Below are 72,089 nucleotides of genomic sequence, written 5' to 3'. Positions count from 1 at the left end.
ATCAATTTTCAACATTTTAAAAAAATGGCAGTAAAACCGATTTTTTTGTGCAAAAAACAGTTGTTTTTTTGTAGAATAACATTTTTATTTCCTAGGTATAATTTCAACATTTTTTTTTTAACATCATCGGTTGCTATATTACGTTTCGAAAAAAGGAGAAAATGGAGACTGCTCTCTTGTAGTACATGATTATTCACTGAGTGGTGCTAGGAGTGAAGGATTTACAACAGGATCCTCCTGGTTCCCGCCACTTAGGCTTTGAGATGAAAGCTAAACTGAGGTATATCCGGACAAATTGAAAAACTAAAAGGCAACATTTGCAGAACATTTTCACTTAATATTGAGATGATTGTTATGCCTGACTATGATAGCTGAGGAGAAGCCTGATTTTCCAAATTGAAACGCCTGACTGATCCACGCCAATAAAGAGGAGCATGATTGTCTATTTGGAGAGTCAGGTTGATCTACGACAAAGAGGGAGAAGAGGACAAATCCTGAGGGGTCTGAGGCTCGATCCTGGTACGCTGCCGTGGGAACGTTGTTCTTGGAGCACTGTAATTAAGGAATGCTACCCAGATAGAGGATCCATGAGGGAGGGGTGCCCAAAAGCATCTAGGGGAAGGGGAATATGAGATAGGGGACATATACAGGTCCACATGACCGAGCGTTCAATTGAGCAGAAAGGGAAATAGGTGGCCTTATGGAAGAGATGGGACTGAAACGAGGATGTAGGAGCGAGGGGATCTGAAGGAGGAGCGACCGCCTAGCTAAAGTCTCGTGCACATGAATTTTCGGAATGTGCCAGACTCCTTTGTCTATCTTAATCACGATGAGAGAGTTATATTTCTTCGATCCTTCCGCTGTGTCTGTACTTATAGGTTTATTGCAAAGCTGGTTGAGAGAAAAGTTGTAAATAGTCATGGCAAATGTTGGGAAGTCTCCACTCCGTTGCAAACTAAACAAACCTGAGGTCTGGCGCATGCCTTATTGGCCTGTTTATCTGCATCTTTGTTTAAGCTACGCAAAACATGATGGAAGCGAAGATCTTTCATATGGTGAGCTAGGCTTTGACAGCGGCTTAAAGTTTGCTGGAGGCACACATTGAGGGGGTCTCTCTTCTGGACCGTTGAACTAATGACCATTGCTGAATCTCCAAAGATGGAGGTTGCAACGATGCCAAGCTTCCCAAGCTGAAGAAGTCCCTGATATAGGGCCAGGGCTTCTGCCCTGTTGTTGGAGATGTGTCCTAAACCCCATTCATATGATAAAACAATTTCTCCATTTTCATCAAGGATCACTCCTCCAGCCCCTGCAGCCCTTGGATTCAACTTTGAAGCTCCGTAAAAAAAAATGTTGTACCTTTTGGAATGTTGGATCCAAGCAGCAAACTCATTTTCTTTGAGTCTTATTTTCCAGTTCTGAGGGACAGTGTTTTGCCTGTTGCTAGCTATGCTACCTGTGTGCCTGTTGTTGCTTTTGTCCAACAAATGACCAATGAAACTTCGTTCTTCTACACTAAGCTCGGTGATGTCTATTCCCCTCTAATTTTTGGCCGATATGGTTTCAAGGGCGAGACCCCTTGCTTTGCTGCAGAGACTTCTAGTATTCGATCCCTTGTCCTTAAAAACTTTTCAATTGCAAGCCAACCAAATATTCCATAACATGGTATAAGGGAGAAGGTCCCATACCCTCTTCGCTATGCTTTTCTTCCTTCTCTGCCAGGGGAAATTCTTTTTCCATTTGCGCAAAATTTCTCCTATGGTGATTTGGCTGGTCCACGGAGTCTGGTTGTTCTGATACAAGTTTCCCCAACATTCAGTAGCAAAGGGGCAACAAATAAAAAGGTGGTGGATGGTTTCCTCAGCAGCCAAGCAATTGGGATAGTGATAAGGGCCGATGATACCACGCCTTTGTAGATTTTCAGCGGTGAGAGTCTTGCCTTTAAGAAGAGTCCATATAAAAAAATTGATTTTTGGAAGGGCCTTGGACTTCCAAACAGCCTTCCAATGATTCCAAATTGGCATCGGATGATTGCTGCTACAGAGGGATTGGTGAGCAGCCTTAATGGTATATAGAGATCCGGAAGGGTCCCATCTGAAGCCATCTAAATCATTTTTTTTAACAGGGGCTATGCTATGCAGATGGGACTGAAGCGCTGTCAAACTGGTTTTGAGATTGTTGGGAATAACAGGGAAGGACCATCCAGCCCAAAGAAGGGTTGAAGGATCCCATTGAGAGATCTGATCCAAATGGTGAATACCAGCTCTTTCAAAAAATGAGAGGATGGGGTTGACTCCTACTTGGGGATGTCTTGATCGAGGAGCTGGTGCCTTGGAAAATTTAAATATTTGATTTCTAGGACACTTTTCCACCATGCAGGAAGACCAGTTATGAGTCTCCAAACAATTTTGCCTTTGAAAGCTAAGTTGAGAAATCTGGGGGATCTGATGCCCAGACCACCTCGATCCTGGGGCTAAATTACTTGCGTCCATATGATCAAATTAAATTTCTTTTTGTCCTGTTTCCCTCCTTTCCACAAGAAATGTCGAAGGATGCCTTCCATTTCGTGGTGGAAGGAGGCAGGGGCTTGAAGAAGAGTGAAATGCTATAACGGAAAAGAGGATATACCAGATTTGAGAAGGATGAGGCGGCCAGCTGGATTCAGCCATATTGAGCCCCACTGCTGGACTTTCCTTTTCATCTTATCGATTATAGTGTCTCAAACTTCTACCCTCAAGGGTCCCGCGCTTACAGGAATGCCCAGATATGAGAAATGAGTCTAGTCATAGTTGCATGAGACCCCAAATGTTGCAGCTATATTGTGGAGGACCTGCGCTGATGTGTTCCAACAGTAAATACAACTTTTTTGCTGATTAGCCAGGCCGCCAGAGTAATCCATGAATTTGTCCAGAAGGACTTTGAAGCGCCTAGCTATTTTGATGGAAGCCCCCCCAATTAGCAGGGTGTCATCTACAAATTGCGAATGATTTATATTCTTGACTCCATTCCCAAATTTTATTCCTGTTATGAGGCAAACTCTCTGATGGAAGTCCAGCGTTTTGCTAAATGATTCAGCCATCAGAATGAAAAGATAAGGTGAGAGGGGGCAGCCTTGTCTTAGACCTCGAGTGGATTGGAAAGCTTCACCTGGTCTGCCATTAACGAGAGGGGTGATCCATGGTCTGGTAATACAGGCCTTGATGAGGTTCAGAAAGCCTGCGTCAAATCCCATCTTCTTCAGGATGGCAAAGAGAAAGGAGTGCCTCACTCTATCAAAAGTATTGGCCAAATCCAGTTTGAGAACAAATCCTTTCTCATTCCTGGACTAGCTCGAATGTATGGCTTCTTGTACTAGAAGAATGGAGTCAGTTATATGACGGTTTTCTAAAAACCCCCCTAGGTTTTCAGAGATGAGGGATGGGAGAAAGGGTTTGAGGTGGGAGGCGATGACTTTGGACAGAATTTTGTAGGAAGAATTACAAAGGGATATTGGACGGAATCTAGCAAATGAAGAGGGCCGGTTTTCTTTGGGTATGAGGGCCAGATGAGTGGCGTTGGTGTATCCCCCTACTTTGCACTTTCGTTGGGTCCACTTTAACATTTTTATCAAATCTTTTTTAATGATTCCCCATAATGTTTGATAGAAGCATATGGGGAAGCCATCAAGACCTGGGGCTTTATCAGGCTGAAGAGCCCAAACCGATCTTCTGACTTCTTCCTCGTCAATCTCTTTGGTTAAACTATCATTTATTTGTTTGCTTATCCCCACAGGAAGATGTTGTAATAGCTCGGTATAATCCTCCTGATCTTTGGTTTCTGTTAGAAGGTCTCAAAAATTCTTTGTTGCTATCCTTCGAATGGCATCCTGGTTTTCTTGCTTGTTTCCTTCAGCATCTATAATGGAGCTTGCACTGTTCCTTATCTTTCTAGCAGTTGTTTGTCTATGAAAAAACGTTGTGTTTTTGTCTCCTCCCTGCAGCCACAATTTCCTCGATTTTAGCCTCCATTTTAATTCCTCTGCTCTTTTAACTCGACATAGTTGTGAATAGAGGTCATTTTCTTGTTGTTTTCTTTCTTTGGTGAGCCCAAACTCTTCTATCGCTCTTTGCATGCTATTGAGATTATTTTTAAGCTCCTTTTTTTCCTCTTCAGGTTCTTTATAGCTTGTTTTGGCCCATTCTTTAATTTCCTATTTGGTTCTTTTTAGTTTGGACTCCCAGATGAAATCTAGGGGATCCTTCGACATGTTGACTCCATGTTCTGAGAACAATTTCAGTTACTGCTGGTATGCTGTTCCAAAGAGAGCTATACCTGAAGGGTATAGGCCCCAAATTGTTATGTTTTTCCAGCGTGAGCATGATAGGAAAATGGTCTGAGACAGGGCATGCCAAAATGCTGGCGTACCCAACTGAAAACCTGGAAAGCAGCGAAACGTTAATTAAAATTATGTCTAATCGTTCCATAATGTTGCCTACGCCAATCCTGCGATTGCTCCATGTGTATCTCCGATTTTTGGGAACAATGTCCATTAGTTCATATTCTTGCATAATGTTTTCCAAATGGATTCTGTAGGGGTCAGAAATGAAACTGCCGCCTCTCTTTTCATTGGCGTGGAGGATTAGATTGAGATCGTCTCCCAAAATAATGTTAGAGCACCCTTCTTCGTCAATATTGGACTTTAGATCGTGTCAGCAGCAATCCTTGTCTCTTTAATGGTTGGGCACATAGATATTGTAAATAATTATAGTTTGCATATCTTCTTTGTTTTCCAAGACTGTTTTGATCCAGTGTTGGTTGGTGGTTTCCGAATTGCAGTTCCATATGCTATGATTCCACATAGTGGCTATACCTCCTGAAGCTCCTCTTGCTTCACTGAAGCTTCCTTTAAATTGTTTCTGTTGTTCAATAATACCATTCATTTCCTGCTGACCTTGCTTTGTTTCTTGCAACAAAATAATTCCAGGCTTCTCGTGATGTATGAGATCTCTAAGGGCTACTATCTTGGAGGGGTGCCCAAATCCCCTGCTATTCCAAGACATGATTTTTATCATTGCAAGTGTGATATCCGGGGTGGTGCTCGCCCCCTTGTTCCTTGTTGTCTATTTCTTTGTCATGCTGACCCAGGATGAAAAATTCTATGCGTGTCTGGGTTCCCATAGCGATGTCTTTCTGCGCGTTCTCGTCCCGATGCTGCTTGGCAGATTTCCTGCCCGAACCAGGCTTCTTATAAGTATCACTAGATCCTCCATGATCTTTATAAGAGCTCCTGGTGATTCTGTTTATAGGAGGGTCCAGAGGGGGCTGTGAGGAGATGATCAGGGGCGGGGAGGTTTTGGAAGAACTTTTGGGGTGGCTATCATGAGAGGGAGGGTCAAGGGGATGGCCTTCTGGGAGAGAAAGAATAGAAAAGGGGTTAGATGAAGGGGACGGAAGAGGGGAGTGGGGGGGGGGGGGGGATTTGGAGGGTGCAGGAGGAGAGGGGGAAGGATGATCTTCTGCTGAGGCTGATGGATCTGCTTCATGGGTGGTTTTAACCAAGGAGGCCCATTTCGTTTTTTTAACAACTTCCCATTGTTCCTCTTGAGGACCATTTTCTACATTAATAAGCTTAGTACATCGATTTGCAAAGTGGTTGTACTTGTGACATACCTTGCACTTGAACAGGATCTGCTCGTAGTCCAACTGCTGAATATGTCTCCAATCGTCCACTTTGAGCTTGATGGCTTTAGGGAGGCCTTTGTTGATATCCACTTCCACACAGATCCGAGCACAAGCTTGCATGTTGTCCTTTGGCTCGCTTCGGTCAACATATTTTCCCACTGTATTCCGTATGGCTCGAACCGAATCGTCCCCCAGCAATGGAGGGGGAGATGAGGGAGCTGGACCCAAACTGGGATAGCGCTGGGAACATCGAGCTCTGGATCAAAATCAGGGATCCATTTGTTGAGATACAAGCCCCTGGAATGCATGAAATAGGGCCCGTTTCTGAAAATTAAATCCTTGTCTTCTTTGGATTCAAAGTGAAATGTAAAATACCCTTTCCCGCAGAATCTAATGGATATTTTCCCTTGTATCTTATCTTACCAGTTTCTCTCGACCCATCTCTAGACGGTTTTCGGAGAGGGCCAGAGGCCCGTGAACTGTCCAATGAGTCCTTTTTCTGCAAGCGAAAGAGCGACCAAGCAAGGTAGGGCAGGAGGCAAGTGAACTTCTTGAGGCCATCGAGCTTCTTAACAAATTTTGAAACAACGAGTTGTGGGCGCTGAGGAGGCAGTGATTTTACCAAGTTTGAGAATGCCTGCTGAATGTCAATCCCCTTCGGTGCAGCCTCTAGAGGGGCCATGAGCGATGAACGAAGAACCAAACGGTTAAGTAGCAGGAACCCTTGGCCGCGCACGCAGAAGATCGAGACAATTTTCATAATTTCAACATTTTTTAGTATTGACGATAAAGATAAAATAATGGGATCTGAAACACATTAAAATTCTATCATTTTTCATCCATGTTGTTAAACATATAATAACATGACACTAAATATCGCTAAAATTCTAATTGTTTTCAACCATAACATTGAAGATACAAAAAAATTTGGAAACTTTTCAACCATAAAATAAAAAACCATGACATTATGAATAAATTACATGACTAAATTAATCAAAATTTCATTACTTGTAAATTGAATGAAACATACATTATATCTCTAAGTTATTGTTGCATTGTAGATATTCTAAACAATAAAAATCATCATAATTAAAACATATAATCGAACAAACATAAAAATGACTCATAACTTCATTTAACGCCATATGGAAATCAAAATTTTGATTTGAAGATACGATGCAAACATCAGTTATATAAACTCTCTTAGACAATTATTCAAAATAAATCATATTTTCTAGCACACCATCAAAATTCACATCTTCAGATGAATGACTGGATGCAGATGAAGATGTTCCATATTCTTCTCCTTCATCAACTAGTGCCCCATCTGAGTCCACATGTACGCCCACCATTCCAAGTTTCAAAATTCTTCTGCATCTATGACTGATTTCAAAAAAACTTCCATTTCAACACTATTCCTTCTGCTAACAACCTCTTCAAAATCTCTATCATCTTGAAGAGAAGAGTTCCTCTCTTTGTTAAATTGAAGTCATAAACAAGTTTGTCAACATCCTCCAATTTTAAGAGATATGTGCGACAACAATTTATATTTGTACCCTTTCTTTTTCTCTTTCCACTAATTTTTTTGATCAACTACCATCTCTGGCCTATACACAACATTGGATGGGTGTGTATTTGTGGCATACCAATGTACTTCAACACCTGCAACATCTTCATTTTCTGTAATGGCCTTTATAACCTTAGCAACCCATAATGAATAGCCATTGGGATCTCCATCTTCTAGCACTGCGATCATTCAACCCTCCTTAATTTCCTGTACCGAATCCCTGTAAAGCTCTTCCATGGCTTCACGTTGTGCATGAGATCTTCTGAAACCAATATACATTTCTCTTTCCTCTACCCGTGAAGAATTAATAATACCTTGAGATTGTTGTTGTTCAACAATGTTTCTTTCCTCATGTTCATTTGACACATTTTGTGGCCAAATAAATGTATTTTTCAAAGGTATATCTTCATTTGTTGTTCTTGAAATGATATCACTTTGATTATTGAAAGAAGACTCACACCAAACTGAATCAACAATATCAAAAGTACTCATATGTATATCTAATACATTTTTCTATTTCTTCTAGGCAATCAAAATAATTTATATCTCTATTCTGCTTGCGTACATTATGAACTTCAGCAACTGATTGTAATAACAATATATTTGATGAAAATATTGGATGATCTGGAATGAACTTCAAAAATTCCAAACCTAATGACGGTGCCCATTCTGGAGTAGTTGAATACTTCTTGCCCCATATTAGTGTTTTCCCATCAATTTTTTTGATACAAAATTGATGTTGGAAGCTAATGTCATCAAGTTCTCCTCACCATGCGATCCCAGAATAAACCTTCGCATGTCAACAGTTTCTTCCAACACATCAAAAGTAGGCTCTCGTATGTATTATTTCTTAATACATTCAATTAATGATGGCAAGCTCCCAACTTCCTTCCTCCTCAATGCGACTAAAAAACAACTAAACATCTTATCAATATGGTAATGAGTGTGCCCAACAAGAAGGAAACCAACCTTTACCTTTTGAAAAATTCTCAATTCAACAAGCATGTTTAGATATCCAAAAACAGTTTGACTTTTGTTTTCGCGACAAGTGTTGTCCAATTGTAGATACAAAAATTCGGGAAGATTACCAGACCAATGAGAAAGCACATCATGAATTATGGTTATTGTTAGATTTGCATCATTATGAATATTTGGAGTTGTGAAGCATACGCTTGACAACATTTTCCCATTGAATACCATACAACCGACCAAGTGATACTAAATAAAATTTTCCTCCTATAAATTTTTGGGTGTGCAAACAAAATGTGGTAGAAGTGTTTTCTTCTGGTCCATACCATCAATTATCAAACCCAAATATTTATTTGGATTATCATGAAACTTCTTTCGAAGCTTGTACAACTTTTTCCTTTCACTTGTTTATTGTTCGCGATGCTCTTGAAGTGCTTTGACAATGGAATCTACACAACATAAAAGAAAGCCATTGAGAAATACATTTTCATAGTTGATGACTATGCAATTTTAAAAGTTAAAGTTATGAATGCTTACCACTTTCTGTGATCCGGATTTAAACAGGAACGCAATAGATTACAGAGATAACCATAAATACAGAGATGCGATAACCATAAATACAGAGATGCAGCGGAAATAATACTTCATTAATGGAAAATACTGAAATATGCTTACAACCAGAAATGGAAATAAACCAGCTAGGGCGATGGTAGCTTATCTCTGAGAAGAGATGTGGTGGCTACATGCCTCTGAACTGTTCTAAAACTATGTTACAATGAGGTTCGAAGGCCTATTTATTGTTGAGAAACAATGGAAAACCCTTCACATCCCGAAACCTAACCCTAGAAGATGAAACACCAAATTGTGGGCCTCGTTTGCGTAAATTGGTACATCAATTTCCCAGGGTCATAACTTTGGCATACGATCTCCGTTTGACGCGTACGATAGCTCGTTAGAAAGATCTGTCCGAGTACTACCACTTTGGGAGGCAACATGGGTCCATGGACCATGTTGCCCCAGATTCCCAAAAAAACGTCGTTTAGGGCCTCAAAACGGCTCCGGAAGTTCAGGACCCGAAAAACTGCTAAAAATAGTAAATTGTGCTGCAATTTAGGAAACTGAAAAGACTAAAAGAGGCAATTGTGGGGTTCCAAATGGGATAGGTGGGTGGCCACCAACATCCACCTGGATCATTCCTCCCCCCTTAGGAAGCAATGGTCCCCATTGCGTTGAGTTCCTCCATCTGTTGAACTTGTCCTGCAATCTCTTATGTCTCCAGTGATGGTGGGAAGCATGGTCGACGATGGTCCACATTGAACATTTGGTGCAAGCGAAGGAATGGAGGAATGATGTGGTCCAAAGCATTGTTCCCCATAGCCTTGGTACTGCTGTAAGGACCATGTCGGAGTGCTCTGAGCTTCTGATGGGTTCTGGTAAGGCGTTCTTTCTGTCGATGCAACCAGACTTTGTTGCCCACCTGAAACTTGTGTGGTACCCATGTGGGTGAGGAGAAGTTGTTCCTGTGTTTTGTCATGACCGTATCCCTTTGCTGCTACTGCTGCATGGAGGAACCCTTTGCAGGGGTCATGGATGTAGCAACGATCTTCCCCTTATTTTGGGAGTGAGCCAGACAGATGAATTTCCTGGTCTGTGAGATGAGCTTGCTGCCTTTCTTAGCAGTGATCAAAGAGGTGGCGGTAGGTGGGGCTACCTCCGGTATCCTGTATAATGAATCACCCAAAGAAATAATGACAGCGTGAGGCCTTGACTCATACACAGCATGTCGCCTCCACAAGTATGGTTGGCCTAATAGTACATCACAAACATCCAGAGGTGTAACATCACACAATACCTCGTTTGTGAAGGGCTTGATGATGTAGGGAAGGCGACACTGCTGGCGAACTTTGAGATCTCGTCCTTCGTGAAGCCACCCGATACTGTACGACTGCGGGTGCGGTGTAGTCGGTAGGCCCAACCGCTTCACAGCCTCTGCTGAAATGAGGTTCTTTTGGCTGCCACTGTCGACAATGAATTGTAGTGGTGAACCCTTCACCCACATCTGTGAGTGGAAAAGATGCTCCCCTTCCCCTGGATTTTCGGGCTCATCTTTCTGGATCTTGGCGGTCGCAACAGTGGCGCTGGGATCTGCATCAATGATCTTCTTCCCTTTACCATTCCCCTTGTCGGGTTCTGGCTCAGGGTCGGAACATGCATCTGATTCGGAAGCCTTCAACTCAGCCACCAACGACTGCTTGGTCTGACACTCACTTGTGTTATGAGTGGGACTCTTGTGGAACTCACACCACTTCCTGTGTCCTTCTTCGGCTTCATGGTGTTGTTCTTTTCTTGCGGCTTTGACAGGTTGTCTTGGGTCACCCTGCCTTGGGTTTGTCCTTTGGGCTTCGGATTTGCAGATCCAAAGTCTCGCTTCATCTGTTTGAACTTTTGCTCGATTTTGACAGCGTATCGGTATGTTGTGCCGAGTGAGAAGATGTTCAAGAACCCCATCTCTTCCTGGATGTACCTGTGTAGGCAGCCACGATATTTGAGTACCAGATGCAGCTCAGAATATTTGATATCCAACTGTGTGCGAAGGGTATGAAAAATGTTTGTGAACTCCAGCACATCTTGGTCTCGTCCCTGCCGCAGTGTGGTTCATTTAATGTATTTGTCCTCATAGCTTCCAACAGGGTAGTACTGCTCCTTGATGGCATCCCGGAAGTCATTCCAAGTGGGTGCGGCTGAAAATAGTGAGCCTGTACTTTCATCCTTCTGCTCGCAGTAGGTTTCCCACCAGTCCTTGACATGTGGGGCTGCTTTGAGAAGAGCGAAAACAATCTTTTCCCAATTTGAAAATTCATGAACAGAAAAATACCCATCTAGCAGATTTAACCATTTATCTACGGCATTTGCGTCTATTTGACCCTCGAATATGGGGATTTCAAAATTAACTTGTACCTTGAAGGGTGTGGCATTTCCAGAGTCGTTGTTGGAAGCCGATGCGTCGCCTCTGGGTAGCCGCTGAAGAATCTACGCAAAGCTATCCATCATCGCGTTCCTTTGCCGCTCGAGCGCTTCTTCGAGCAAGATTTTGATAGGATCTCTTGCCCCCTCGTCTTTCTTCTCATCTGCCAAGGGAGGCCGTCGGGATTTGCGAGGCTGGTGTTGCAAAGGTTCGACCAGTTCAAGCCCTAACTCCTTATATCCCGACCTCGTTGGGGACATGCAAAGAAAAACAGAGAAAAAGCAAACCGCTCTGATACCACTGATCCGGATTTAAACAGGAACACAATAGATTACAGAGATAACCATAAATACAGAGATGCGATAACCATAAATACAGAGGTGCAACGGAAATAATACTTCATTAATGGAAAATACTGAAATATGCTTACAACCAGAAATGGAAATAAACCAGCTAGGGCGATGGTAGCTTATCTCTGAGAAGAGATGTGGTGGCTACATGCCTCTGAACTGTTCTAAAACTATGTTACAATGAGGCTCGAAGGCCTATTTATTGTTGAGAAACAATGGAAAACCCTTCACATCCCAAAACCTAACCCTAGAAGATGAAATGCCAAATTGTGGGCCCCGTTTGGGTAAATTGGTACATCAATTTCCTGGGGTCGTAACTTTGGCATACGATCTCCGTTTGACGCGTACGATAGCTCGTTAGAAATATCTATCCGAGTACTACCACTTCGGGAGGCAACATGGGTCCATGGACCCATGTTGCCCAGATTCCCAAAAAAACGTCGTTTAGGGCCTCAAAACGACTCCGGAAGTTCAGGACCCAAAAAACTGCTAAAAATAGTAAACTGTGCTGCAATTTAGGAAACTGAAAAGACTAAAAGAGGCAATTTTGGGGGTCCAAATGGGATAGGTGGCTGGCCACCAACATCCACCTGGATCATTCTGACCCTTCAAGAGAATCACATGTATTGCAAATCCCCATCCTTGTCTTCTTAGGAATACAAACATTGTTGAATTCTTTGTTCCATATCCTCAAAAAATATTGACATGTAATAAATTGACCATGTCCCTCAACACCTTCTGCATATTATTTGTATAAGTTGTATATTTCTCATCTTGAAAAACTATATGGAATATTTATTTTCTATCTATTTGGCATAAATTCTCCATGCTTTGAAAATAAATCTTTCATCCATGACATTGCAGTATTTGATGATGGCCCAAACTATTGTTTATGACGTACTTTTGAATAAAATGTGGGATCCTTTTCCAAATTTTCTTGGATTCTTGACAGAAGAAAATTACCCATTGAATGAAACATTTTGAAAGCCTTTCTACAGATAAATAAAGACCCAATATGATAATCATAACTTGACAATGTAGATTGCATGCACCCCACTAAATATGAAATTTGCATGATTTTATTCATTGACAAATATCTCTTCCTTTTCTCTAATGCAAACTTGAAATCCATATGTTTCAAGCAATATTTTTGACAACATTCACTTGAAATGAGAGCGTTGATAGAACTTCTTCTCGTCAGATATTATGCTCTACCCCTTGTATAACTAGAACATCTTGGATTGATACGAAAAGTTCTACTCCTACTCCTCGATACAATATTTCCTAGCAACATCTCCATCATTGGATCATCATTTGTATAAGAATTTTCATCATCATCATGAGGAATGTTATCCTCACTATGATCATCTGTGCTTTTGAAATGCTGGCATGGACGATATTCTTCATCTTTCCATTCTTCAGTGCTACCCTCACATTCCTTAGAATTAGGAATATACATGGAAAAAAGATACCAAGTTCTTCTTCAAACCAGGAACATACATAACATCTCGCAAAGTGAGGGGAGCACCCGACTCCCTCTGAAAGGTAATTGTACAAACCCGGTAGCACTATACCTCCCATCATCACCCATCTCAATATTCATATAGGGATCCTTCTCCTCCAAGTCACTAAAGAGCTCCTTGTTACTAGTCATGTGGAAAGAAGCTCCACTTTCTAGGTACCATGCACTACCCATCATTGATGACAGTATGCATGTGATGAGGGTAAACTCCAATTCGAATTGTGAGATGAGAGCCTCAACTGTCGCTCCTCCTAAGGACTTCTTCTTGGACTTCTTGAGTGGAAAATTTGTAGCAAAATGTCCCAGCTCATGATAATGAAAGCATTTGACTTTCAACATGTCCTTCTTCTTTCCTCCATGACAAGAATCTGGTTTGGAATGGGATGCCTTCCCCTTCCATTTCTTTTCCTTACCTTCCAAGGCACAATTTTCCTCATTATCAGTCTTTGATGAGGATCCATCTCTGGTGCTCCTCTGAATCTCTTCCTGTACAAAATTTGACCACAATCGTTCCCAATTTGGAAGCTTCTCCCTCCCACTGATAGAGTCCTAATAACTGTGCCAACACTTTGGGAGTCCTAGAAGATCTAGGCTCACCATATCATCCTCAAAAATAGCAATCCCAACACTTCCAAACTCATCATGACAATGAGTGAACTTGGTCAAGTATTTCATAATTGAGTCACCCTTCTCCATCTTGATCTTTCTGAGTTTTTCCTTCAGTGCCAACTTCCTATGGTCACTGCTATTCTAAAATAGGTCTATCAATGCCTTCCACATTGAGTATGGAGTTTCCTTTCCATGGAGACTCGAGACAATGTGGTATCGAACTCCCTCAAGGATAACCTGCCTCGCCTTTCCCACACACTTTCTCCACTCAGCCAGATCTTTACCATACGATGCTGGAGGCTTAGGAATGTCTTGATCAATGAATTCCCTGAGGCCAATGTCTTCCAACACTGCTTCCATCCTGTCCTCCCATGTTATGTAATTCGAGATGCCTTCCAAGGCATACTCAAGTCGCAACCCGTTGAAAAACATATTGTTGATCTGAAGTATGAACTACAAATTGGATTTTCACCTACACAACAAACTCGAAATATCCTCTTCTATATTGTCTCTAGCTATGATACAATGTAGATTTTTTTCTTTATATTCAACAACTCATGTGATATACTAAAACATAAGACAATAATTTACTCTACTCTTTACAACAGAAACCAATAAGGATCGATGAAAACAATAATCATAAAGAGGAAGAATATCAATCGCACATAACACAATATTTATCTAGGGAAAGAAACTACTCAAAACCCAGACTATCTATATTGCATTAACCAAATTATCTGAGATGAAAATAAAATGTTTGTTCACACTAGAACAATCCCTCCACAAGTATGATCTAACTCTCTACCTCACAAGCCCACTCTAGCCAACACTTAGCCAATTTCATTTCCTGCCAAGCCCCTACTTCCTTGCACAATTCCTCATAGAATCAACCCATATTTAGTTGGGAAATCCTTCATAACTGTGCAATCCAAACTTAGGTCCTCAACTGATTACATTCACCATCTGTACAAATCGAAAAATTAAACAATTGATAGTACACTATCCCTGCACTCTACTCTCAACTGGGTCTTCCTCTAGACTGACATGCATGAGTTATTTGTCAGTGAATCTTCAGTTAACTAGTGTGGTACTAGTTGATGCACTGGTGCACTAATCCACTACTAGACCTCTACTAGTTCATCCAATAGTTAGAACTAGTTTAACTGACTATAACTCAGTTAGACTGATTTATCAAATTACAACTCCAAAGAACTCAACCTGGGCCCCTAAAATTTAGGGATCACTCTACATGACTCTATATAGACTTCCAACTCGAAATTCCTAAGTCAATTAAATCAATTTAACTTAATTAACTATTACTAGTTGCTATGAGAATAGAATTACAATTTTAATTTAAGGACAGACTAAATTGGAATTTCTTGTTGTTATTTTTAACAATTTCAAATAACATTATTGTTCTATGCCAATGCTTGAAGAAATGGGCTAGCAATAAAATGGCTTGGGCCATGTCAACCAAAATATCGACCTTGTCTCTACTCTTATTACCAAAAATGATGAGAAATTCCTTTCCAAGGGAATAAACACCTGAGAACTATCATGGAATTGAACTTTTCATCCATTACCATCATTTGGGGGCATGATTCTACTGATGGATTCATTTTTAGGTTGGCCCATGATTACATATTCATGAGAAGGGATAGAGGGTTTCTCTACATGAGAAATGTAGGATGTGAATGAAGGAAAAAAAATTACGAGGGTTGGATTAACGACGATGGTTTGAATGTGTAGATTAACGAATTGAACCCTTGAGACAACTACCAAATCAAACCAGTAGATGGATACATAGGAGAGTGAGCCTAAGGTTTTAAATGTCACCTACTCAAAATTTCAAAGATGAGGGACAATGAAAAAACTATAGATAAATTGGCATAGGAAGAAATGAAATGTATTTACAAAATTAGAACTATATGCTACAATGGATTTGACAAGGGGATTTTTCTACCTCATGGGCAAAGCTAACATACCATAATGGAAAACTTGATAGCCTAGAGACTAGGGATATTTTTGAGTGGGATAGGAGTTCGACTAGTTTTGATACCATGTCAGAGGTAACTCCCAAGTGATTTATTTTCCATTATATATTAATAAAATTTAAACTCATATTACTCATTGGTTCACTATATGAGATTCAATTCATCTTCATCTTCTTGAATATTTACAATTTTATTATTTACATGGTCAAAAATATTGAATGATTATGTCCAATAGATGAAATGTGTATACTTATGTGCTTGTATCCTAAATGGAAAATATGGTATTTGGGATGTTTACTTATAATATGAAAGGGTAAATCTGGTTGCAATGGATGTATAACATTCATATGCCTACTTTTGGATCTTCATGTGCCCTAATGATATGTTTTTAGGAGAATAAGATTGTCAGACTTTAGTCTTCGTTATTGTTAATGTTCTTGATTGTTTTAGGTCTTTATTATATAGTAATTTATGAATAAGTATACAAGGAAGGTTAACCACCTTAGTGTCTTGGAGGGCTAGGATGGTTGGTTGGTTATGAAAAGATATTAGTGAGTGTTAATCAGGAAGCTAGGCTTTTATTGGTAAGGAAAGAGAAGCCCCAAGTATACTACAAATATTATAAGGTTTTTTCAAGGTACATATTTAGATGTAAGATTCAAAACCTTGATTGCAAGGTTCATGCTCAAGGGAAGGAGCCTTCTTGTAACATATAAGGCAAAGTGTTATAGAGTTCAATAAAGAACTCTTGACCTGGTTGGGATGAAAATGCATGAAGGATTCAAATGGGGGTAAGATTTGAACAATGCCCTCTTTGAATCCTCAAATAAACACTTGATACGAGATCGTGAGAAGGATAATTTTGGACATCTTCATGGTTAGTGAAGAATTTTTCAATCTCATGCTTCTTTATATATACCATTTCCTTTTCAAATCCCTTTTCAACCCTTACAAAAGGATGAGAAACCCCCTCTATAAGCCTACTTTTCCTTGGATAATTTTGGGGATTGATCACATGGTTTTAAAAATTTTGAAAGATTGAGGATTAGAAATTTAGCCTTAGTCCTTAGTCACATGGGTCAATGGAGAGCTATTGTTAGGTCCTTATAGTACTAGTATATTCCCCTTATTGTTATTGTTAATGTATCCCCCTATTTTTATTGTTGTACCCATATATCCCCCATGTTGTTTTATATTTGACCCCATAGAATCCCATTATTGTTATTATGATGCCCTTACATTATTATTGTTATGTAGGCTCTGATTATATTGTGACCCCTTAGACTCCTATATATACCAAGGAGGTATTATCAGTTGAACCATCCAAGAATTTTTCATTTATGTAATGTAACGGAGGTTTCCCCCTCAAAGAGGATAATTTTTAAGTCGTTAATCTATCTTTTCTTCTAGTTTGTGAGCTGGTTGCATAATATTTGGTATCAAAGCTTTCGATTCTAGGGCTTTGCTGCTTCAAATAGGCCATCGTGGAATTTTCACTATAACTTTTTTACACCAATCCTTAGAAGCTGAAATTGTGACCACATGGAGCTGAAATATTGGTGAACTTCTTTCCAAAATTTCAGAACTTGGTTCACCATATTTTTATATATATGGTCTGAAGAAGTTAGGGTTTCTTCATGCTCTAGAATTCAGTCTCAAACAGGTGACCGAGGGAAAATCGTCATAAATTTTGCTTCAAGCATCGAATTAGAATTTTGTAAAGAGTTACATAAACAAAAAAGACTGTAGCATCTCATGTATCAATTTTTAGAGCTGAAGTTTGAAACAATGCCACATGGAATTCCGTACAAGTTCGCTCTATTAAAAGATTACATAATTAGGTCATTGTGGGATATTTGGCATAAATGTATCTTGAAGAATCCAATCTTGGTCTGACTCGTGGTAGTGGAAAGAAGACTCATAAGGTTACCATAGGATGGAATTAAAAAGCTTGGAGATCAACAATTACAGAGATACAACAAATTCAATATCGAGATCCTAAAAAGAAAGAAAAAAGAATGTATTTTTTAAAAAAATTCATAGCTTTTGTTTGAAAAATCAGTTTGAAGTGATTCAAAGGGAATATTGAAGCATAGATATCGGTATTTGGTTCTAAAATGCCTCTGAAACAAAATAATTTTACATCCATTAAGCTATCATAGAAATATACTATGACTCATGAACAGGAATATTTGCAACATGATATATCAAAATTACGCGATCAACTGCAACAAATTTCACTCTCACAAAGAGAAACCAAAGATGAACTAAAAGGGGACATGGATGGCTTAAAAAGGGGCATGGAAGTTTTGAAGGATGGTTTAAAATCTTACATGGAAGATTTGAAGGATGGTTTAAAAGTAGACGTTGAAGCAATGATGAATGTCAAGATGGAAGGATTGACAAAGTTGCTGCAAGAAAGTCTTCCCAATGGTGACAATATAATCCATGAAAATATTGATGAGGACAAAAGGAATATGAATTATGATTTTAGAGACTCGAGTGTCGGGTTTAAGACCCACCACATTCCAAATATCGATATGAGGAAGTTCATGGCAAGGATTTGGTAACATGGATACTAGAGATGGAGCAATATTTTGATCTTCATGATGTGCAACACACACAGAAGGTACACAATACAACTTTATATTTAGAACCAAATTAGTTGTATGGCATCAATGGCTTTGTTCTCATAAACCACTTGTCACTTGGTCAATTTTAACAGAGAAAATGATAGAACATTATGAGGATACAAAGGGAAACACCTTCTTTAGAGAATTGATAAATCTCAAACAAAATGGTTCAACGATGGAGCACATTGAGGACTTATAAAAATTGAATATTAGGGTAACTGATATTCCAAAGGAGCATATTATTGATGTCTTCATAGGGACATTGAATGATAACATTCAACATGAGGTTTCCCTTTGGGAACCTGATTCTTTGGAGAAGGCATTCAGGACGGCAAGAAACGTTGAAAGAAATATTATGGAAACATGGAAGTCTACCACTCACAACTACAAATATGGAAGTGTTGCTTCTCCTAACCCTCCACAACCTACAAGGTTGACACCACACAAATTGGAGGAGAAAAGAGAAAAAGGGATTTGTTACAGTTTTGGTAGAAAATGCACTAAAGGTCATAAGTGTGCTGAGAAGAAATTATTCTACATAGATTGTGAAGAGGAGGAAGAAAAGAAACAAGAAACATAAAAGGAGAGGCATATATACTAGGAACCAACCCAAAAAAAAGAAGAAATGAATCTAACCATATCTTGTAATGCATTGGCAGGAATTACTACTCAAACTCTCAAGATAAAAGGATATATCAAAAAGAAAAAGGTAATAGTGTTGATTGATTTGGGTAGTACCCATAATTTTATTCATTGTAAGATAGGCAATGAATTGTATTGCTTCCTATATCCAACACCAGAGTGTCAAATGATGCTTGCAAATGCAGGAACTATAAATTTCTCTGAAAAGTGCCATAATATCAAGCTAACCATGGGGGAATATGTATCAAATAGTCCAATCTTTCCGTTCCAATGGGTGGTGTTGATGTTGTATAAGGAGTCCAATGGTTACAATATTTGGGGATGATAAATTTTAATTTTCAAGAACTTTTCTTGAATTTTTTTTGGGAAGGAAAGGAAGTTGAATTAAGGGGTATCATATGGAAACAAGGAAATATAATCAACTCTAATGGAATGAAAAATATTATGAAGAAAAAAAATGGGGTGTAATTGAACAATTATGCACACTAGAGGTTCAAACATCGAAATCATCCATTACTCCAAATCTCCAAAAGTCTTGGACAATCATTTCAAGGTATTTGATACTCCCAAAGGCCTCCCACCTATTCATTATCATGATCATGTTATTCATTTGATTCCAGGAAGTGTTCCTCCAAACATTATACCTTATAGTTATCCCTATGCCCAAAAGAGATAAATTGAATGTATGGTTGCAGAAATGCTAGAAGCTGGTATAATTCAACCCAACCAAAGTTATTTCTCTACTCTAGTAGTATTGGTGCACAAGAAGGATGGATCATGGCGTATGTGTCTGGATTATAGGGAGCTCAACAAGATCATTATTAAAGATAAATTTCACATTCCTGTCATTGATGAATTTTTGGATGAATTACATGGACAAATTTACTTCACAAAGTTGGATCTTAGTTCAGGATATCAACAAATTAGAATGAATATTGAGGACATTCCAAAACAACATTCAAAACTCATGAGGGTCATTATGAATTTTTGGTCATGCTTTTTGGCATTACTAATGCACCTTCCACATTTCAAGGTTTGATGAATTCCGTTTTCAAACCCTTCCTTAGAAAATTTGTGTTAGTATTTTTTGATGATATACTAATCTATAACAAGTCTTGGAAGGATCATGTTCAACATGTTGACAGGGTGCTCAAACTATTGGAGGAGAAATAATTATATGGAAAAAAAAATCCAAATGTTTCTTTGGAGTACATGAGGTGTAATATTTGGGTCATATTGTATCTCATAAGGGTGTTAATGTAGAACCTAACACAATTAAATCCATTAAGGAATGGAAAACCCCCACAACCATAAAGAATCTTCATGGATTTCTCGGGTTGATAGGGTATTATCGTAATTTTGTTAAGAATTATTGGAGAATAGCAGCACCTCTAACAACATTACTGAAGAAAGATGAATTTTCTTGGACTCCAGAAGGCCAAGCATCGGTCTTAGCAACGTCAGAATTCACAAAAACCTTTATTGTGGAATGTGATGCCTCAGGAAATGGAATTGATGTTGTATTAATGCAAGAAGGAAGACCCATTGCTTTTGAAAGTTGTCCAATAAAAGGAAATTATTTACACAAACTTATTTATGAAAATGAAATTTTGGCAATAGTACATGCAAGGGATGAATGGAAGAATGATGAAGAGGTGTGGACACTCATTCAAAATTTGTAGTAAGATCCTAGTACATCTGAGACATTTAGCTAGAAATATGACTCATTATGGTACAAATATTGCTTATATATTTGTAAGAATTCCCAACTCAAAAAAAAGTATTTTTTTGGAATTGCACACCTCCCCCTTAGGAGGGCACTCAGGATTTTAAAAACTTACAACATAGTCAAGATGGAATTTTTTTTGGATGGCCTTAAATTTGATATTCAAAATTTTGTGGCAAAATGTTTGGTTTTCCAACAAACTAGAGTTGAGGGAATTAATACCCCGTGTTTATTACAACCTCTAGTTATTCCAAGTCAACATTGGGAGGAAGTCTCAATGGATTTTATCATAGGTTTACAAAATTCTGAAGGAAAGAGTGTGATCATGGTGGTAGGTGATATAATTAACAAGTATGCACACTTTTGTGCATTATCTCATCCTTTTAAAGCCAGTACAGTTGCTACTGCATTTATGGAAATAATACAAAAGCTACATGGAAACCTGAAGGTTATTGTATGTGACAAAGATCCCATTTTCACTGGAAATTTTTGGACGAAATTATTTTCTTGTCTTGGTACTAAATTATCTCATTTCTCATCTTATCATCCTCAATCTAACGAGAAAACTGAGATAGTGAACAAATGTTTGGAAGGATATCTTCATTGCTTTGTATCTGATAAACAAACACAATGGGTCAAGTGGTTACCTCTAGATGAATGGTGGTATAACACTTCTTTCTATACTGCAACAAAAATGACCCCATTTATGGTACTTTATGGATATCATCCAACATCCATCTTATCATCTTTAAGAGAAAATTATAAGGTTCAAGCATTAGAAGATCACATTGAGCATCAACAACAAGTTATGCAACTCTTAAAGGATAACCTCACTCTGGCACCTAATCAAATGAAACAACAAGCAAATCAACATCAAAGTGAAAGAAGTTCTCATGTAGGAAAATGGGTATTTTTACAGTTACAATCATACAAACAAATGTCCCTCAAGCAAGCTAAGAAGGACAATAAATTATCACCCAAGTATTATGGTCCCTACAAGGTGTTGCAAAAGATTAGTACTATGGAATACAAATTGGAGTTTCTTGCATCTTCTTGAGTACAACCAGTTTTCCATGTTTCATGCTTCAAGAAGGTTATCAATGTCAATATCCTAGTTGAAACAGTGTTGCCAAAACTTGACGAAGAAGGAAAAATCATCTTTGAATTTGAGCAGTCACGGAAACAAGAACCTGATGGCTATGAAATCGATTAATTTCAGAGTATCTCATTAAGTGGAAGAACTTACCACTAAAGGTCCACATGTGAGGATGAGAATTTTGATACAGAAACATCTGGAACTACTCAAGCATTGAGGACAACACCTTTTTTAAGGAGAGGGGCATGATAGGTCCCTATAATACTAGTGTATCCCCCTTATTGTTAGTTTTAGTATAGCCCCCTATTGTTATTGTTATTCCCATGTATCCCACATGTTTGTTATTGTTGTGCCCCATAGAATCCCACTATTGTTATTGTTGTGCCCTTACATTATTATTGTTATGTAGGCTTTGATTATATTGTGACCCCTTAGACTCCTATATATTCCAAGGAGGTCTTATCATTTGGATCATATTAGAATTGTTCATTTATGTAATGTAAAGGAGGTTTCCCCCTCGAAGAGGATAAGTTTTTAGTCGTTGATCTATCTTTTCTTCTATTTTGTGAGTTGGTTTCATAATAACTATGAGTTAGATCTAGGTGAAAGAGGTGCCCAATTTTAAAAGGACAAGAGATAGAGAGTTGGATATCAAGGTATAGATCCTTCAATTATTAGGCCTCCAGAGATCGAGATATCAACTAGAAAGTTTTTACCTCGATATAAATAGATCACAAACATATTTGAGTTAAAGAAATTAATTTATGATATGTATTTCCTATTAATGGGTGTTGGGGCTATTGTATTTCAAGATGTCGTGATGTGCATGATACTACATAAATACTTGATACTGATAAATCCTAACATGACCATTGAATAATAAGGAATTTCCAATCAAATCACAGTGGTTATTGACTTTTGAAGACTGGATGTTGGAATGTCGACATATGAAGTTTCATCTATTGAACCATATTGTAAACATCGGTTACCACAAAACCATGATATTGATTGACTTGGTATGTCTATTTACTAATAGATATATTTACATTGGTCAATATATTAATTAATTACTCACCAATATATAAATTATAATTTTAACCTAGCCATTTTTTTTGCTAATTTGGAAAATAAATTAGTCAACAATCTATATATATCTATTATATTAAATTTTTCTTTTTAATAAAAAATAACTAATTTGCTACTTTTAGCTAATTCTTAAACAATCTATAAATACTTATTTATATAGTATATAAAGCATATATGACATGAAAAAACAAGACTGCAGGTGTTCAATTGGATTTGGGTTATATAACTTTTGGGATTGTGAAGTATTTAAAGGAGTTCATCTAATTATTTTGTTTTTTGTTCAGGTTTTTTTTTGTAATCTAGTGACACAATTAATTGTGATTTTCATTGTTTAAATTGAGTTTTTGAATACATAAATAGATTCAACATTCTAAACAAAATTGCAGAACAAGATGATGGAAACTGCACAATTTAAATTCACAATTCTAACAAATTTTTTCTCAACTTTATATAATATTAACAAAAAAAAACACAACATAAAAAATTAAACTATAAGTATAAAAATAAATAAATTAATTTAAAGAAAATAGTTTAACAGACTCACTTACAAACCTAAACTCAAACTCATTTATATTTAATTATGAAAAAATACCATCAAAATAATAATATAAACCTAAACCCTTATAGTTTCCATTAAAAAAAACATATTTTTTATTATAATATTCCAAACATGTATTCTATTTTAAAAGTAACTACATGTATTCTATTTTAAAAGTAACTATTTTTAATTGGCAAAAAATAATTAGAATAAGCTAACCAATGAAACAAATCCTTTATAGGAAGTTGAATTTTTTACTCAAAACATTTTGGCATTGTATTTTTTATTTTTTTAAATTTAAATTTCAAATAAAAATTTTAACTACCTACCTTTTAAAAATTACTCACCAATCTATAAATAATTTTATTAAATTTATTAAAAAAATAATAATTCAATTAACCAGGTTGGCTAATTCTGAAAATAAACTACTCAACCATCTATATATAATTTTTCATATTAAAATTTTCCCAAAAAAATTCAATTTACCACTTTTAATTAATTCCAAACCTTAGTCACTGTCAACAAGCACTCTACCTTCTAAATTTAAAACTTCCTTATTTAACCGACCAGAAACTTTTTAATGGGCACGTCGGCACACCGACATCTTATCATGTGGCCACGCTCTTTATATATATAGGCGCAACCTATTGACTAAAAAGTGGTTCAAGCATCGACGATCCTCCACAGTCCGCGCCTCGATAGAGGATTCAATTTGTGGCGTTTTGGTATTTCAGCGAATCAGATTTTAGGGTTGTCCCTGCACTATTACTTGGGAATTAGCTCACAAATTGGATTTTTTACAACAGTTCTGTATTTGTATGTTTAATATGGTCGGTAAGTCGCTTTCTCTATTACTCTCTTACTGCGATTATTTGCGTATGTGTTTTTGCATAATTCAGATTTTATGTTTTCATGACATGGATTGTGTGTAGGCAGTGCTTTAATATGGATTCAGAGCAGGGGAAGCTCTTCATTGGTGGGATATCATCGGACACAACAGAGGAACGATTGAAAGATTATTTCAGCAACTTTGGAGATGTCCTGGAAGTAGAGATTAAGAAGGACAGGATCACACGCAGGCTGCGGGGATTTGGCTTTATTGTTTTTGCAGATCCAGCTGTGGCAGACAGGGTTCTCTTAGAAAAGCACAACATTGATGGCCGAATGGTAACTTGCCTTCCTGTTTTGTTCTCTTGATCAGTTTGAAGATGTTTTACAAATGATGACTTTGTTCACATTTTTTGTTTTTTATCAAAAACATAGGTGGAGGTTAAAAAAGCAATTTCCAGAGATGAGCAGCATAGGAGCAATACAGTTGGTAATGGTAGCGGTGGCCAAAGCAGGACAAAGAAAATATTTGTGGGTGGCTTAGCACCTACTGTCACTGAGAATGACATGAGAAATTATTTTCAACAGTTTGGCACAATTATCCATGCATCTGTAATGTTTGATCCCATAACTCAAGCATCTAGAGGGTTTGGCTTCATCATCTATGACTCAGAAAATGCTGTGGCTTTAGTTCTACAAAATCCTTTTCATCAGCTCAATGGAAAGATGGTAGAAGTCAAACAAGCAATTCCCAAGGTGTTCCCTAATGGTAGAGAAGGTAATCTCGGTGCCAGCAATGCCCACGGCTTCAATTCAACTCTTGTTCCTCCAGTGAACAGTACTTATGGTTACCCTTCGTATGGAGCCAGTGGGTACAATACTCCTAACTATGGAAGTGGTGCAGGATATGGACCTGCATTCAATGGAGGTAATTATGATAACACTACTTTTATGAACAATAATCGTAGCTATGTTGGAGTTCCCATTAGCTATGGGGTCCCTACAACCATGGTTTATGGAAGCACAGATAGCTCTACTGGATATGGAGGCAGTGGCAGTGGGATTGGGAGTGGCAGTTATGTTGGATTCCCCATTAACTATGGGGTTCCTACACCCATAGTTTATGGAAGCACAGATAGTTCTGTTGGATATGGAGGCGGAGGGAGTGGGAGTAGGGTTGGTGGCATAAGTCAGTATGGGGCACCTCAAGTTGACAATGGACTGTCAAATGGCAGCAACGCTGGTTATGCAGAACAAACTGGTGGACATGAAACAGGATTTGCTCCACATGGCTAAGATCAATTCAGAATTTCAGAATTAAATATAAACTGCAGATTTTAATATGCTATTGTTATTTATAAGTTTTGTATATTCTTTATTTTCAGTTTCATAGTTTTTATTGTTATTTATAAATTCGGTATATTCTTTATTTTCAGTTTCATAACTTTTTTTGGGCTGTGTTTCTCAAGCTTTTATTAGTTTTTTAATTTTATAATGATGAATTTTGTATCCGAGACATTGTCGAGATTCTATTAGAATTTCGTTTCGCTTTTCTGTGGTTTTGATGAGAAGTAACGTTTGATATTTGGGTGATTTTAGTTTTTATATGAAAGTAAGGTATAATGAGTTCTCTCTTTTTATTTGTTTATTTCATTAATATTTTAAGAATGAAATTAGAATAATTAATAATATTATGTTGTGATATTTTTATTTATGGATATTGATTGCATAAGTTATTGGAATCAATATCTATAAGTTGCAATCAACAAATTTAAGATTGGAGTGACCTTATAACATAAGCTCATTTGTACTTCTCTAAGCCATTGGTTAAGTTGTAGAAGTAGATCACCATTAAATGGGTTTTTTAACTCATTTATAAAGTTATATATTGAGTATTCTTTTTACATCTTTCTTGTAGATCAAGTTAAATGGGTTTCTTAACCCGTTTATAAAGTTAAATATTGAGTACCTTCTTTGCAGCTTTCTTCTAAATAAATCATCCTCTATATGTGGACACATAGACATCCACATCTAAGTGCACATTGATTTGAAAGCCCCATTAGGTTTTCCTAATGGAAAGCTCATTTCAAGTCAACCCTAGACCTTAAAGAAGTTTGACATACCTCTATATTTCTACAAGGAGGTTACATTTGTTTATATGTATGTTGTGTAAATATTGGGGAGATGTATACAAGTGAAGTTAAGTGGAGATTACTAGAATGTATCTTAATGAAGTTAGTTGGATATAGAGAAAAAAACATTTATACCAATATAAATAGTTAGATCAAGTATTAGAGTAATTAGAGTTCTTTCCTTATTTTGAAAAATAAAATATTTATTTATAAAATGCATCTTTTGTAATTAAAGATAGTAAAAATGATCATTTTTCCCCAATAATCCATTAGATTTAGGAACAATAAGAATAATCCATTAGATTTAGGAACAATAAGAAAAATGATAATTAATTAGAAGTGTGAACAAAGATAACTTTGACGATGCTTCTTTCATAAAGACTAACACTTAGGAGTTGTCTGTGGAGAGTTGGAAGGTTAGGTGGATAGAGTTGAGATTAATCAACCGGCATAGATCCATCTTAAATAGGTATCTAACATAAGTAGAGAGGGGTCCAATTTCTTCAAGTGCAATTTTTTTATGAGCCGAAATTATTTAAATATTTGTTCCATATTTTAGGTTAATAGATTAATAAAGTTTTCCAAAAAAATATAAGCAATGATTTGTAGTTTAAGTATTAGTGTTTTTTTTACTAAATATTATTTTTATAATTAATATAAATTATAATATATTAATAGTAATTTATATTGAAATTTTTTATAGTAAACTTAATTTAGCTTAATGTAACTCCTAGAGGAAATGACTTTTTAGCATTGTCACAACTATTACAATACTCAATATGAATTTCTTTTTACTAAACTTTCTCTCTGACAAAATGAAACTGTGTATCGATATGCTTTGTGTTCTTATGAAATACTAGATTATTTGAAAGTTTGATGGATCTCTGGTTGTCGGCATTGATCAATATTGCAACCTCTTGTTCTTCTCCAACATCAAGGAGAAGTCTCCTCAACCAAACCGCTATGCATGTTGCTGCATGCATAGATTGATATTCAACTTCCGTAGAAGACAAGGATATTGTGTTTTGCTTTTTGTTGCTCCATGTAATGACCCCGGATCCAATGCATAAATGCATAGAATGTTATGGATCGTCTGTCATCTACATTTCCAGCCCAATTAGAGTCTGAAAAACCTGTCAATATAACATTACATGAATCAGTATAAACAATACCAAAATCTAAGGTTCTCTGGAGATACCTTAATGCTTCTCTAGGGGATTTGACATAAATTGGCTCAATGCACTGACTGCATAAGCCAAATCTGGCCTAGTTGTAGTCAAGTAGATTAGACTCCCAACCAATTTTCTATACAAGGTCACATCTGCCTCCTTAGATCCATCATCATTCTGAAGCTTTAAATTCTGTTGTAAAGGTACTGTTGCAGCTTTGCACCAATCCATTCTAAACTTTTCCAGTAAGCTCTGGAAATAATTACTCTGTAACAGAAAAGTTTTTCCAAAATCTCTAAGGTATTTCATCTCAAAGACTTGTGACATCTACTGCTTGATTTCTTTAATGAGATTATCAATCCAGACGGTGCTTTCTTCAACTTGCAACCTAAATATTCTTCACCCTGTTTAACAAACCCCTCAGGTTGCACTATGTAAACTTCTTCTTTTAAGTCCACATTTAAAAAAGCAGATTTAACATCTAGCCAGTGAATCATCCAATGGTGTTTGGTAGCTAGAGAAATTATGATTCTGATTGTGTTTAGTTTAGTTACAGGGGCAAATGTCTCATCATAATCTATACCTTCTTGTTGCGAATACCCTTTGCAACCAGCCTAACTTTATATTTATCAATGCTCTCATATGCTTTAAATTTAGGCTTATATAACCATTTGCATCCTATGGGTTGTTTGCCTTCAGGTAGTTTAACTAAATCCCAAGTTTTTTTTTGAGGATTGATTCATATTCCTTTTCCATCTAAACTTCTTTTTGGACTCCTATTATTTAGATATACAATAGTATTAATTGCTTTAGTCCAAAACCCATTAGAAAGATTCTTACCTTTTAACATACTGTGAGCACACTCCACAAGGGTTTTGTTCTTCCTCTCTGCAAACCCATTATGTTGAGGATTGTGGGGTACTGTAAACTGTTGTTATATATCGGGAGAAAGAGAGCCTGAAGGTCCCTCTTCAGAGGAGGAAGAATTCAAGAAAGTTTTCTATACTTTGACTGATATGGTTAAAGTCATATATGAAGAGAGGAACACTAGAATTGTTGGAGAGAGTTCTAAACCTCCACATGGAGAAGGAAGCTCAGAGGACAAAAAAGATGAGAAGAAGGATTCCAAAGGGAATGGTGGAAAGCCACCTCCATCTCCACCATCCTGATCATCTTCCTCATCATCTCCATCATCTCACACAACATCATCTTCCACTACCACCACTGAAACTGGTCATACTCATTCCAAAACCCCTAGAGGAAAGACTCCATCACTGAAATTGGACACAAAATTTGAACTTCCCATGCACAATGGAGAGGTGAATGTAGAAAAGTTGGACAATTGGATTTAACAGTTGGAGGTATACTGCAGAATTGAAAACCTTCAAGAACATGATATAAAGATCCAGTTGGCTTCATTGAGGCTAAAAGGAGCCGCACTAGTTTGGTGGGAAGCAAAGACTCAAGAGGAAATGAGAATCCATTGTAAGATATCCATCACTTGGGTTGAATTTGTTTCTGCAATTAAAATATAGTTTTATCCTTTAGCCTATATGCAAAAAGCCATTATGAGCTGGCATAATTTTAGGCAGCTTAAAGGCCAAACAGTCCAAGCTTATGCACAGGAGTTTAGGAAATGGGATTTTTTATTAGGAGTGAATTTGAATTCCCAAGACACACTGCTGAAATACATTGGGGGTTTACATTCCTATCTTAAAAAAACAATTCTTATGTTCAATCCAACTAATTTGGATGAATTATGTGTGCAAGCCACACATCTTGAATCTAGAGGAAAGAACACTTATGAAGAGAGTAGTAATACATAGCCACCTAAGGGTATGGAGAAAGAGAAAGGAGGAAAATGGAAAGGGAATAAAAATGCAAGTGTGAAGAGAGAAGGGGCGAAAGTTATCTGTAAACATTGTTCAAAAGAGGGACATAATGAGGATCATTGCTGGAAACTCCATCCAGAAATGAGACCAAATAAGTCCAACAATAAAAGGAAACAGAAAACCACTACTATCACTCAAGAAGATTTAGGTTCTGAATCGGGTGATGAAAACAAAATCACTATCATGGGAATCAAAGGAAAACAACATATTTCAAGAACTAGTTCACAAAATTGTAACACTACTACTACTCCAGATGAAAAGAGACAAAATGAGTTATTTCATGTTAGGGTCATATCTAAACACACCAATATTGACACTCTTCAATAGTGGCTCACAGGAAAATCTAATCTCTGAAGACTTAATCAACAAATTGAATCTTGAAATTGTACCTCACCATAAACCATACCCTTCGGGATGGAAAACAAGAGACATTGGTTTACAGGTTACAAGAAAATGTGTGTTTAAGTACCGCTTGATATTTCAAGTGTGGTGTTGGGTAGTCCATACTTTTATGACTGGAAAGCAATCTTGTACCACCATAAAAACAAGTATCACTTGTTCAAGGATGGTGTGGAGTATATATTGAGAGCCCATCGCAAAAAGTTAAACATATTAGTTGTTAATGTAGGTTAGGCAAAAAGACTAGTGAATTCAAGTAAAAGTTCATTACTTCTCATGTTCAAGCCAAATGATGATATTGTTTATGAAAATGTGGTTCCATTTAATGCAAGTTTCAATTCTGATTTGGTTGGTTCATTTCATTAGAGTGTTGAAGTATTTCAGGTTGTGGAAGAATCATCCTTCAAGGAGAAAGAAACTTCACATGAAATATCTTTGCAACAAGAGGTTTCTCTTTGTGATGTTAGCATGCAAGAGTTGACAAAATTTCAAAGTGTAGAGACACCAATGCAATGCAAAAGTTTGTTGAACAATGGGATCATGCAATCATCTCTTACACCATGTTGTGCACCAATGGTTATGGTGAAAAAGAGGAATGGTAATCATTTCAAGTAAGAAGACAAAAGGAGTCTTTTTCGTCAAAAGAAAAGTTGTAAAAAGAGGTCAATGCAAGAATATACATAACACCAAAAAAATGGTTTGTATGGCTTTTAATGTTGTATGTTCTTTGTAGCACTTCTATTACATACATGCATTTGAATTATGGCAAGAAAGATTCCTTTATTGAAGAAATTGTCCACTTCGGTGACATAAATATGTTCAGAAACTTTTCTTATGCACATGTCATCTACGAGGGAAAATTGTTTGATGTTTTGAAGATATCAAAGTACAAGTTTGGTTTCACTTCTTTGATGCATTTGGGCCATGATATTGGAGGAGGTAAGTTGAAGGCAAACCTATCCAAGTTGGATGCCATTATTGATTGGTCAATGCCCAATATCATCATTTAGATAAGAGGTTTGTTGGGAGCAGCCCAATGTTGGAGGAGATTTATTGTTGACATTTCTTCTTTTGAAGCTCCTTGGAATGCATTTTCCTGTGTGTACAAAGTCTTCTAGTGGGGGGAAAGCAACAAAAGGCATGTGTTGCTTCAAACAAAAATACCAGTTCTATTCTTTTTTACGCTCTTTCAAAATTGAAAGGTTCATTTGAGTTTCAAGTTTATGCAAACAACTTCACCATATTATTTCATTTAGAAGATTTCCATGGTGTAAATATTAAGTTGCAGTGATCCATGCACTCACATTGGATGGATACTTATCAAAATTTTCACTTGGTTTGAAGGTACAAAAGAGGTATAAGCAGCAGGCTTATTGTTATGCCTTTTAGGCAAATTGCTTATATAATTGTTGTATTCAGGCGTCATTATGTTTTACATGAAAGTTAAGTTCAGAAAATTTCATACTTTCAAGATGTACAATCAGGCTTGAGTCATGTAAACCAAGTAGTGAAATTTGTCATCCATTTGCATTATATTTTGTTATGTCATCTTGGTAAGAAGGATGTTGCTTTTGATGGCGACATGGACAAAACCATGAGTTTCTATGAAAAAATGAAAATGGTGCAACAAACAGTGCAAGATCAGCTTGAAAAGGGCAAAGACAAGTACAGGTATTATGTCAATCACAGGTTTCAAGTCGACAGTGCAAGCTGGTGTCAGTTTTGTAAAAATAGGATTCAAGTTGTTGAACAAGGAGAGAATGTTCAGATTTCACATTCTGAATGAATTCCTACAGAATTTATGAATCAGTTTCAACAAGGCACCATCTATGACATAAGAATGGGGTCCTCAAGGCAAGTGAATGTTGATTTCCTTAGAGACAAGCTCAAGGAAACAAATTCATCAAAAGCCAATTGGATCGAGCTTGGAAAGGTGAGGGGGTTGTACCTTCATCTATTTGTCAGATAATAGTGATATTTTGGGGTCCAAAAGGCTTCTAGTGGGGAGGAATGATCACGTGTTCAGTATTTAGCTCAAAAATAAAAGTTCTCAGATATCCTTGAAAACTGAACGACTATGTCTGTCTCGTCAAGACGATCGCAATGCAATTTGTTTCACTGAAAACCAAGTCTAGATGAAGGAGAAAAGGCCTGCTGTTCATTTTCCTAAACAACTAAAAAAATTGAAGAACATGACAGAATGATGACATTGCAGTACAGTCAGCATGCTAGGAATCTTCCTCACCTTTTTCCCAATGAGATTGTGACAATTGTCACTTCAGGATTCAGTAGTTTGGTTGTGTGAAGGTGAAATTTCCCAATGTCCTCCAAGGTGGAATTATGGATTCATGATGAATATTATGTGGAATTTGTGTTATATATATATATATCTATATATTATTACTCCAAACTTTTTTTTTTTCCGAGGAAAATAGAGTTCGTAATTTCTATTAAAGAGAAATAATAGAGATTACATGTTGTTGATGCCAAGGCATATGCAGTAGTGTGGCTTTACCACTGTTCAGATATTTACATATAAAAAGTCACTGAGGATACGATGGGTCTGTATCCGACAAAATTTGTACCAGTATCACACTAAAAAACCATAAATAGTGCAGAGTTGAGGTATATATCCCTCATACAGTGAAATATCTATATATCGCCAAACAGAGCTGTGCTGTTATATACAAAAATTGACATGAAGATCAAAAAATTTCAGTTGGGGAGGTTGTCCCCTTGTTGCAGGCCGTCAATATATGGTCGATGGTAGAATCTGTGCATCCCCTCCGGATTGTATTCTTCAATCAACCAGTCTCCTATAGGACGATCCGCCGCTTCTTTCGAGAGTCGGTCAGCAGTTGCATTTCTTTCCTTGTAGATATGAGAAACAGTGATCCGGTCAAAATGTGTTTTTAAAAAAACAATTTCTTCCAAGATGTGTTTCAATGAATATGCATGACAGATAGATTTATTATTTTCCCAGTCTATCACAATCTTTGAGTCTCCAAAGATTTGTATTTGTCGACAATTTTTGGATAGAGCAAAAAATAGAAGATGTCTCAGTGTGATAAGCTCAGCATGATTATTGGTACCCGGACCGAGTCCCAATCTTAGGTGAAAATAATGTGTTGCTGTTAGATGAAAAATTATACCCCCTCCACAACCATGAGCCGGAGCTGCCCCGTCGAAATATGCCCAAGGCATATCCCTGTTAATGATTTCGGGCATGATATTCCTTGGTGGATTGATTTTGTTTTCAAATGGAATTTCTGTGTATGCCGCGCAAATGGATGGCGGGAGTAGCTGCCAATTTATCCTGCCATCCTCAAAGATAATGTTGTTGCGTTTGTTCCAGATGAACCAGGACACCACAAGCGGTAAATTCCTGGCCTTTTCCGTAGCCACCGCAGTCCACCACTGATCCCAGGCAGTGGGTATATCTGCAGCGTGCCATGCCGTGGTAATGTTGAGGGCCTGTTTGACCTGCTGCCATATCTCCAATGTGACTTCACAGGTGAGGAATAGATGGGGCGATGATTCCTCCTCCTTTCTGCAGAGAACGCACCAGGTAGGTCCAGCGAAGGCCCGGTTTTTAAGTATAGCGCCTGTAGGAAGCTTGCCAGCTAAAATGTTCCACATGAGAAGTCTGGCCCTTGGCTGTGCTTGCAGTTTCCATATATCTTTCCACCAGTTTTTTTGTATATCAGGTTTCTTGGTCTCGATGATTTTTAAGTAGCCGAGCTTAGGTGCATATATGCCAGATTTTGCCGGTGCCCAAATTAGTTCATCTTCCTTATCATGAAGCTTGATGTGTGTTTCAGAAAGTGCCTGTATGTATCTTTGCCAATGTTCAGTCCATTCTTCTGTTAGGTGCCACTGTTGATCCGTAACCCATGCCTGTGTGAATATGGTGGATCGATGAGGGTCACCAATCTGAGCCAGATATTTAATGCCTCCATTATTAAGATGTCGAATCAGACCATCCGGTAGGAGGTGTGCATTTCCTGAACCAGGCCAAGGGTCTAAGCCTATACGAACCTGTGCCCCATTGCCAATTCTCCATAAAAGATTATCTCGGATGAGAGGCATGGCTTTTAGTGTGGCCCTCCAGATCGCGGATATGCCTTGTTGATTCCAAGTGGGTCTGCGGAGCCATTCAATGATGTTGGAAGGCAAAATATATTTTTGGTGTATTACTTCTGCCCATAAACTGTCCATTTTAAGGAGAGACCAGCCCTGTTTCGTTGTTAATGCTTGTGCGAATTCAGATAGGGATTTTAGCCCCCACCCACCCCATCTCTTTGGCATGGTAACGAGAGACCATCGTACCCAAGCAAAAATCTTTCCCTTTTTATTGCCATTCCACAGGAACCTGTTGCAGATTTGTTGAATTTTTTGTAAGATACCTTTAGGGATCCATGTGAGGGACATCCAGTAGACTGGGGTGGCCTCCAGTACTGATTTGATCAACAGTAGTCTATCAGCTTTTGATAGTAGTCGATGCTGCCAGCAGATGATCCTCCTTTCAATTTTAGTAATGAGACAGGTCCAGTGTTCAGATTTATATCCATCCGGCCTTAATCTGAATCCAAGATATTTGATTCCTTCCATTAAGTTATTTTCCAAGAAAGGGAAGTATTGGATTGCCAGCTGAGTTTCCTGTTGAGTGCATCTCATCATCGATCTTGTGGATTTGTCCCTGTTGATTTCCATGCCCGTGGCTTTACAGAAAAGTAGCAGAATATCATTTAATGCAATAATGTCTCGGACACTACCATTGAGGAAGATTAGAATATCGTCGACAAACAGTAGGTGGGTAAGAGAGAACTGGTCAGTGATTTTGAGACCACTGAGATCACCATTCCTTTTTGCGTCCTCGATGAGCCTACTCAGGCCCTCCATAACAAGAAGAAATAATAGAGGGGAGAGTGGGCAGCCTTGCCTGATTCCCCTGTTGATGTAAAAACGGGCCGAGGCTGCACCATTTATAAGAATGGCAAAGGAGACAGAAGAAACACAGCCCATAATCCAGTTAATAAACAGATGGGGGAAACCAAGATGAGTAAGAATCATCTTAAGATAGAGCCAGTTTACCTTATCAAAGGCCTTTGCAAGATCAATCTTTAGTGACACACCTTTGAGGTTCTTTACCTTTATGGAGTGTAAGGCTTCCTGGGCGGTGCCTATGGCCTCTTGAATGTGGCGATTTTGGAGGAAGGCAAATTGTTTAGCAGATATATGTGAGGACAGGATAGGTTTAATGCGGTTGGCTATGATTTTTGCAATTATTTTGTAGAGGCAATTACAAAGGGAGATAGGGCGAAAGTCATTGAAGGATGTGGGGTCATCGGATTTGGGGATCAGGGCGATGAAGGTCTGGTTCATAGGTGGATGGATGTGCCCCGAGACCCTGCTCTCCTCCACAACTTCCAATAGGTCACCACCCATAAGATCATAAAATGCCAGGTAGAATTCCACTGGCCAGCCATCTGGCCCCGGACTCTTGTCTTTCTTAAACCATTTGAGTGTACTTTCCATCTCTTGTATAGTGACCAGATTATTGAGTTCTTCGATATCTTCATGTCCAACAAATCGAGGGAACTTTTCTGCTAGTCTGATGATATCCGGTAGATTTACAACATTTGGCGCCGTGAATAGACGCTTGAAATGTGTTACGCCCATGCTAGCAAGCTGCTAGTGTGTGGTAGCCCATCCATCTGGTTCCCTTGGTAGTCTCCAAATGGTATTTGATGCCTTTCTGCCATTGGCAAGGTTGTGAAAGTATTTTGTATTGCTATCCCCAGCTTTGAGCCAAATGGCTCTGCTTTTGAGTCTCCATAGCTCCTCCTTTTCTTGTAAAATCTTTGCTTTTTGCTCTAGCAGTAGGTTTAGATGTGATTTGGAAGTATCGGATTGATAGCCAGTGCCTCTCTCATCGGTCAATAGAGCAATCTGAGCTTCAGTATCCTTCAGAGTCTGTTCGTCTCTGTTCCTCTTTGATCTCGCCCAGTTCTCAGTCATTGCTTTGAGCATCTTAAGTCTATCACAAAAATCCAAAGCTTTCCTCTGTTCCCTCAGTGGGGGCTGTGTTGACCAGAAATCCGTGACCATCTTGATGTAATCCGGCTCTTGGAGAAAGCCAGCAAAGAATTTAAAGGGAGAACGCGGCTTAGATTTTTTGTCACTGATCTGAAGTAGTATTGGGTGGTGATCCGATAGCCCCCCAGAGATGACCCATTGTCTGTATAAAGGAACCAGCTGTATCAGATCTTCGTGCATCATATATCTGTCCAGTCGCCGCCCCAGTGCGGCCTCTCTTGTGCGCTGATTGTGCCAATTAGGAAGCTTCTTGTTCATGGGGATATCCACGAGGTGGTGTGCATCTAATAGCATATGCATTTGATCCGTGATAGGATCACACTGAGCATGGTGACCCCAGGATTCTCCAACCCCCAATGAGAAATTGAAGTCGCCCCCAATCACTGTGTTCTGTGTAATATGATTGCCATTTAGGAAGTCTTGCCAAAATGGAAGTCTATTCTGATTAGGCCCATAAATATTGATAATTCTGATTGGAATGCCCAGGTCACCCATGATTATGTCCATGCCTATGAACCCTCATCCCCCCCAGACAGAGAGTGTCCTACTTTTCCTTGGGTTAATTCCAATGAGCAGTCTGCCAGATTGACCACACGCATCCAATCCATGTAAAACCCATCCAGGAAGCATAGCTTGCAGTCATCTCACCGCCATCTCAGAAGTACACAGAGTTTCTTGTAGAAGAATGATATCACATCTAGCATCATGTAGGAGTCTTTTCAGAGCCAGGCATTTTTTGGGGTTGGCTAGTCCCCTGCAGTTGTAGGAGAGCCAGATCATGGGGCACCGCAGGTCATGGGCTCAATTGCTCTAAGTGCCCTTTCAATAGTAGACTGTCGCCCCATGGCAACATCTGCAACAGCATGTAGCTTTGCTGAAGAAATTTGAGAAGGTCTGCCTCGCTTTTGTTTACGGTGCCGACCAGGGGATGATCCCAGGCCTAGAATTCTAGACCTTGCACGAGGTCTCAGATGATAATGGTGGGAGCCGGATCCGACCGGAGAGGTAGGTGAGTCAGGACTGTCCAATATCAGGTTGTGAGAGGGAGGAGTAGTAGAAAAAGTGGGAGGGGGTGGGGCAATGGTGCAAAGGATGGAGGGAAGGGAGACAAACTCTGAGTGAGGTGCATGCAAAGTGGAGTTTACAAATGATTGTAAATCATTAGAGAAAGATTGAGAAGAAATGGGGGTGGAATCATTACCCGAATGAGTAGGTGCAGCCTCCGCCGGTTTTGGAGCAGCCTCAGCAGTCTTTGAGCGAGTACGCGGCGGTCCTGGTGTAGTCGATGCCTTCCGTCTTGCGTTTTTTTTTGCGCTCTCCCCAACCTTCTTTGATGGAGTCTCCTGTGGTGCCTGCTCGCCATCCGTTTGTATATTATCTCCTGCATTTTGTTCCATAGTGGTCTGCTGACGAGGTCCTTTGGTGTCCTCAGATGTCCCCCCCACAATCAGTGGACAATCCTTGTAAAGATGGCCAATTTTATGGCACCTGCGACATCGGAATGGAACGCCTTCATAATCAAGTGGTTGCTTGCGCGAGACATGATTGTGGTGCAGAGTGATTTTTTCCTCTAAACCTGGCCTGGTGTCCAAGTGGACTAGAATTCGTGCCATTGACCTGGTGCCCGATTTCTCATAAGATCTGTCGTGCTCCAGGTAAGTGCCTAGAGTGTCCCCGATTCTTTTAAATGTATACTGGTTCCAAAATTGCCATGGTAGACCAGGAAGGCGCACCCAAATGGGTCCAGCTCCCAATTGTTCTCGTTCCGGGTCGAAGAGAGGATCCCACCTCTTGAGCATGACTGGTGCAAGCTCAATGTGCCAGTATTGGGTGAGGACCCACTGAGTGTATTCGGGCCGGTGGAAATGTAGAGCGAACTAGCCCCTCGTGAGGACCATAATATCAGGAAGTTCTTTAAAAAATGATCCCCAAATTTCCTCTACCCAGAGCTTGAGTCGCTCCGCAGTGTATGTTTGGCCACGGACCCTCCCAACCAGGACCTTTCGAGCAGCATCCATCACGTCCGGTAGCGGTGCTTCAGGCCCGAAAATTATGTTGAAATCCGAATCAATTGCCCGGAGGCATCTGCCTTTTGTCACCTTCTCGGAACGCTTTCCAAAGGGGAACTCCTTTAGCAGTTTACGGCATGGGTCGGTGGAGCTATGTTGAGCGGAAGCCGCGGAACGAACCGGTAGCGGCGGAGTAGTGAAACAACCCGAGCGTATCGGAGTACGGGGGGTCGAGTTGCTGGTTCCGGGAAGAAGGGATACGGAGGGGCGGATGGGGGGCTGATGGGCCTGCGGCATAAATGATACAGAGGGTGAATGTGAGCTAGATGGAGGCGGAGGGGGCGGAGGTAGTGCAGGGCGGAACTGGTACTGGAGAGGAGCGTCAAGAAAGGGCGAGTTCTGGAAGCATGAACCCAATAGCTGTGCCGTCGCAGGGGAGAGGGGCGGGCAGTCGAGATGCGAAGAGTCCGCAGGAGGGAAGGTAGGATATTTGTTTTTCCCTGTGTTCGCCAGGTGCGGCTGCAGAGACGAAGCACCTGTCTCGAAGCCCAGAGCGACACTTCGCGGGATCATTTGAGGTCTCTTTGTGTGAGCCCATATATCCTGGTGAGGCGTGGGGTCCGCCTCATAGTCAACCAATTCTTCGTTATCCATGATATCTGTCGGTGAGAAGGCCAGAACGGGAGTCGAAAGGGGGACCGGCCTGCGGAATGTAAGGAGGGGTCAGAGCGGCAGGGAAACCAGGAGGGGACCGCAAAGTAAAACAAAACTCCGATGACCCCGATGCCACTGTCGCGTTCCAAGCCGTGAGTGCGCCCGTGACCTGTTAACCCAAACAGCAAGCCGCCATGGATGGTAGTTCAGTAACAAACCCTAGGTTAGGGTTCCACCATTGTCGATCGCCGGAGCTCCCTCCAAACCATACCTAATCTTATAACTCCAAACTATATCCAAAGGAAAAATATATACAATGGCGCATTTAAATGTCATATGGTATAGTCAAAGTCCAAAGGTATCGAATATTTAATGGGCGGAAAAAATATATGAAGGGATGGGCAAAGGGCAGGTCGAACCTGTCCTCCCCCTCCCAACTATGTTACAATATCGTTGAACTATCGGCGAACTTGTAAACAGTGTCCCAAAACATTATATTTATGCCTAGAATGATGCTGACAGTGGAGCGGAGGGAGCCAGCCTCGCGGGCCAGCTCCCTCATCGTATGACCACCCTATATAACCATGGGCCAGCGCTAATGGATAAGCGCGCTTAGGGCATTTCTAATCCTGATTTAAATTAATTAATCCATTTTAATGTTGGCAACATTTTTGGAGGCATGCCAATTTTAGCGGAATTGCTAATTTTGGCGGTGCTAACTAGAGTCTTCTCTAGTTTTAGCAGAGTTTCCTAGGGAAACATTGAATGAAGCATATCTTGAGCAATTTTTTTATCAAATTGAGCTCATAAAGAGGTGTTCTTGGCTAATTTGGACATTTTGAACACATTAGTACAGGTATCAGGAGCCATAGAGCTTTCTTAACAACATTGTTTCCACATTGAGCTAATACAGAGGCCCAAGCCATGGAAGTTGGACCAAGGAGATGTAGCCCAGGAGGGGAAAAACGCGTGGTAACCCTAGAAAAGAGATCTGCTATAGAAGAACGCAAATCTAAGAAGATCTCTTTCAAAGAAGACACCAAGAAGAAGCAAACGAAAGATCCTTTCGATTTGGAAGGATTACAAAAAGTATTGAAAGCCATGTCCAATGAGATGATTGATATTAAGAAACAAGTAGCAGAGACTTCTTCGAAAAAGCCCTTTAGGACTTTTAAAAGAAATCCTCCCATGGAGGTAAAACCACCTAGTGTTGTCTCAAACGTTGAATCTGAAGAAGACGAAGAAGAAGAGAATACCACTGAAGGGAAGACCGATGAGGAAGAGGTCGTAGAACTACAAGGAATGTGGGACTTCATCCTCCCACAAGAAGAGGATCAAGAAGCATTTCCTGTTAGCACGAGAAGCAAAAATCAACTTGATCCTCCCCAAACTACCCCAAAACAAAAGGGCACAAACCCTGCAACAAAAGAAAAGGTCGCAACAAAAAAGACAACTGCTAAAGCGACCCAGCTTAGCCCAGTCCAATCTGATCAAACGCCTCCATCAAGAACACTAATAGTGTCGGATGAAATGGAATATAACATCATTGATGACATGAAGAAGACTAGAGCTAATATCACTCTGTATGAATTGAGTAAATTGAAACACCAGCAGAAGATAATGATGAAAGAATTACATGTTGTGCCTACTGCATCTTTACCTACAGCTGTAGCTTCCCACAATCTGGGAAGGCCTCCAACCAACACGATCAATAAAATTGATCCAAACGACATCGCCTTCATTGGAGGAAGATCAAGATCTCATACTCCTCCTTTTCTTCTCACATATGAAATCTTCAACAAAAACGTGCACAATTGATTGGTCGATTCTGGTGCTTCAACGAATATTTTACCCAGGTCAATATGTGCCAAATTGAATGTGCAACCTCAAAAATCCGCAGTACGTATAGTTCAACTTGATCGATCCCAAGTCGAAGTGATTGGTGAACTTAATCAGGTGACCATAAGAGTGTCGTCTAACCCAAAAGTGTGTCAGGTTATCGACATTCTAGTAGCTAATATCCCTGAGTTCTATGGTTTGATTCTTAGCAGGGATTGGTAGGAGAAACTCCACGGATATTTCTCAACCGACTGGTCGCACATGTGGTTACCATACAATGGTAAACCAAATCAGATAAAGGTTGAACGAGAGTTGCACCAAAAATACATAGTGACAGAACTAGAAGGAGAAAATGAAGCCATAACATACAATAGCAGCATTGTAGGCAATTACGCAATAGATTCTTTCCTAGGTAATTTCAATGCTCATATTTCACCATACTTAGAGAATTCAGTTTTATCCCAAGTTGAAAATTTCTCCCAAACTGATGACTCAAAATGTTTTAGTTTTTTAGATAATTCTGTAAATACCTCTTTATTTTGGAAATTATATTTTGACAGATCTAAATCAAATGAGGGAGCAGGAGCAGGATGCGTTATGATTAACCCAGACGGCAACAAGATTATGCTCACATGCAGACTTGAGTTCGATTGCACGAACAACACAGCGGAGTACGAAGCCTTGGTTCAAGGCCTATACAAAGCAATCGGATTAAACATTAAGTATCTTCAAGTCTTTGGAGATTCGGAGATCGTCGTAAAACAAGTTTTGCAGGAACTCCACGATGGACCAGCGGGTGGACACTATGCCGGAGATGCGACTGCACATAAAATCTTGCGTGCAGGATATTATTGGCCCACGTTGTTCAAAGACTCATACAATCACGTAAGGAAATGCCAAGTCTGCCAGACTGCTGCAGGAAAACAAAGGAAATCGTCCATGCCGCTACAACCAGTCAACATCGACCAACCATTCAGTCAATGGGGCTTGGACATAATAGGTGAGATCGTTCCTCACTCTTCTAAGCAGCATAAGTATATCCTTACGGCAACTGATTATTTTACCAAATGGGTAGAAGCAGTTCCTCTCAAGACAGTTCATTCTGAAAATATTATTGAATTCATAGATCAATTTATCATCACTAGGTTTGGATTGCCAACAGCATTAATGTTTGATAACACTTCATATTTTTCTGGAAATACTATGACTGAGTTTGCGCTTAAAAGAGGGTTCAAACTGAAATATTCTACCAATTACTATCCACAAGGTAATGGATTGGCTGAATCAACAAACAAGAAACTAATCAGAATTATCAAAAGAACAGTCGACAAAAACCAAAAGAATTGGCACAAAGCGCTGGTAAATGCCTTATGGGCTGATAGAATCACAAAGAAAGCTTCAATCGGCACTTCTCCCTTTAATTTAGTTTATGGGAGAGAAGTGGTTCTTCCGACTCACCTAGTCATTCCCTCTTTGTCTTTAGTGCAATATATCGATGAAGTATCTACTTCCTCTTTACAATTAAGACAAATGGAAATAATCAAACTAGAAGAACAAAGAGAACAAGCTAGGAAAACCCATGCTCATCACCAAGCGCTAATAAAATCTTCTTTTGACTCAAGCATCATAACCAGAAAAAACTTTCAGATGGGTGATTTAGTTTTGAAATGGGATAAGGCTCATGAAGAAAAGGGAAAACATACGAAATTTCAAAAGCTGTGGCTTGGCCCTTTTCAGATTGTAGAAGTCGTAGGCCCGTCTACATTCGTGTTGCAGGATCTGGCAGGTAGGAGAGATTCTTTACCTGTCAATGGACTGATTCTTAAATTATAATTTCCATAGAAGAGAATTCTTCTAATTTTTGTAGGATAGATTTAGTTTTTAGTTTTTATTTTGTTTTGTTTTTCTCTTTTTATGAATAAAACTCGTTGTAAATGATCATTTAAAAAGGATTCATGAAAGAGCACGCCAATTCTCTATCAGATTTTGATTTCGCTTGTACAAATAGCAAAATTTTTTGAAAATTTGAATTTTATTATTGACAAAGAGAGTTAACTTCACTTTGATTACGATACTCGTTTCAACCTCTAAAAAACTTTGACAAAAGCAACCTTTGGTAAAAGAATTGTTTTGTATCGGCACCATGAAAGGTATCATCAATAATAAAATAAGCATTCTCTGCAAAGCTGTTGTTTTCAAAAAACTCTATTATTGTCGTCCAGAGCTTTCTTAAGGAAAAACAATGACTTCCTCCCTGCTAAAAGGAAATTACAGCATTCAGAGAAACAATCCAAGGAAAACACTATATCTCAAAGAATAAGAGGTCTCATCACGAGCCGGCTTATCATGATCACAGATATTATAACTTGCTGACTTTGCCAATACTGTCTATCAAAACAGGGCAACGACTTAAGATTGTTGCAATCAAAAGACAAGAGGTCTCATCACGAGCCGGCTTGTTCAGCAAAAGTGTAAATCAAGTGAATGACTGTGTCATAATTTGGCCACCAAACCAAGACATTGTTCTTTAGAGAATTAAAAAAGGAAAAATGTGTCAAAAGGGATTTTTCTCTGGAATGTTGCGAGTAACCTAAAACAGGAAAAAGGATCATTGTTGGATAACATGGTAACCCTGTCGAGGCTATGGACGCTTGCGGGCAGCAGAGGCTCTACCTACGACAAATGAGCATACTTTTAAGCCAGTACGCAGAGAAGACCTTATTTTATCTTTAATCAAGACCAAGTAATGTCTGATGCAAATGCAAGAAAAAACCTGAGGAAGCAAGCAATTGGGATATAAAAAGGGTTGAGACAAAATATCGTTGACAAGGTGAGGGGTAATCTACTCTATCTGTCCATAACAAAATTTAGACATATAAAAATTTTGTTGTTTCGGAAGTGAACGGTCAATAGAAATGCAGAGATAACTGGTTCTTCACAGTGAATCGCCATTGTTGTGGTCACCAACAACCCCCCTCTTTGTTTAATATTAGTAATAACATCAAGCAAAGGGGGACCCTTAACCAAAAATCCAAAAAATATTTTTGTTTGAAAAATCTTTTGTATTAACTCCCTAAGAGCTATATCGCATCGCAAAGGAAAAAAGAAGCGCTCTCCCAAAGCGCATAAATACACTAAAAGGGAGCGACGTGAGAAATCATCGCACCGCATGCATTAAAAGCGCTCAAAAAGGGAAAACCTAAAGAACCGCCGACGGCCGATATGCGACGTCGCACGTCGCAATGTCGCATAAGCAGCACAAAGTGACAAAGCGAAAACCTCGCGACCTTGCGACCTTGCGATATGCGATTTGCGACCATGCAAAGCTGCGACCTGCGATCTATGGTTTGCGATGAATGAGACCATCAATTGCTACGATACCACTTATTTACATCTCAATCTTCGACGCTGCGATGCAAATCGCAGAAGCCATTCGTCGCAGGCATTCCTCGGCATGATCTGTGAGCCCAATATTAGGCACGCACCTTACGGGAAATTAATGATTGTACGCCTGTGTATCTAAAGATGATTATGTTGCGTTTTTCGAAGAGTCAAGTCATAATGGGTGACATGATTATGCATTCATTAGAACTTAATTGCTTTCATGTCAATCTTTTCTTCTGTCTCTTTTCATTTACGTGAACTATAAGTCAACAACTAATATAAATCTATATGCAGGAAACATCTAAGGAAAAGCGCCAGAGCTAGAAGAACAGAGAGGAGATGACTTCGCAGATGGATACCGCATACAGCAGGGCCGCGGATTCCAGAGTATCACTCAACAAATGCTGATGGAAATAGGCTATCCAGGACTCAGAGTCAAAGGCACACAAAAGCAAAGCGTTTATGAAAGATCCTGAGTCCCAAATTGGGTAAAGCAAAAAGAAAAACGCTTAAGGGGAAAGACGTCTCAGAAAAGCCTGGAACAAAGAATGGAAACAAGTTTCAATTGAGAAAATCGTTCAGGCAACAAAATCCCCAGCTCATTGAGTCATTCGCACGGCCGGAAACCGAAATAGCAACAACACAATCAGTTTGAAAGAAATCTGAGTTGTACTAAGTATACACGCCGTGAAGACACTCATCCAGAAGAACACTTTCAAAAATATCTTCTAGTTTGTCAGAAAGAGGTGCCAACTCTTGTTATTTCTAATTTTCAAGCTTGAACAAAAGGAAAGGACAAGCAGCCGACTCTTTCACGGCGAACAGCGCATCGCTTACAGCACTAAGGAGCAGATACAGAAATGGTTAGAAATTAGATTCAGTTTTTAGAAATAAATTTGTTTTAGTAAAAGGGCGGTCATTTGAAGCCGTTCCCTAAATTTTTGTAATTAAAATTAGCCGGTTAGTAGTATTTAACCCTTCTCGTTGCATTGGAGAAGGGTCCGGAAATTTGTCAAAAAACTTGTCCTCAGAACATGCACTTTTGCACCCTCGGAGGGTGTTTTTGATGAATGGACGGATCGAGATTTATTTATGTTTGCATTTTAATACCTGCTACTGATGTTGCACTTCTGTACTCTTAGTAGGCATTAGAAGTAAATAGAAATAGATCATTATTGCTTAAGGTCTGTGAGTATAAAATCAGTCATAAATGGTACTTTTATCTCTTGACGAATTTCTGCTTGCATTCTTAGAGTAATATACAGCTGATGTTGTTTATATGTTAATATATGAATGAGTGGATTACCATTTGGCACTTTTGTACGGTGGAGTCATTGATTTGTGCTTAATACATGAATAACTGATTATGCGATATGCTGTTCACAACCGTTTTGCTTAACTTTTTATGCAGGATGGTTCATCTTAATTGATTTATATTCTCATAATAGCTGAATAATCTTCATTACCAGTTATTGTGTGAAATCTTTCTAGATCGCATAATGGAAAAAGTTCTATCCCGGGTTAGCGTAGATTAGATGTGTTGTTCTTGATAGATTAAAGTAGTAAAAAATTTAGTCTCAGAGTTTAGAATTAAATTAGCTTAGAAATAATTCCAGATTTTCATTATCATATTCTACACACACACACATCACCAAACTCTACACACACACACACCCCTTAGATCGGGAAGCTGGTCCTGTTATCCCCAGTCGGACCCGCTACACCAAACGGGCACGGAGCCGCCAACCAGGTTCCCGACCGGGTGGGTATCCCCCTTGTTGTTGACCCGATTTCAGGGCCCTCAACAGATTCTTAACAAATTAGATCATAAAATAAACCTGAAAAGTTTCCAAAAAGTCACACTTAAAGACTACTTGTTGATATATTTCCTATTACGCTTTGAATTGACAATGATTGGGTGTTCTGTTAAGGCACTCTATGTGAAAATACCATCAGTGGGTGTTCACCCATAAAAAAATTCTTTATAAAATCTTTAATAATTAAAAAATATTTTCCTAGGTGGAAAAAGAGCTCACGATAAATAAGTGTACATTTTTTTAGTTTTCCCTCATACTATTAAAAAATGGCAAGTTCTTGGAAGAAACTTTTATTAGTCCTTATCTGGATTATAAAATTTGACTTTCTCTAATTTCACACACACACACACACACACACACACACACATTTATATGGTAAATTAAAGATTGTATTCTTTTTATTTCCTATGAAAAGAAACCCATATTACCATTTATAAATAAAAGAAAATGCATTTTGTAAATAGATAATTTTCATGTGCATTCTATGTGGATCAACCCCAATCCATCTAAGGCCATCTCAATATAAAAATAATCATACGAGTGTATGCCAAAGTATAGTATCAGTTTAGTTCATAAAAAATATAGCAAGAAAACAAATTCTTGTTTTAAACAATCATTGTGCCATGAAAAAAAAACCTAAACATCAGTCTATAATATAAGCTATACAAAATGGTTGTTGAGCAACAACACATATATAAATATATGAATAATTAATAAAGATGCCAACCCACATAGGGACGATGGAAAAACTACAATTGCTCAGTGCCACGAAACTCTGTCACAAGCCACAATCCTTGATCCATGAGCATACACTAAATGTCCTCCACAATAAAAATATGTAATAAATTTCTGCAAAATTATGTTCTTTTTAGCAAGTTAACAGCAACCAAAGAGTCCCCAAAGCACTGAAGATGTGTAACTTCTTTTTCAATAATGAAAATGATAAAAACACAACAAGCATGAACCTTAGGTGGAGGAAAATGTTGGAGAGTTGATTCATGATACAAGAAATACACAATCTAGAAAAACCTAATGCATGCAAACAATTGACTTATATTGGTAGATGAAGACTATGATGGGAAAAGTCCTGGTGGAGCAAATTAAAGTCCAAGATGAAATAATTCTTTGCACAGATGCCCTGTAACAACATATTAGACAACAAAGGTTCGATGTTGATCGAGAAACTTGTCAATATGGAATTCTACAATAGTGAGGATGATGGAAAAGCTCCAACTCCCACACAAGTGGTTTCTCCTATAGGTTAATCATGGTCTATGTTATATCATTTTTTAGTTTTAGGAGATTTTGTAGGCAATCCTGCATTGTTGTTAGTTTCTATTACATTTTATTTCCAAGCTTGTATATAAATCCAAACTATTCCACTTAGAGAAACATAATAAAACATTTGGCATATTAACTTTTGTGATTTCATACTTATTACCTATGCTACTACTTTGGTTTCCCTAGTGGCAAAAAAATATACATAGATTTGTAATTTTTTCATTTTGATCAAGTAATACAAGGTCAACCCAACTTACAAAAAAAAGATTGACTATGATATATGTATTTCAATAAACATTTTATAGTTAAATAATTTCATAAACAACAATGATATGTACAATTGTATGTTTTAGTGAACAAATTCTTTCATCACAACTTTAGAATCAAAATAAAATCTTTATATGTAATGTTTTAGTGTAACTAATTCATTAATGTTGTATAGATTAAGCGAGCCTACTCGTTAAGATCATGTGCTTCCTTGTTAGATGTCATAAGTTCAAATCTAAAGGGCGGTGGGTTGGAATGAAATGAATTATATGTCATTATGAAAATAATTATTTAATTTTTAATCATTTATTTTTTATCTGAATTGGATCATTATATTGTTTGTCATACATCTCGATGCATTTGGAGTGGAAAAAGTGGAGGACTTAGCTCACAGGACCGTATCCAGTTTGGCGAAATGGGGTATGAAACCTTTCAAGAGCATTTTGAGGCATCAAACGATGCTTTTTGGAGGTAAAAATTTGTCATGAAAGCTCATCACCTTTTCATGTTATTCTACATAGAGATCTTTCCAACGGTGCAATAACTGCATCAATCAGAGTCCATATGCAAATGTTATGCCACTCAAAAGTTGACCTTCATGTTTTCATGCCTATAGTTCGGGAGGATGCCACGTCAGCCCCCATTATTCATGGAAAATAGGTTAGCCACATGTTTGTGATGTAAAATACTCTATAAGATTCTATTTTGTAACTCTAGTTAAGAGTTGATGTAATCAAACTTAACCACTAGTAAGCTATCAGGTTGTGTTATAACTGAGCCACTAGGAGGAAGAGTCATTCAATTCTTTCGAGAGAATTTTGTTCCATAGTTGAGAAAAGATAGCCAAGAGAGATAGGAGGTAGAGCACACAGAGAGGATCTGTGCACTGTACCAGTCCATGGGCCACAAACATTACTTCTTTGTATCTACAGCCATATTTCCAAACAAATAAAGAGAGTGAAGTGGCCTCACCTTCCAGGTAGGTTTTCTCTCGAAAGGGTTTCCCAGAGAGCATATCTCATGTATTATGTGTGTGTGAGCTTATTTTGTCTTTCTCTACTTTTCTGCTTGATTTACTTTTACATGCATGCACTAATTACAGTAAATTTTACAGATCTAGAAATTAAATAAAACTATAATAGTGTAGGATCTCATATTTTTAATATAATATTATCAGATCTGTTGTGAGTTGACTCACACAAATGACTTGTGGTTTGAGTGTCCATGGACTAGGGGCATCTAAGTCATCGAAATCGTCTAAGGATCACACCTGACCTGGCCCACACCAACTCTTAACATGGCTAATTTTTTTCCCATAGAGTTTTGAACCAATAATCTTTACACCACATAGTACCATAACAGAATACCCAGTTACCATCTTCTCTACACTTCTTGGGCTACATGGTTTTAGTTCTTTAAAGAAAAGGTTTTTTTTTTTAATTATCTTTCATTAGTATTTAATATTGAGAGTTATTATGGATCTTAGGTTGGAATATGATCCCTCAATCATGTTATTATTGATCAATTAATATTATCATTATAATTTAAAATAGTTAATGTTAAATAATTATTAACATTATTATTATTATTAATAAAATTAGTTAAGAAAATAATTAATTAATTAAGTAATAATTATTAATGCTATTAATAACATTAATTAAGGAAATAAGTTATTATTAAATATTAACTAATTTAGAATAATTAACTTTTTATTTTGTTTGCTAGGTAATGTGAGTTCTAAGATGACTGGCATGCCTAACCTGTGGCTTGAGTAGCCCCAACCCAGGGGCATATAAGCCATCAAAATCACTTGGGAATTGCACTCGACCTACACCACACCAACCCTTAACATGGCTGGATTTTTTCCCTCAAAGTTTAGAACTAGTGACCTTTACACCATGGAGTACCTTAACAGAACACCATGTCATGTTATCACTATGCCCTATGGGCTTATAATAGTTAGTTGATTATAATGTATGAATATAAATATTAATTTAATATTATTACAAATAGATATAATGAATAATATTATTAATTTATTAATATTATAAAATAATAATATTATTAATATTATTAATTTGATTTAATTAATATTAATATTAATTTATCAATTATAATAAATAAATAAATAATAATATTCTACACTCAAAATGGAAGGTTTTCACCTTGAGAGATTTGACCCCTCTTAGGGCATGATAGATCTAGAGTTAGATTGATATAGGTCAGTATCAATGTTTTACAATCCTTTTATTGGTACTAGGATTTATAAAAGAAAAAATGTTATATTTATATAATAATACATCAAATTGGTGCATGAGACTTCAATTTAGTGATTTGATTGCTAAAATTTGTAAATGTGGCCTGGATTGTTAGCTCAAGTGGTTGGGAGCATGGTTTTTCTCAAATCCATCTGAGTTAAATTCCAAGGGACATGTTTTGTTTGTTGGGATAAGTCTTGAAGAGTAGGTGCCCCCTTGCTAAAATTTACAAGGTTGAATTTCATTTTTAGGTCGAGTGGTTGGGAGCATGGTTTGTTCTCCCATCCACTCTTGTTCAATTCCAAGGGACATGTTTGGAATGCTGTGATAAGGCTTGAAGAATAGGCTCCCAACCCACCTGACGTCTTGACTATTGCTAAGTCATAGGTTATTGGTGTATCTGATGAATTGTAAGATGTTGGATATACTCTTGGTGTTATAATGACAACTTGAGGATTGGGCCCTAGGCCCCGCTTAGAATACTACAACATGTAACATATTCACCATGGTTAAAAGGAAAATCACAATGGTGGCTTGGGTGGTTGGGAAAATGGTTTGTTTTCCCCTCCACCTAGGATCAATTTCCATAGAGGGACATGTGGGCATGTTGTGATAAGTCTCTAATAACATGCACCCTACTCATATGTTGATGTCTCGGCTCTTTAGTCATAAGTTATGCCTTTTTCTAAGTCATATGTTATTGATCTCTTTAGTCATAAGTTATGCCTCTTTCTAAGTCATATGTTATTGATATATTAGCTTGTACTCTTTTGGATATATTCTTGGTGTAGTCATCTGTTGATGTCTCAGCTCTTTAGTCATAAGTTATGCCTTTTTCTAAGTCATATGTTATTGATCTCTTTAGTCATAAGTTTTGATTGTGGACCTTATCTAGATTACTCCAACGTGTTACCAATTCGCCGTGGCTTAATGTTTACTTTTTTTACAAAGATGTACATGCTCTAACCCCCTTGGATTTAAACCTATAACCCTTTATAACAAAACATATGTTCTTAATCATTAAACCTACTCAAACTATACATGCATATAGAACTTTAACCTTCCCTTATATTATGGTCTATAATCTTTTGGCTTGCCATCAATAACCTATTAACATGCATGTATGAGCTTGTCATCAACAAACCATCAACATACACTTGGGCTCCAACCAAACCTATCAAGCACATTTAGGAGTTTGTCATCAATGACCTATTGAGATAACCTGTCCTTTTAATGAATATCGAATATTCCACTTATATTCGGGAATGGCGTACTCATTAAAGTAAATTCCAAGCTAGTGTTGATATCTAAAATGGTGTTTAATTGGACTTGGCTTATAGAAATTTGAGGATCTTGAAGCATTTACAGGAGGCAGAGTATGACTATTCTATGTTTTGATTTTTTTTGTCATAATCTAGTGATACAATTTGGCAATATTGTGATTTTTAGCTTTTTATATTGAGTTTTGGAATGCATAAATGGATTCACCAGTATAAAAAAATGTAGAGCAAGATTGTGGAGACTACTTAGCTCAAACTTACAATTCCAACAAATTCTTACTAAACTTTAAGTAACAATGACCAAAAAATATACCGAAGAAAACCAAAACATAAAAAAATTAAACTATACATTTAGAAAAAAGTGAATTTGTTTAAAGAAAAATAATTTTACCAACTCCCATAGAAACCTAAACCCATTTATATTTAAATTATGAAAATAATAGACTAAAATAATTATATAAACCAAAAAACTAACCCATTTATATTTAAAATGTGAAAACAATAGAGTAAAATAATTATATAAACCAATAAACTAGTTGTTTGGCATGAAAATATAAATATAAATATAAATATATATATATATATATATATATATATATATATATATATATATATATATATATATATATATATATATATATATATATATATATATTATAATATTCCAAATATGTATTCTATTTTAAAAGCAAATGTTTTTAATGGATACAGAATAATTATGATGGGTTGACGAGGAAACAAACTTTTTTTTAGAGTTTAATATTTTACTCAAAACACACACACATACACACATATTTGTTTTAAAAAGAAAATTAGAATTTTGAATAAAAAATTAACTATCTATCTTTTTCTAATTACTCACCAATCCATAAATTATAATTTTATTAAATTTAATTCTTAACAAAAAAAATTCAATTAGTTTTTTTTGCTAATTCCAAAAATAAATTACTCAACAATGGCTATATGATTATTATATTATAATTTTTTCAAGTAAAATAATCAATTTACTACTTTTAACTAATTATGAAACAATCTATAAATAATTGTTTAAAACATATATGAGATGAAAAACACGAGGATAGGTGTTCAATTGGATTTGGATTAGATAACTTTTGGGATTGTGAAGTATTTAAAGGAGTTTATCTAATTATTTTATTTTATGTTTTGGTTTTTTTTGTTGTAACTTAGTAACATAATTGATTGTGATTTTTCATTGTTTAAATTAAGTTTTTGAATGTATAAATAGATTCAACACTCTAAAAAAAATATAGCAAGATTATGGAGACTCCATAACTTCAATTCTCATTTCTAACAAATTTTTGTTTGACTTTATACAATATTAACAAACAAAAAACCAAAACATAGAAAAATTAAACTAGGAAGAAAATTAATTTAACCGACTCACCAATAAAGCTAAACTCATTTATATTTAATCATAAAAATGATATCAAAACAATAATATAAACCTAAAACCTTATGATTTCACATGAAAATATTTATTTTTTATTATAATATTCCATTATAATATTCCACACATATATGCATTTTAAAATGAACTATTTTTAATTCCAAAAAATAATTAGAATAAGTTGACAAGCGAAACAAAACCTTTTTAGAGTTGAATTTTTTTATTTGACATTGTATTTTTTATTTTTTATTTGTTATTTGTTATTTGACATTGTAGTTTTTTAATTTTATAATGATGAATTTTGTATCCGAGACATTGTCATGATTCCATTAGAGTTTTGTTTTGCTTTTGTGTGGTTTTGATGAGAAGTAACGTTGGATACGTGGGTGATTTTGTTTTTATATGCCGATAAGGTATTCTTATCAGTTATTTTAAGAGCAGTTCGATATATAGTTAGATTTACATTATATATAAAAATATATAATGAATTATATTTATTTATTTAATTAATTATTTAATATTCTAAAAATGTTTTTTTTATTTGATTAATATCTTAAAATTGAAATTAGGATAATTAATAATATTATGTTTTTATATTTTTATTTATGTTTTAATTTTTAAATTTCTCATTATGTAAAGTTTCTCTATCAATATTTTGATTTATTGTATTTAGTGATAATTTTTTTACTTATAAATATTGATTTTATAAACTATTGGAACCAATATCCATGAGTTGCAATCAATTGTATCTTATTTACCAGGATAAACTATTGGAACCAATGTCCATAAATTGCAATCAATTATATTTTATTACAAAGATAAATCTTTTTGTAAATTCATAATGATTTTATTTACTTAATAATTTATAACATATAAATAAGATTTTATTTAAAAAGTAAATCTCTTTGTAAATTACTCATTCAAGATATTTGTAACCTCACTAACTATAGATAACTATGCAAAATGATGATATATGAATAACTTAAATGTGTTAATATTTTCTTACCCTAATAGACTCATTCATAGTCATTCAAATAATGTTTTATTGATATATATTATAGATCAATTCACAATTGGAACTCTATGAAATCACAACAAACTACTTTATCCCCACACAGTTTTCAGCAAGTTCCAGATTTTTTAATCATTTTATGGATTAAGATTGTTACACCAAAAAATATCAAAGATAAAGAAGTATTAACAGATTGTCAGTCTTAAATAACTATAAACCGAAACTTATTTGTGTATACACAGTTAACAATTATATCTTGATATCTAATTTCGGTAGGCAATGCGCTACTTTTTGGACAAAGCAGCAACTAGGGTGCAAGACTCCTCAGAAGGGTATACTAATACACAGGGAAATATGAATTCGAATCCATAATAAGTCTACACAATAAGCTGGTTCTCTTGCTTAATCTTTAAAATGGTTGCAGTAAAACAGAGTACATCTTTGTTCATAAAGCAAGGTAAGGTAGTTCCATGGATAGAAACGTCGGTTCACATTTCTAGGCCCTGGCTTTTCTTGTGGCCCTTTCCATGTTTTGTGGGCTTGTTCCCATAATTATATACGATTGTTAAAATTATTGCCTGTTCAACAGGAAATGGTCAACTGTTCTTCAAAGGGTTGGGATTGGTATTTTCCTTTTTGTTATAAGCATGGTGACTGCAATGTTAATTGCAGGGTGACTGCAATGTTAATTGAAACGAAGAGGACACATGTAGAAAAATATCAAGTTTATTTGACAGCTCTAGAATTATAATTTTTTTTAGTGATTATTTATTTAACTTTAAAAGGTATTTACTTTAAAAGGATCGTAGGAATAATTCACTTAGCTTACTACCTACCCATTTGCAAAATCATAGTAAGTTTTATGTCATAAGATCACTCATATCAATTCCATTTACAATGTTTTACTAAATTAAATAAAAATTATATTAATTCTTACATATTTCATTATGAATATACATAATATCCAAATTTATATATATTAGCATTTGTACTTATTGTTGCAAAGGAAAAGCTGTAAGGCATAGTGTGTGGAAGAATATTGAAATGTGAATGGGTTTTTATGGGCTTTTTTGAAAGTAAGGGTCGATGATTTTGAGTTTTAATTTGAGGAAGCCATGTTGAAAACCGTATTTGGGGGTTAAAGTGGCGACGAAATGGAATACAAGTAGTCATAAATATCCATTGAGCTTGTTTAGACACCTTCGTATCTTGATAAAAATTGCGTAGTTGAAGGTGAAGGTAAACGAATAAATTCATGCGAACAACAACTGGGTATCCATATCGATTTGCATAGGGTTATTTAAGAAATCATTATTCAAACATGAAATTTAATTAATATCGAGATATATTTAAAACATGTATTATATTCATTAAAATAAATTGATTTTGCTAACAAAATATGTTAAAACCCATTGATAATGAATTGGTTGTGAAGACATAAACTATCAAAATGGTATTTGATCTTGAAACATCATTTTTCAAGTTTCCATTGGAAAATAAAACTAGTGAATTGTAACAGAAGAGGTTAGAGAAGCAATATAATATTCTAAAGAACATTGTGGTTGTCATTCCATATTTGCAGTTGCATCAAAAATTGTTGGAGGCATCAAAGACCTGAAGAAGCAGTGATGAACCTGCAAAATGTATATTTTGTTAGAATTTGTAATATGTAAATCAAATGTGGAAATTTATTAGTAATACTTTGCATGTGAGTTGTGTTAAAATGCATTTGGAATGAATGGAAATGAAGTTACCTTTGCCATGGGGATTTATATATTGTTAGTCGAAGATTGGGAGATTTTGTTGGTTTTCTAAAGGGTATATACTCAGTTTTTGGCATGGCCGAGTTTTGCAAAACAACTGATCTTTTATTTGAAGGTTGGTTGTTGGGTGCATGTTTCCTTCGTGGCTTGGAATTAGAAGCTTTGATATCATGAAAATGTTTTTTCAGATCTGGGTGCATTTTCTACCAGAGTTTTAGAAGTCACTGGTTTTGATATTCAAGAGAAGATTATTCATAAATCTTTTGTATTCATTTAGTTCTATTCATCGCATGCATAGCTTAATAATTTTGGCTCTGAGCACATTCTAATAGCAGATATCTTGAGTCTGCTAACCAATTGCATTTGTTATAAAGAGAATTTCCAAGATCTTGGTCCAGTTTCCGACTAATATTTGAGAATGTTGAAGTTCTGTCTATATCAAATCTTGGGGTATCGTGTAGATCTAGTATAAGATGATTTTCAAACTTAAAGCGACGACATACTTTTGATTGAAGATCCACAAGCACCAGAGAACAACATTGGCAATAATTCATATAATATTTTGAAGCAAGTGAAAAAAAAACTTCAGTGTAGTATAAATATGCAACAAGGTTTTGAGGCTCTCCATCAACAGGTAGTTATTGTAGTATTGGTAACAATCGTGAGTCCAAAAGATACAATTTCAGGGGGGAAGTTGGGCCAAAGATATTTATTTCCTACATAATGTAGAAGGTTTGGTCTAACTTCATTTCACTCTTGGCTATGCTTATGAAGAATAAATACAATGACTTTGTGCATTAAGAAACAATAGAAGAATGCAAGGAAATTTGCAGAATTTTTGTTATATAATTCTCTAAGAGAGAGTATATTATGTTGGCCTTCCTAATCACCCAGGCCTTTAGTTGACATATTCACAGCCAAACAAAGGACAACTCTTGTGAAAGCTAGATGAGAGGATAAAATGAAGTATGTTGTTCAAAAGAATAAAGGAATATGCAATAGCCAAAAGTAGAGCAAGAAAGGAACACCTTTAATTTCTAAATGAACCAAGATACTGAATGAAAAACAACAACCCACTACAAACTTTTACTGGAAGAAAACAAAAAAGCCTGTTATGAAATTATGTACTGAGACCACTGATGGTTTTTCTATAGAAGCTAAAGAGAATGCTTTGGTTTGGTATCATCTTGATGCTGATCTGGATTTTTATTCTTTCCAATCCGAGGAGCTGTTTAGATAATTTGGAGAGTGTGTTTGCAAACAAGCAAGTGAATGTCAAAATTGTACAACATATTATCGAGGTTTTTGTTTATAGGTCTACGATGGCGTCAAGGTCTATGGAGAAATATTCAATATTTAATATTGTATAATGTGTATATTAGCTACAAGTTTATGTATGTAATCTAATGATGGCTTCCTTCAATCTCAATCTATGCAGTTTCTTAGGCACGAGAAGATGCTACCTCTGCAATTTGGTCATGGATTCAAAACAAAGCAGCAAAATGTTGATAATAGAGATGGCTTTAGTGGTGTCTATGACCAGGTTGTTCAATAGAGATGGCTTTAGTGGTGTCTATGACCAGGTTGTTCACATGAAGGAGCTTATTTTCCTTGAAGCACATGTAGAGCCATATATGAGGGAATTGACTGCCAGTGATGTTGTCATCGATACATTCGTAACTCTTGTTGGAAAAGAGAGGGTAGAAAAATAATGTACAAATATTGAGAAACACCAAACACAATGGATTTCCAATTATTGATGTACTCCTATATCATTGTTTTATGGCATTAGGATATCAAAGAGATGAAAACCATGGTTTTTGATAGCTAGACACTTTTTTTTTGTAGTTTTGCCAAATGTCTAAGAAAAGAGTAATTAATTTATCCTACAAATTTTACCACTAATTATATTTTTACATGAGGAATTTACCCATGGATAAAGTAGAGTATATTTTTCAAATAAATTATATGAAACAAAAGGTTTTGTAAACCATACTTCAACAGATGACAAAAATTTCTCTTTCAAAATTGGATAAAAGGACCATTGGATAACAGGTGGCATAGTTGACCCTGTTTAAAGGGAGGTCGATAGATTTTCAGGAATATTTACAACAGATTCAAATTCATAGGCAAGATATCAACAGTCAAAGAATCAATTTCCAATTTGATGGCAGAGGATTTTCTATCATTTCCGTATTCCTTGTAGCAACTTAAAATTTATTTTATTTTTAGTTTACTGTTAGGATTTTATTCCTAAAATCTTGTAACAGCTTGAGGATTTTTTTTTTCCTATATATTCTTTCATTAGAATATATATTTGTAATGTAAGGGAGGTTGCATTTTGGTGTAAAAAACCCAAGTTTGTATACTGTAGAATCTTGATAAAGTACTCCTTGTTAAGTTGATTAAGGAAGATGACGCAATTGAAACCATCTAGTCCCTAAACATGGTTAAAGATCTGGGACCGGATGACTTCTTTATAATTTTTAATGTGAATGATTAACTCCTCCATATTTAAATGAAGGTTTGGGGGCAATACCAACTCATCCTTTTTATCTCTAATTCTAAAGGAGACATAGTTGTCCTCATTCTGTCGATTCTGGACAATCTCAATGTGTAATTTGGCCTAGAAGTTTCTAACAAGAAATTTACCTATTATGCTCAAAAAGATTTTCCCTACAATCATATCAAAAAACCAAGTTGGTTTCATGAAGCATCGATAAATCATAGACAACATCATTCTTGTTCAGGAGGCGATTCATTCAGGAAAGAAATGGGGTTAGTTGGGTATGATTATCAAACTTGACATGGAAAACATCTTCAATAGAATCCATCACTCCTTTTTATTCTCAGTGATGGAAAGGTTGGGTTTTTGTAATGAGTTCATAAATTGGACTAGAGATTGTATTGGAAGCCTGTGGATAGCTCCTTTAGTAAATGGACTCCCCTGTAATCTTTTCTCCACCTCTAGGGGTTTGAGGCAGGCTTCCAATACAAGCTCCTAGTAGTAGAAACCTTAATATATTAGTGGCAAAAAACTTAATAAGGAACCTAGAGATGGGAAGAAGGGAAGGGAAGGGAGAATATGAGGACTAAGTATAGAAAACAACAATAAATATGTGAATCATTCCTAGTTTGTTGACGATACATTATTGTTGTTAGGGGGAGCCTCCCAAATTATTGCTCGACGATTCAAACCAGTGTTGGATCAATATCTAGACCTGTTGGGGGGCTTCATTGATAAAACAAAGAGCCTAATCATAGGATGGAACTATCCACTTCAAAATATTAATGAAATTGGGATGGTTCTCGGATTCCCTTTAGAATGGAATGGAAATTATTTAAATATCTAGGAAACCCCATTTTGATCCTTGCCTCTAATATGGAGAGTTTAATCAATACTTTAAATAAATTTTCGAATAAATTTCAAGCCTGGGGTGCTCAATGGCTCTCTTCATTGGGATGTGTTGTGATAGTTCAATATGTTTTATCGTCGCTTCTTGTCTATCTATACTCTGACCTTCTAGACCCAAAAGTTGTGCTCAATCAGTTGAGCTTGTTAATTCACAAGTTTCTATGTCAAGGAGGGAGGAAGAGTGAAAGGAAATTCCATTTAGTAAACTGGAATGTAATTTGTCTCCCAACGATTAATGGGGGATTGGCAGTCTAAGACCCTCTATTTATGAATATTGCTCCTAGAGCTACAATTGTTTGGATACTTATTTCAGATTTCACTGTGTGGTGGAAATTTGGCTTTCTGCCGAAATATTCAACAAGAATTCTCTTCTCAAGGTAGAATCAACTTATTGGGCAAGTCCATGTTTTACTATTTGAAAGCTGTGAAAGGAAGCAACCCCTCTTATCATTGATCACCTTAGTTTCAAACGGGGAAATAGGTCTCGCTTATATATTTTGAGATAACAAATATTTCCAAATATCCTGTTGAGTGGAAGTAAAGAATTCAAAATCCTCGCTCAGTGGATGAAAAAAATGTTTTTTCTCAAATTAAAGGACATATAAAAATGGGATATCAAATGGGTATGGAAGGGTTGGATCAACCTAGAGTTGGTGATTCATTTAAAGCTGGTTTGGGATAATTAGACTTTAGTGATAAATGGTTGTTTATAGGAGCTGCCTAAACCTGTAGCAATCTTCGCTTCCTTGCCGAAGTCTGATGTACAATTCAGTCAGAGTGTTGATTGATCTAGAACTCTGACTGTTTTGGATGATCGGTTTAATTTAAAATTGGGCAAAACAAACCAATGGAATCATTCCAACACAGAGAATTTTCACTGTGCCTGAAATTCTTGCTGGATTCTTGTCAAATTTGTGGTTGGAAAGAGGGTCTATTTGCTATACAATTAACGTACTCTATTGTTCATGAGTAGCATGGTTTTTGTACCCCAATGAGCTTGTCAAATATTTCTGAAATGATATTTTGAACAGGTCAATCCTCACAATCATCAGCTAAAGTTATGTGATTTTGGAAGTGCAAAAAGCTCTGGTGAGTTGTTGGTGAAGTGTAACTAAGATTCCTGAATTGGTTTAAATTATTTTATGACAACGTTTAATGTTTTATGAAATGTGTAATGTTTAGAATACTAGATTTTGTTCAAAGGACTTGGGATTTAAGGTTTGATTCATGAGTCTATTTAATGTAGAACTTCATTTCTCTGTATGTATGTATATATGTATATGTTGATGCTCTTCTTATAAGGTAAAAGGTGAACCAAATATATCATACATTTTCTTTGGTTATTATAGAGCTCCTGAGCTTATATTTGGAGCCACTGAGTATACTTCTGCTATTGATATCTGGTCCATGGGTTGTGTCTTGGTTGAGCTACTTCTTGGTCAGGGAAGTGGGTTTTCAGTTTCAGAGTAGTCTTACCTCTGCAGATCATGCATCAATACCGAAATTGCAGTTTGTAATATTCCCAATGACATCATGCTTACATATACTTAAGGAAATTTTACCAAATTTGTGCTAAAAGACAGTGTAGTATGCTGATCATTCTCACTATGCAGAAATCCTACAATTGTGTTTCAATATTATATTAAGTAAGGTATTCTAGGAACACAGATTTCTGATTTTCCTTGCTCTTTACAGGCTCTCTTAGGCTCCCACTGGGATCAGATTTCATCCCCAGCTATCACTACCCAGTCTGTGGGGTGGAACAAAAGGTCTTTTGATCATTAGTGTGAAAGCTACATACAGTTTGACAAAGATATGTAAATTATTGTTATCAAACATACATACAATTTGACAAAGATATGTAAATTATTGTTATCAAACTATGGAAATTTAGGATTTTATTTTTTATGCAGTTGGAAAATATTAAGGCTAAGCAGTAAGGTTTCTTTGTGTAAGTTCAGTAATATGGGTAAACTGCTAATAGTCATACCTCAAAAAATCACTTATGAATAGTCCAAGTAGTGTCCTACTAAGTCAGGAATAGAAGGCCCAATTCAGCTTCAATTCAACATCAATGCATGAATAACTACGGTGTTGCAGTAAGTTATGTAAGCTGAATTGTTTTGAATAGTGGAGGTGTTTAGTAGGTTTGAGAATACCCTTTACTAGCCTTGGGTATGATATTCAAAGCATCAAAATCACTCTCGGTTTCTAGGCCATACTGCCTTGAGCATTAACCCTAATTAAGAGGCATACAGTTGGAAAATATATTTGGATTTTGTATCATTGCACTATGATATAAGCATCCAATTGAATTGTCATTGTCCTCTTTTCACCTTACACGTTTGCAAATATGCCTCTTTTAACCTTAAGCTATTGGACAAAAATGGATTTACCATTTCCACTCATATCCTATCAAACTCTGCTCAGAAATATACAAATCATTGTTGATTATATTCAAAGATTAATTAAATTTATACTCTAGGTAGAGGAATCATGGCAGAGCATGGCGCCTTTTGCCAATGTAACCAACCATGTATAATTTGCTCGTCACCTAGAAAAATAATTCATCATCTCTGTCAGTAATATAGTGAAACAGAATTTAAACCCTGAAACATAAACACAAGTAACCATATTAGCTGTCCTGGAGACCACCCACTTCACATCTCACGGTGAAACAATGCATTTTATAGGCACGGTTTTATGATTCTCGAGCTGAATAGAGATGACTTCCAAGGGCTCCATCCCTTTGAGGTTTCTTGAAACAATATAATCAACTTGCCCACATGATTAAATGGCACAATTTATTAACTGTAGCCTCTTATTTCGTGTTAATAACACAAGTAAGCCTCTTGCGTTTGATGCTAAGTAGATTGTCATATATCACCCACGCAAAACTTATAAAATGGGGACTGGTAGTCCCAGATCCTTTCAAATTTGCACGTCCCCAATAATCTGGGTGACATGCTACATGATACCCAGTTGATGCCCTAGCACTTTGATTGTCAGCAAAGCTGGTTGCAGTGTTCTAATAATCATCATAGACGTTTTCAAACTGCCCCCTGCAATGTTCTGAGAGACCTTACTACATACATGATTGTTTCCTTTAGATCTCTATGCTTCCTATTACCATGGAATATTGACAAAGTTACGATGTTTCCACTGATAATCTCCGCAACCCATAATAATCCATCAATGATGCCAACTTACAGCCATACCATTTTTTGTGCACTAGAGCTTCACTGAGGTAGATTTCAAATCCCTTCACCTCCAAATTATTTTCATATGCCTTCCGAATAACTTCCTCTGTGAATGAGCTTATACAAAGAGTCTGTGATGCTTGTACACATTTTGATTCATATGTTCGTTTATCCTCTTTCTCCATGAAATCAAGAAATTCTTTTTGGTGTAAATTGGCAGGAACCCGCGCTGGAATACCATTTTTCGGAAAATCAACTGCTTTTGAAAATAGCTCGGCTAACTGTAGACAACTTGCACTCTGAGCCATACTTGACTCTTGGTCAGAAAATGCAGTATGAGAATTGGCTATCATTCCCAAGCTGTCATTCATCATATATTTCACAAAATACTCTTGAACCTACTGCATCATCAAACAAAATCATATAAGATAATGCATGGAGCAGTGCTAGTGTTTAAGCTTAAACAAGTATAAGAAAGCAATATAGGTAATTTGTCTCCAATGAAGGCCCACAAATTCTTTTCATATAAAGAAAAAGATCATAATCACAAAGTTATTAGGTTAATATTCCAGAAAAGTATGCTAATATTCTCCTCTGAACAGTTCAGAACATGAAGCCAACCAATGTACAAACAGTCCAAGGATTCATATGTTTTAATGAGATGTGGTCAATAAGGTTAGTAGCAGATTGTCCAGTAATATCTCAGTGAAAAGTGCCTAAAGCATCCTGAATTCTAGTAAAAAAGAATAATAAAACCTAAGGGGATGCTTGCAAGACAAAATTCAACAGGGAATATTATTGGTAAATGTTTGAAAAACAGTGTAGTAAGCATTTTTTTTTTTTTTTTCTGGGAACATTGTTCTGGTCATTTTTGTCAACCTGTCTCCCACAACCGAAAGCATCAAAAGAAAACAACAATATACAATGATCATGAAGTTCACGAGCACTCAAACAGACTTTCAGTGTTTTCTTCTTCAACTTCCCCATGGCTTCTGAAGAATAAATACCCAACAACAAATCCCAGAATGACAGCTATAAAAACCCCCATTGAAAGACATCGCTGCCAACATGAGAAAATATCCCAACCCTGCATTCAGACAAAAAACGGTCAATTCCATGACCCTAAATCCAAGTGCTCTAGGGTTTCTTCCAATCAGAGAAGCATTAAGGTCCGAGGTAGCTTTACCACTCAAAATCCCCTTGAAACGAGACTATAGATTAACAATATACTCATGAATTACAGAAGCAAAAAACAAAAAAAAACAAACAGCAACAAGGAGCAACAAGGGTAAGCGAGTAACCAGGCCATGATTGAGTCTTCCAGACCTCAAACAACAAGGTCATGTCTCCCACAACCGAAAGCATCAAAAGAAAACAACAATTTATAATGATCATGAAGTTCACGAGCACCCACATGGACTTTCAATGTTTTCTGGAGCACAGCTATAAAAAAAACCCCATTGAAAGACATCGCTTCCAACATGAGAAAATATTCTAACCTTGCATTCAGACCAAAAATGGCGGATTCCATGACCCTAAATCCAAGTGCTCTAGGGTTTCTTCCAATCATAGGAGCATTGAGGTCCAAGGTAGCTTTACCACTCGTAAAATCCCCTTGAAACGAGACCGCAGATTGACAATATACTCATGAAATATAGAAAAAAGCAATACGGCAAGAAGGGTAAGCCAGTAACCAAGCCATGATTGAGTCTGTTAGCACTTGAAATTTCACCTCAGGCTGAGAAAGGTAAACTTCAAGGCAACATCAAACCACTTAGCCTCGTAGCTAGCCCTATGGGGCAGGAGAGGGCTCTCTCCGATCTATCTCGGTAAAGATCTTCAACGGGCGAGATAACCAATGAGGAAACACTGATTTTAGGCTAGTAAACTGATAAAATGTTTGATTTGAGATTTTTAGGATTTCGGTGGAAAATCGGGGAAAGGCAATTTTGGGTGCGGGGATTGGACACAGTTTTTGCAGGGGGTTCTTTGGGGCAAGATAGGAGACTGTATTGATGCCTTTGAAAGATTTGGATGGATGAGAATGACTGGTGAGGAGCTAAGGAGAGCAAGCAATTCACCTTGAGTTCTCCTTAAACAGATGAAAACATTGATATTAAGCAAACTTAAAAGCAGAGCATGGCAATCATGAATTCTACTTTAACACTTCATTTGCCTAATTTGCAGAAGGAAAAGTAAGAAGATGATTCACATAACAAACTTACAAGTACAAATAGAAACACACCATCAATACATGTAACCACAGGAATCCCAAAAAGGACTGCAAAACCCTAGTCTTTCTTCCTTTGCCAAAATTGCAGAGATACAATGAGTAATACAATAGAAGCTTCTCCCTCAAGAGTCCAACCATGAAAATGACCAAGAAAGTACATAATATAGGAAATCTAACATCTTTCCTTGCCTCTAGGGGTCGAGCTCACTATCCTAGGAGCTGTTTCAACCAATTCTAAACTGAGCACTGAAAACTAGGCAGTCAAAACAACTTGCCTCTATAAGCTAGGAAACCAATTCATTCATTAAATTTTTGCCTATCTCATGAATGAATCTTCTAGAAGAGATAAATGAGTGTCAAAATATCATAAAATTACATCATTTACAACAAGGAGGATCAAAATCCACTCCAAAAAGTCAAATCTAGTCAAAACTGCGTTTTGCTGAGCTGTAGGTGCATTTCTGTGAAAATTGCCCAACGCGTAGCGCCCTGATTCTGAACGCATAGTGTGCCTTTGGAGAAACTTTTGAGGAACTTCCAGGTGACCAAATGAGGCAAACGTGGGCTTTTTGGAAAGGTCTGGATGTCTACTTTCCAGCCCAAGTGGAATTTCTGAATTTGGTGTCCATTGGCCCCTCCAAAATTGCAATCTCCCAAGACTGCTTCCTATGTGTCAAAAAAGTGGCAGAAAGTCATTTTTTGCTTGTTTTTTGATCTTCTGGAGGCTCAAAACTTTATGAAATCTCTTGGTAATTGCTGAGCAGGTGTATTTTTGCATGAAAAATCCAAAAATGCTGAGTTTTCCTGAAATGGAGTTGCCCATCTAAAGGGTCGCGTGCAGCGTGCTACGCGTTGGGGAAGAAAACCTGTTTTTAGCTCAAAAATTCACAAGTGACCAAAAATGCTCAAATTTTTTTTAAATTTGTGCTGGAGTTGAGTCATTTAGCATCATGCTCCTTCAAGGAAGCCTCAGCGAAGATGTGGAGGGGATCGGGCCCTTTTCTTCGTTTTAGTGCCTTGGCCAACCGTCTTTTGAGCACCTTCATTCTCGCCTTGCATAAGTGCATACGAGCCCAATAGTGGTTCTTCATGTTCGGGAGCAGGTCCTTATCTTTGTTGGCCTTGGCGCAGCCTCTCCAAATGAGCATTGACCTGGAGGAGTATAGCCTCTCGCTCAACGGGTACCAAATCACCGGGTCTCTTGCGCGCCAAGTTGCGGTCTTCATGGATCCTCCGCAACTCATCAAGAGTGTGCTGATCTTCCAATTGCTTGTTGCGCTGCTCTAAGTAGGTGATTGTCCAATTTTCCATTTCCAACCTTTGTTGCAACGAGTCATTTTCAGCCCTTAGTTGCTGGATGATCTCCTTTGGCTCTAAGCTAGGAGAACTGATATCGAGGTCAACAACATCTATGCCTGGATCACCTGATGGCCCCTCATCAATTTTGGGCTGCTTGCCTCTCTCTTGTACCTGTGCTGCTGTCGAAAACGAGGCCCCTTCCACCTGGTGTGGAGATAACACTCGCGGTGCTGATGAAGAAGGCGAGACCCCTTCAACCTGATGTGGAGAAAATACTCGCCGAGCTGATGCAAATAAGGTCCTGTGGCCTTTCTGATATGTGACCAATGGAGGGGAGCTGACATGTCTGGCCTCGGGGATATCATGCTGTTGTGAAGGTCCTCCCTCCTCATGAACAACCTCAGGAGGTGGTGGTGCTGTGAAAAAATATCGAGAGATAAAATCCTCCCATGGGATACCCTTCTGAGCCAACTGATGCATGACCACAAGCTTGATCAAACCATAATGAAAGATGCTCCGGTGTTGCTGTGCTGGGCTTTTTCTCTGCACCAAGGGCACCATCCTCTCAATATTCCGGCACATGAAAAATGGTATGTTCATCATCCGTACCCGTGTGAAATGCATCAACAAGCGGATATGGTACGAATATAAACGTGAAAATCTGCCCTCACAGGTGAAATAGCGAATGATGAGCCTCATCAAGGGAGCATACTCATCCCTCAAAAATCTGAAAGGAAATACACCAGTCATGTACCTCATGTACACAGGTTTAATGTAGGGCTCATACTGAAATCTATCCAATAGTTTGCGCTTGTTCCACTCTTCTCCAACATTGGGTATCCCTGTTGCTTGAGCAACAATCTCAGGTGACAATATAAAATCCACCCCTGCAAGATTTACATGCTCGTCATGCAAATGCAAAACAAACAAGCGGACCAATTCCCTATGGTGCTGAATTTGAGAAATCCTCTCGCAAAATTCATAACATGACTGATGGCGGAAACATGTGATTGCAAGTGGACAAGCCTGCAAATAGGTCAAAGAGGTGGGCTCCTCTCTCACATGGTGACCACCCTTACCACCCCTGTGAGGCCTCCTTTGTACCTCAACCTCTGGTGTTGACTCACGGTCATCACTTTGCTCATAGTCGGTTTCGGTTTCTGACATGGTTTCAAGAGCAAAGTGGCTGAAATGTACTGCTGCTTCTGCTCAAATGACCTGTTGTTTTTACTTTTGAAATGCTGCTTCAAGGGGACAAATAACGAAAGGGAGATGTTAGGGAAGGGAGACTTTTAAGGGGAATTAGGGAAAATATATGAAAAAGGGAATTAAGGGAAGGAATCATGACATATACAACATGATACAATTATAATTTGCCAGGGTTTTATGGGAATTAGGGTTTAGGCTTATGTTATTGAATTTTAGGGATAGGGGTAGGGTTTTGGGCCTTTGATATTTTTGGTAGGGAGATTAGGTAAAAATGATAAGGGAGGTGGCTGGGATGTAGGGAAAAAATGGGAGTGAAAGAGATGACCTTGAGAGCAGCAAAACAAAACCCTAGCTTTACTTGCAGTTTGACATTTTTAAGCAAATACACATGAACTTCTCATTTCAAATTGATGGCATTAAAACACATTTCCCATGCTCATTTTTTTTTATCAAGCAAAATACTTTGATGATCAGAGGCCTACCTGCAACCTTGAAGAAATTTGGGGTCGTTTGAAGCTTGTAGGCAAATTTTTTGTGTGTTATACCGCAACGCGTAGCGTACGGGTCCTGATGCGTAGCGCGCGCCCAACGCGTAGCGCCCGTGTCTTTTTCCCACTGTGCTGACCGCCCCGACGCGTAGCGCCTGCCCAACGCGTAGCGCGCAGGTCCTGATGCGTAGCGCGCGGGCTCTGTCCACCAACTTGCACAGTTTTCACACTAAATCGCCTTTTGCTCTTGCTTTTGGAGTCTTGGAAGCAAATAATGATAAAATGAAGGGAGGGGAGCTTTTATAAACTTGATTTGAATTAATTTCCCCTCAAACCCACTTTCTAATGTTTATAAAATGACACTTTTCAAAATTTAAATGCTGCTGACTTATGGTTTCCTTTTTGTCCTGAAATTGGTTGAAATGATGCTTTTTCTTGAAAATTTTTGCAGAGGTAGCTTCTGAAGAGTCTTGGCAAAGGAGACCAGGGCTGCATGCCAACTTCTGGAGAGTTTGAATTTTTACAAATTTTTACAAAACATGAGAAAATGATCTTGCCTTCAAAAACAAGGTTTTTGAACTCAAGGTAGAAAAAATAGCTGTACAATATGAAATCCTTTGAAGTGATGCTTAGATAGACATCCCTCTGGCCTGCTGGGCATTTATTGACCTTTAAAGACATGACCTCAAAGACAAATTGGACCTAAACCGTAGACCTAGGACCTTGACTTAAAAACAAGACCAATGACTTTGTAAAGAATTTTATTGGCTGAAAGAACTTGAACCAGCGGTGCCAAGAGGGGAACATAAAGACACAAGCTCCTCCATCAGGGTTATGGCATGCCTAATGGAATGCAATAAGATGACACTGATGAGACACCTACTAATGAAATGCAAAGAGCTTTGATCGCTGATGGAGGGCTACTAGACCGACTCTAACATTGGCTCCAATGGGGATGGTAGCTCCTTGGAGGTGCCAAGAACCTTAGACCTCTGGGAGAGCAGACCAGAGCCTTACAATCATTGGGCAATGGAGTCATTATTTACACATGTGACCCAAACCGGGACAGCTTTATTGACTTTAACAACTGACTGACAATTGGACTAACTTTGACCCAAACTAACTCAACTTTTGGACAGAAAATGGACTGATAAAAACAACGTGAAAAACTCACACCAACTAATCTCCATCTTCAGAATTATAGCCTTCACCGTGGGCCCCAGACTAAAGATGAAAGATCAGTTCACACTTGCAGTGAAATAAAAGTAAAATGGTAATTACCATGATAATGGCTAGAGCGGAAAATGCTCAGACATGGTACGTTTTAAGTAGCCGGCCATTGACCGACCCTCCAAGACAATCATCACCGTTCATTTCTTTGAGAAAAAAGGCATTTGGACCACGGTATGCCGCAATTTTGTAAGGACCTTTCCATAAGTTTTCAAACTTTCCATGTTTCCCTTTGTCTTCATTTCAGGCATCCCACCTCAAAACAACATCATCTATCTGGAAATCATCCGACTTTGCTTTTCTATCATAGATTTTCTTTATGCGCTCTTGCAACTTAAGAGTATTTTGAAGAACCTCCTCCCGTGTCTGCTGTAAATGAATCATTTGACTAATTCGCCTTTGCATTGGATCCTCCTCACCACCAGCTTCTTGAAGCAACTTTGCTACCGGAATACTAAGTGAAGTAGGAAACACCGCATCTGTCCCGTAAACTAGTTCAAAGGGTGACATACCAATTGACTTTTTCTGACTTACACGATCAGCCCATAATGCATTTACTAACTTTTTGTGCCAACTCTTCTTATTGTTTTCCAGCAATTTCTTTATGATGTTTACCAAAGATTTATTCGAAGATTCAGCCAGCCCATTTCCTTGCGGATGATAGGCGGTTGAATGCCCCAAGTTGATGTTATATTTGTAGCAAAAATCAATCATCTTCTTTGATTTAAACGCTGCTGCATTATCTGTAATCAACTTATGTGGACAGCCGAAATGTGACAATATGTTATTTTCAAGGAAAGAAATGATTACCAAGTCCGTGGCCTGCCGGGTGGGAATGGCTTCAATCCATTTCGTGAAGTAATCGGTGGCTGGCAATATCCATCGATGCTGTCCGGAAGATGCTGGATGAATTTCGCCGATGAAATCCAAGCCCCACTGCTGAAATGGTGCGCTGACTTCAATGGGCTTGAGAGGCAATGGTTGTAATTTCTACTTTCCTTGAAAAATTTGACATTCATGACAACTCTTAACCACTTGATATACATCTGAAAATAATGAAGGCCAATAGAAACCTGCCCTTAGGATCTTGTTTGCTGTGGTCTTCCAAAACAAGTGGCCCCCGCAGTCACCTTTGTGAAAATCCTCTACAGCTCTCTTAGCCTCCTCCTCGACCAAACAATTAAGCAATATGCCACCGGGGTCTTTCCAATATAGTGCAGATTTTATGATGCAAAATTTGGCAGCCTTTAATTTCAATGTCCTAGCTTTGTTTCGAGGCATCCCAGGAGGTGAAGACAAATTTTGAAGCACATATACAATATCAGCATACCAAGGAGAAGAAATAAAGATGTCAAATACTTGTAGTGCTGAATTTTCTTCATCTTCGTCGGACAAGGCAGCAATCAAATTAATGTCTAGGACATGGAGATTTGTTTCAGCCATCAATTTAGCAAGACCTTGGCCCTTGATCAGCTTGGTAGGCTTAATTTCCACATCATACTCCAATAGTGCAGCAATCCACTTACCCCGCCTTCCTTCCGGTTCCACTTGTACCAAAACATATTTAACAGCCGCGTTAGGAACATATGCCAAAATGTGAGAATTCAATATGTACACACGGAAATCTTTCAAGGCTTTTACCAGCGCCAATGCTTGTTTTTCAATGATATTATACTTCAGTGCTCCGTCCCTTATAATACGACTGAAAAAAGCAATGGGCTTCTCAACTCCATCTCTCTTTTGCATCAACACAACTGCCAATGTATGCTCAGAAGCAAATGAAAATAAAATAAAATCTTGTGTATAATCTGGGCTGATTAAAGTTGGGGCTGAAGATAAAATTAACTTTACCAAATTGAAAGACTTTACCACCTCTTCGGTCCATTTGAGCCGGCTGTCCTTTTTTAGCATGTTAGTGATTTCTCTGAGGTGTTCGGCAAGATTCGGAATAAAGCGACGCAGAAAATTCAACTTGCCATTAAAGGACTGAATCTCTTTCTTGTTTCGGGGCTGCTCTAATTGCTGAATGGCTTCCACACGTGCCGTATCTATACGAATGCCATCTTTGGAAATGATGTGGCCCAACAACTTGCCTTCACTCATGGCGAAAAGGCTCTTCTTTGGATTCAATGAGATACCATATTTTCTGCACTTTTGAAACACCATTGTTAAATGATACAAATGTTCTTCATCAGATTTAGAAAACACAGTTAAATCATAGAGATAAACGACCAAAAAGACATCCTTCTCATTAGCAAAGGCCATGTCCATCGCCCGTTGAAAGGTGGCACCTGCATTTTTCAATCCAAACGGCATCTTGGCATAATGAAATGTCCCCCATGGAGTAGTGAATGCAGTCTTGTCGCGGTCATCCTCATGCACCAAAATCTGATTGTACCCAGAATAACCATCAAGTAGCGACATCCTCGATGCCCCAACTACCCGCTGCAATATATGATCCATCTTGGGCAGCGGATAATTGTCCTTTAGCGACACCTTATTCAGATTTCTGAAGTCTATACACAAGCGAATCTCGCCAGTCTTCTTTCTCACGGGCACCAAGTCGGAAATCCAATCAAAAAATCTGATTGGCACTATAATTCCAGACTTGTACAACCTGTTAACTTCCTTCTCGATCAATGGTAGCAACTTAGGATTAATTCTTCTCAACTTTTGTCGGAAAGGCTTTTGATTTTGCTTTATGGGAATGGTATGCTCAATGATACTTGTGTCATAAGTTTTCAAATCTGAATAATCCCATGCAAAAACATTAGAAAACGAAGACAACAATCTGATACATTCTTTCTTTACCTTTGGCGACAATGCTTTTGATAGTTTCACCATCTTTGGATTTTCAGCTGTTCCGAGATTCACTTCTTCGACACCTTCTTCTGTTGGCCTCAAGGTTGGTTTATGGGCCACGTCATCTTGATCAAACAGCTCCTCCAAAGGAATTAATCCTTTAGGAATGAAATTGTCTTTAAGCTGCAATACATCCATTTGATTTACTTCCTCAGGTTCTGTGTCTATGGAGATGTCTTTGAACTCACCTTCAACTTGAAGAAAATCCTTGATTTCTTCATCATCTTGGAAAACTTGCCAACATCTTTGATTGTCTGGAACTGTAGGACGGTGCTTCACATAAATCTCAAACTTATTGCTGGAATTCATGGGGATTTTTAGATTGCTTGTTGCCTTAGCCAATGCATCCGCAACGCCATTTTGGATACGGGGCACACATGTTAAAGTATGTTCAGAAAACAGTTTCAAAATATCTAGGACAACATTTCGATATGCTCGCATACGAGGATGCTTGGCCTGGAACTCACCTTTAACTTGCTTTATAACCAACTCGGAGTCGCCATATACTGCTATCTTCTTTCCCGTCAACTTCCGAAGGATTTTCAGGCCAGCAATGAGAGCCTCATATTCCGCCTCATTGTTGGAACAATCGAATGCCAATTTGTAAGAACATACTCGTACATTGCTTGGGACTTTGTTTCGGACAAAAAATGGACTTTGAATCCACACACCTATACCAGCACCATTGCTGCCCACAGCGCCATCAAAATCCATGGTCCAAAGACCATCCTCATTGTCTTCTAAATGCTGAAAATGTGATGTCTCTGCATTTTCTGTTTGCTGTCCATTGATTTCAGCTGTTGGCTCCATGACAACGGACCTTTCTTCACTTTCTTTTTTCAAAATTTCTCTAAAATTTTCTGTAATGTCTGGTATATCTTCTGCTTGAACTAAGTGACTATCTATCTCATTAAAATTATCTGCAAACAAAACAAATGACTCTAAATCTGTATGTACATAATTTACAGGATGATTAACTGGCTTTTCCTTACTAGTGCTCATGTATTTCATCTTTTGCTCCCTATATAACTTCCTCATCTGACCAAAGACCGGAATTGTAGCATAAGAAAAATCGAGCTGAAGTGTACCTTTGAGCTTAGCTCCCCAAGATCTCGAAAGCAACATTCCGAATCGCAGAGGAATATCCGCCACCACCACATCCATAAAAACATTCTTTGCTGGGATTTGATCTAGGCTCACTACCAAGTCCTTGATCAAACCAATACATTTTACCCGGCTGGAATCAAACGAATACAAATCATGATATTTCCTTGTGATGTCTAGTCCCAGCTTTTCCATAATTG

The 72,089-nt window shown here is 37.6% G+C and overlaps 1 protein-coding gene across 1 annotated transcript; it reads left to right on the top strand.

Moving 5' to 3' along the window:
- The first annotated feature begins 24,303 nt into the window (after positions 1-24,303).
- On the top strand, positions 24,304-25,482 carry LOC149220515 (heterogeneous nuclear ribonucleoprotein 1-like). Its single transcript, XM_089387126.1, has 2 exons — positions 24,304-24,525; positions 24,622-25,482. The coding sequence occupies exons 1-2, from the start codon at positions 24,304-24,306 to the stop codon at positions 25,480-25,482; spliced, it is 1,083 nt and encodes a 360-aa protein (XP_089243252.1).
- The last annotated feature ends 46,607 nt before the right edge of the window (positions 25,483-72,089 follow it).

Source organism: Pinus tabuliformis, chromosome Q (genome assembly GCF_031772625.1).
Source record: "Pinus tabuliformis cultivar Carrire ecotype Pingquan chromosome Q, CPIR1, whole genome shotgun sequence".
NCBI lineage: Eukaryota > Viridiplantae > Streptophyta > Pinopsida > Pinales > Pinaceae > Pinus > Pinus tabuliformis.
This window is presented reverse-complemented; position numbering and strand designations above follow the sequence as displayed.

Coding starts and splice junctions, on each gene's coding strand:
- LOC149220515 (XM_089387126.1), top strand. CDS start 24,304: ATGGATTCAGAGCAGGGGAAGCTCTTCATTGGTGGGATATCATCGGAC. Junction 24,526..24,621: donor ACAACATTGATGGCCGAATG/GTAACTTGCCTT, acceptor TCAAAAACATAG/GTGGAGGTTAAAAAAGCAAT.